A 72,089-nucleotide genomic window follows, 5' to 3' on the forward strand; every position below is an offset into this window, starting at 1 on the left:
GTGTTCCCAGACATTCCTACTGTAACACGACAGACGGTATACAGAGTGTTCCCAGACATTCCACTGTAACACGACAGACGGTATACAGAGTGTTCCCAGACATTCCTACTGTAACACGACAGACGGTATACAGAGTGTTCCCAGACATTCCACTGTAACACGACAGACGGTATACAGAGTGTTCCCAGACATTCCACTGTAACACGACAGACGGTATACAGAGTGTTCCCAGACATTCTACTGTAACACGACAGACGGTATACAGAGTGTTCCCAGACATTCTACTGTAACACGACAGACGGTATACAGAGTGTTCCCAGACATTCTACTGTAACACGACAGACGGTATACAGAGTGTTCCCAGACATTCTACTGTAACACGACAGACGGTATACAGAGTGTTCCCAGACATTCTACTGTAACACGACAGACGGTATACAGAGTGTTCCCAGACATTCTACTGTAACACGACAGACGGTATACAGAGTGTTCCCAGACATTCTACTGTAACACGACAGACGGTATACAGAGTGTTCCCAGACATTCTACTGTAACACGACAGACGGTATACAGAGTGTTCCCAGACATTCTACTGTAACACGACAGACGGTATACAGAGTGTTCCCAGACATTCTACTGTAACACGACAGACGGTATACAGAGTGTTCCCGGACATTCTACTGTAACACGACAGACGGTATACAGAGTGTTCCCAGACATTCCACTGTAACACGACAGACGGTATACAGAGTGTTCCCAGACATTCCACTGTAACACGACAGACGGTATACAGAGTGTTCCCAGACATTCTACTGTAACACGACAGACGGTATACAGAGTGTTCCCAGACATTCTACTGTAACACGACAGACGGTATACAGAGTGTCCCCAGACATTCTACTGTAACACGACAGACGGTATACAGAGTGTTCCCAGACATTCCACTGTAACACGACAGACGGTATACAGAGTGTTCCCAGACATTCTACTGTAACACGACAGACGGTATACAGAGTGTTCCCAGACATTCCACTGTAACACGACAGACGGTATACAGAGTGTTCCCAGACATTCTACTGTAACACGACAGACGGTATACAGAGTGTTCCCAGACATTCCACTGTAACACGACAGACGGTATACAGAGTGTTCCCAGACATTCTACTGTAACACGACAGACGGTATACAGAGTGTTCCCAGACATTCTACTGTAACACGACAGACGGTATACAGAGTGTTCACAGACATTCTACTGTAACACGACAGACGGTATACAGAGTGTTCCCAGACATTCTACTGTAACACGACAGACGGTATACAGAGTGTTCCCAGATATTCTACTGTAACACGACAGACGGTATACAGAGTGTTCCCAGACATTTCCTACTGTAACACGACAGACGGTATACAGAGTGTTCCCAGACATTCTACTGTAACACGACAGACGGTATACAGAGTGTTCCCAGACATTCTACTGTAACACGACAGACGGTATACAGAGTGTTCCCAGACATTCCACTGTAACACGACAGACGGTATACAGAGTGTTCCCAGACATTCCACTGTAACACGACAGACGGTGTACAGAGTGTTCCCAGACATTCCTACTGTAACACGACAGACGGTATACAGAGTGTTCCCAGACATTCCACTGTAACACGACAGACGGTATACAGAGTGTTCCCAGACATTCTACTGTAACACGACAGACGGTATACAGAGTGTTCCCAGACATTCTACTGTAACACGACAGACGGTATACAGAGTGTTCCCAGACATTCCACTGTAACACGACAGACGGTATACAGAGTGTTCCCAGACATTCCACTGTAACACGACAGACGGTATACAGAGTGTTCCCAGACATTCCACTGTAACACGACAGACGGTATACAGAGTGTTCCCAGACATTCTACTGTAACACGACAGACGGTATACAGAGTGTTCCCAGACATTCCACTGTAACACGACAGACGGTATACAGAGTGTTCCCAGACATTCCACTGTAACACGACAGACGGTGTACAGAGTGTTCCCAGACATCCCACTGTAACACGACAGACGGTATACAGAGTGTTCCAGACATTCTACTGTCACACGGCAGACGGTATACAGAGTGTTCCCAGACATTCCACGGTAACACGACAGGGTGTATATTCATAGTTCACAGACATTCCCACGAGGGCAATTTTGACTCCGTCCAAATTGTTATTGAGGTCATCACTAAACAGATACCTTGTTATTTAGGTCATCTCTAAACAGTTACCCTGTTATTTTGGTCATCACCGAACAATAACCCTGTTATTTAGGTCATCATCGAACAATAACCCTGTTATTTAGGTCATCACAGAACAATAACCCTGTTATTTAGGTCATCACCGAACAATAACCCTGTTATTTAGGTCATCACAGAACAATAACCCTGTTATTTAGGTCATCATCGAACATTTATCCTGGTTAGTTGTACCCTGTATACACCTAATTATATAACTTACCAAGTTAGCGTATCAGGATTGATGTATGACCAATACACCCTCATTATGGGCGTCGAGAGGCGGAAACATGCCAGTCGTTTAGCTTGATTTCCTGTGACGTTGTATATCATGGAACATCCGTAATTACTTTGATAGGTATACTGAGACAGCGATATTAAATCTGACTAACGAATTAACAGTGAAGTCTATCATATATATCTATACGGGATAGGGGATATGGAACTTTGAATGAGAAGTAGGATTTTCCCATACCTCGATAATACGTATTTCCGCACACGATATGGGTAGTCTTACCACACAGGAATACCATATAGCAAAGGTATGTAGGAGGTATCGTCAATTACATCAATTCATATGTACAGAAGTCTTGCTTGGCAAACTAGTCAACAAACTTATTTTCTTAATTGCTAGTATCAAAACAGTCAAATGACAGAATTGCTGGCACTACACACAAAGAATGACCAATTGGATATTTAGTTTTAATTGTATTTTATTCATGTCAATTGTAATAGTACACACATTATACAAAACATTAACGGATTCAGAAACAAGTACTTACTAACCCTAACCCTAACCCATTAAATATTTAACCCTAAGTGTGACGAATTAGACAGAGATTCCCATAGCATGTTACCATTTAAGGATGTGTGCATTCAATTATTGTTTTCCATAATTGTATTCGCACCTTTTTATTTTTTCCTGCTGAAGGAATAAAATATTTGAACCATAAAATAATCCTCTGCAAATATCATAACTAATCAGTTCTTGAAAATAAGAAAAGAACATATTATTTCAAATGACAAGAAACGCGTGTTTATTTACTGAACATGTTTCACTGTTCATACATTTCGAAGTCACTGCGACCTTACAAGTGTAAATATAAAGTAATTAACACACAAAATTCTAAGTAATGAATAAACAATTACACTTTACCACTGTATCGTCGGGACTTGTCAATGACGGGAGGTGGGATACAGCTAGGATGTGGTCCTACTTCTGTCTACAAATATCCGACGAGTACCAACCACGAGGCATGTGGAGGATGATTATTTGTTAATTATAATCCATGTTATAGTAGTAATATAGTAATACATTGTTTCCCACTAACTACTACTGCCATTTGTCATACTGCGGTGTCCTTGACTCTGAATACGAAATAACATGGTGTGTGAGACTGACAGGGAGACGTTGTGACGTGATTTCCTGATGAAAAGGTTATTTTCTAGCAGCTGCTTATATGCTTATCATTTTGTCACTCATCCATATCAGAGTATTGGTTATCAAGGAACCAGACTGGTCTTTCGATTTTAATTTGTATTATATTATCATTGTATAAAAAAATCGGGACTTTTTAATGATAATTAATCACTTGTTATAGGTTTGGCACCTTAATGATTTTGACTGACAACCAGGCCAATTTTTTTTTTCTTTTTTTTTTCTTCTCTATTTTTAAATAATTGCTCAGCTAAGATCTACTAGATAATATCCCCTATATCCTTTAGATCAAAGGTCAACTTCATAATTTCAATTTTCTAGAGACATGGGCAAGTCTATTTATTACTGAATTATTTTTTATTGTTTACTGAACATCATTTCAGAACGTTCCTGTAATATAAACAAGGTCACTCATTTTAAATGTACGTTTTAATTCTGGTTTGTATTACTGGTGACCTGTAGGTGTTTTTGGTGCGGAAACAAAAATGGCCTGTGATATCTATTGATAGAAGTATCAGACGGCCATCATACTGTAGGTGACTAAGTTTGTTATCTCCTTGGGCGCCAGTCATCTTAATATTCACAAATATATAATAACCAAGAACGATGATGATGTCCATCATCCATCAATCCATTCATTCATCCATCAAATAGTAAAAAAAATTAATTGACCAATCCGTGATCCTAAGTGACATATTTACCATGTAACAATTCATTCGATATCAAATATTGCATATAAAATATGATATAACATATGCATAACACTCCATTATACAAATTAACATGCATTCTACCATTGTGTTAGTTCAATGGATTATCTAATCTATCAGTCAGTTAAAGATTATTCCGTAATTACTCTTACAGTGTCTACAAAGTGTATACAATACCGAAATCGTTATTATACTTTTATCTACAAAGTGTATACAATACCGAAATCGTTATTATACTTTATCTACAAAGTGTATACAATACCGAAATCGTTATTATACTTGTTATCTACAAAGTGTATACAATACCGAAATCGTTATTATACTTTATCTACAAAGTGTATACAATACCGAAATCGTTATTATACTGTATCTACAAAGTGTATACAATACCGAAATCGTTATTATACTTTGTTATCTACAAAGTGTATACAATACCGAAATCGTTATTATACTTGTATCTACAAAGTGTATACAATACCGAAATCGTTATTATACTTGTTACCTACAAAGTGTATACAATACCGAAATCGTTATTATATTTGTTATCTACAAAGTGTATACAATACCGAAATCGTTATTATACTTTATCTACAAAGTGTATACAATACCGAAATCGTTATTATACTTTATCTACAAAGTGTATACAATACCGAAATCGTTATTATACTTTGTTATCTACAAAGTGTATACAATACCGAAATCGTTATTATACTTTATCTACAAAGTGTATACAATACCGAAATCGTTATTATACTTTGTTATCTACAAAGTGTATACAATACTGAAATCGTTATTATACTTTGTTATCTACAAAGTGTATACAATACCGAAATCGTTATTATACTTTGTTATCTACAAAGTGTATACAATACCGAAATCGTTATTATACTTTGTTATCTACAAAGTGTATACAATACCGAAATCGTTATTATACTTTATCTACAAAGTGTATACAATACCGAAATCGTTATTATACTTTGTTATCTACAAAGTGTATACAATACCGAAATCGTTATTATACTTTATCTACAAAGTGTATACAATACCGAAATCGTTATTATACTTTATCTACAAAGTGTATACAATACCGAAATCGTTATTATACTTTATCTACAAAGTGTATACAATACCGAAATCGTTATTATACTTTGTTATCTACAAAGTGTATACAATACCGAAATCGTTATTATACTTTGTTATCTACAAAGTGTATACAATACCGAAATCGTTATTATACTTTGTTTTACAAAATGAACAATACCCGAAAAACGTTATTTACTTTGTTTTCTAAAAGTGTATACAATACCCAAAAAATTTTTTATTTAATTTCTACAAAGTGTATACAATACCGAAATCGTTATTATTCTTTATCTACAAAGTGTATACAATACCGAAATCGTTATTATACTTTGTTATCTACAAAGTGTATACAATACCGAAATCGTTATTATACTTTTAAACAAATGTAACAATACGAAAAACGTTTTATACTTTTTTACTACAAAATGATACAAAACCCAAACTTTTATACTTTTTTCAAAAATTTTTTTTTTCCCCCTCTTATTTTTGTTTTCAAAAGGTTACAAAAAAATTTTTATTTTCTACTTTTCCAAAGTTTTTTTTTAAAAATTTTACTAGAAACTATTTATTTTTTCAATTTAAAACCGAAAGTTAATCTTTTTTCAAATTTCAAACCAATTTTTTCTTTTTTACTCAAAATTTACAAAACCCAAATATTATTATACTTGTTATCAACAAGGTATACAATACCGAAATTGTTATTATACTTTGTTATCTACAAAGTGTATACAATACCGAAATCATTATTATACTTTATCAACAAAGTGTATACAATACCGAAATTGTTATTATACTTTATCTACAAAGTGTATACAATACCGAAATCGTTATTATACTTTATCTACAAAGTGTATACAATACCGAAATCATTATTATACTTTGTTTTCTACAAAGTGTATACAATACCGAAATTGTTATTATACTTTATCTACAAAGTGTATACAATACCGAATCATTATTATACTTGTTATCTACAAAGTGTATACAATACCGAATCGTTATTATACTTTATCTACAAGTGTATACAATACCGAAATCGTTATTATACTTGTTATCTACAAAGTGTATACAATACCGAAATCGTTATTATACTTTGTTATCTACAAAGTGTATACAATACCGAAATCGTTATTATACTTTGTTATCTACAAAGTGTATACAATACCGAAATCGTTATTATACTTTGTTATCTACAAAGTGTATACAATACCGAAATCGTTATATACTTCTGTTATCTACAAAGTGTATACAATACCGAAATCGTTATTATACTTTGTTATCTACAAAGTGTATACAATACCGAAATCGTTATTATACTTTGTATCTACAAAGTTATACTTTGTTACTACAAAGTGTATACAATACTCGAAATCGGTTATTATTACTTTGTATCTACCAAGTGTATACAATACCGAAATCTTTATTATACCTTTGTTATCTACAAGTGTATAACAATACCGGAAATCATTATTATACTTTATTCTACAAGTGTATACAATACTGAAATCGCTTATTATACTGTATCTACCAAAGTGTATACAATACCGAATCGTTTATTATACTTTCTCTTACAAAGTGTATACAATACCGAAATCGTTATTATACTTTGTTATCTACAAAGTGTATACAATACCGAAATCGTTATTATACTTTGTTATCTACAAAGTGTATACAATACCGAAATCGTTTTCATACTTTTTCACTTATTTTTCCGTCTTGATGTGTTATCGAGTTATCAATTAATTTTCCTTTTCTACTTCTGGCATTTTTTTTAAAGAATTTACTAGAGAACTAATGGTAGTGTTTCATTCCATAGCGCCGACATTGTCGAATTAACTTGCAAATTCAACAATTGACTTGTCTGTACCGTCGATTCTACGTCATCGATCTCATTATTTATTCACGTCATGCATAACAGTTGTGATTTATAAACATCAAAGTAATAAAGAGAAGGAACATCAGTTACTAATCATATAGACACTGTGTCGATATAATAAACGACCACTGTATACAAGACACAGAAATAATACACTGTTTCTTCCTTCTAGGACTCGTCAGTGATGCCAATACCCGAATGTGTACTAATACAGAATGGAAGAAAGTTAAAATCGGCCTGGGAAATATCATAGGGCAGGCGCATACACTCCGTTATTTTATAATGCCGTTTTCACATTGAAATTTTCTCACAGAGAATATAGAATACGTGTGTATATTTTGAGCAGATTTCAATATACAATATAAATGGCCTGTTCGTTCAGGTTTTCATCGTTCGACGTTTAAGGGATCCGCTTCGCCATTGTTTATAGCCAGTCTAGATATTTTTAGTGGAACTTTTTCCTGTGTATTAACAGATCGGTTAGAGTTTTGCATCCGTACAGAACGGTAAGAACTATACGGTCCAAGGGACTTGGCAGATTGATACATGCTCATCGTAGACGCTCGAAAGTCCAACATGACGTTTGCTGACCCTGTAAGAAGAATTGACCCAGTAAGGAAATTGGATCCCTTAAACAGGACGGAGGCCACATATCGATCCTCCTCATCAACATTGACGTCTTTTGGGCGCCATATTGTAGACAGCAGAGTCAACACCGAACCAAATATGAATATAGTACCTACAACAGAAAATAGGAATATAGTACCTACAACAGACAATAGGAATATAGTACCTACAACAGACAATAGGAATATAGTACCTACAACAGACAATAGGAATATAGTACCTACAACAGACAATATGAATATAGTACCTACAACAGACTATAGGAATATATTACATACAACAGACAATAGGAATATATTACCTACAACAGACAATATGAATATAGTACCTACAACAGACAATAGGAATATAGTACCTACAACAGACAATAGGAATATAGTACCTACAACAGACAATAGGAATATAGTACCTACAACAGACAATAGGAATATAGTACCTACAACAGACAATAGGAATATAGTACCTACAACAGACAATAGGAATATAGTACCTACAACAGACAATAGGAATATAGTACCTACAACAGACAATAGGAATATAGTACCTACAACAGACAATAGGAATATAGTACCTACAACAGACAATAGGAATATAGTACATACAACAGACAATAGGAATATAGTACCTACAACAGACAATAGGAATATAGTACCTACAACAGACAATAGGAATATAGTACCTTCAACAGACAATAGGAATATATTACATACAACAGACAATAGGAATATAGTACCTACAACAGACAATAGGAATATAGTACCTACAACAGACAATAGGAATATAGTACCTACAACAGACAATAGGAATATAGTACCTACAACAGACAATAGGAATATATTACATACAACAGACAATAGGAATATAGTACCTACAACAGACAATAGGAATATAGTACCTACAACAGACAATAGGAATATAGTACCTACAACAGACAATATGAATATAGTACCTACAACAGACAATAGGAATATATTACCTACAACAGACAATAGGAATATAGTACCTACAACAGACAATAGGAATATATTACCTACAACAGACAATATGAATATAGTACATACAACAGACAATAGGAATATAGTACCTACAACAGACAATAGGAATATATTACCTACAACAGACAATAGGAATATAGTACATACAACAGACAATATGAATATAGTACATACAACAGACAATAGGAATATAGTACCTACAACAGACAATATGAATATAGTACATACAACAGACAATAGGAATATAGTACATACAACAGACAATATGAATATAGTACATACAACAGACAATAGGAATATAGTACCTACAACAGACAATAGGAATATAGTACCTACAACAGACAATAGGAATATATTACCTACAACAGACAATAGGAATATAGTACCTACAACAGACAATAGGAATATAGTACCTACAACAGAAAATAGGATTGTCATCGATATATCATATCGTCACATTAAATAAAAAAAGATCGAGATGATTTACATGTATATGTTAAAGCTGACAGTGCAAGTTAAAAGTATCCAATTGAGATTAAAAAAAATAAAATCGTACTTGGTTCTATTATCCTTGTAATAGGTCAAACGTTACATACTAACATACAATTGTGTTCATATTTTGTCCCCATTTTAATGATATAAAGTATGGTTTCGTTATCATGTCGGTATTCTTTATTGTTTTAAACCACATAACTGTTTTTGCATGTTTCGTTTCATACTCTTTAATGTAGTAGTTGTTACGTTTGGTTGTATCATTATAATGTCTGTTTATTGTTACGTGATAAGTCGTTATTCAGAAAAACGAGATTTTTTTATTACAATTTTTTTCATATCTTAGCGGGAATTTCCAAAATGTTCTAAATGGTTTTCGACGGCGTAGAAATTTTGTAAACATAGAGTGGCCATTGGCTCGCGTTATGAAGATTGAAATCTAATTGGCAACAAAATATGTTCCTCCAATGTGAATACTGTTAAGATTTCACGCAGACATTTAATTTAGGAAAAGAAAAATACAGCTTCCGATTATATAAGGTACATAGTCTCTCCGGTCAGTGGTCCTTGTAAAGCTACATGTAATATGTAAAATCTTATATGTATATAATTAAAGTAGGGATTGGCACTATTTACCGTTTCTATAGTACTAGTATATCATGCTTGTATTATCAATGAAACATATTGTATACTGTATTACTTTATTATGCATTTATGATAAATGTATATGAGTTTAATCTATACTTAATAAATATGTCAGCGTTCATGTAGATGTTATCCTGGGGCTTACATCGACCACTTGTATGAAGAATTTCTTTTAAAAAATCCTGAAAATTAAGTGGTCGATGTAATGAATGTAAAAATACCAGTGCATATACACTGTGATTATCATTTAATATGAACGACATCATTTCAGTAATTGAAATGCATTGTGCTATTATTTAATGATATACCATGTAATGTGTTCTTCTATATAAAGATATATATATTGTTGATTGATATAATGGTATGATTGTCCATCACTATCTGTACTATTGTATTATTGTATATGTATATGTCTACTCTCCAATGTGTCCATCACTATCTGTACTATTGTATTATTGTATATGTATATGTCTACTCTCCAATGTGTCCATCACTATCTGTACCATTGTATTATTGTATATGTATATGTCTACTCTCCAATGTGTCCATCACTATCTGTACTATTGTATTATTGTATATGTATATGTCTACTCTCCAATGTGTCCATCACTATCTGTACTATTGTATTATTGTATATGTATATGTCTACTCTCCAATGTGTCTTGTAACACAAGGAAATAAAAGAATCTGTATCTGAATCTTACCCGTAATGTAGAAGACCACGCTGTAGCTGCCAGTGTTATCTATAATCAGACCTATTAATGACAGATTACATACAGGCATTAGTCCCGACAAAGGAATGACAGGAATGTGTTAAACAGTAACAGATATACGGTTTATATTTATTTAATGATAATTACATTCACAAACGTACTACAAAACTTACACAACAAAACTTAGTACTACAAACATAACAATTCTAACATAATACTACAAACATATTACTACAAACATATTATACTACAAATATAATACTACAAACATAATACTACAAATATAATACTACAAACATAACACTACAAACATATAATACTACAAACATATAATACTACAAACATATAATACTACAAACATAATACTAGAAATATAACACATCTAACATAATACTACAAACATAAAATACTACAACCATAACACATCTAACAGAATACTACAAACATAATACTACAAACATGTAACACTACAAACATAACACTACAAATACAATACTACAAACATAATAATACAAACATAACACTACAAACATAATACTACAAATACAATACTACAAACATAATACTACAAACATAACACTACAAACATAATACTACAAATACAATACTACAAACATAATACTACAAATATAACATTATAAACTTAACACTACAAACATAACACTACAAACATAATACTACAAACATAATACTACAAACATATTACTACAAACATAATACTACAAACATATTACGACAAATATAATAATACAAATATGATACTACAAACATAATACTACAAACATATTACTACAAACATATAATACTACAAACATAATACTTCAAACATAACACATCTAACATATAATACTACAGACATATAATACTAAAAATATAACACTACAAACATAATACTACAAACATAATACTACAAATATAATACTACAAACATAATACTACAAATATAACACTACAAACATAATACTACAAACATAATACTACAAATATAATACTACAAATATAACACTACAAACATAATACTACAAACATAATACTACAAACATAATACTACAAACATAACACTACAAATATAATACTACAAACATATAATACTACAAACATAACACTACAAACATAACACTACAAACATAATACTACAAACATAACACTACAAATATAATACTACAAACATAATACTACAAACATAACACTACAAACATAATACTACAAACATAATACTACAAATATAAACAAAAATAATACTACAAACATAATACTACAAACATAACACTACAAACATAACTACAAACATAATACACACAAAACATAAAACAAACTACACAAACATAAACATACTACAAACATATAATACTACAAACATAACAAATACAACAATATAATACTACAAACATAACTAAATACATACAACATAAAACAAAACTCACATAAACACAATAACACTACAAACATAACACTACAAACATAACACTACAAACATAATACTACAAACATAACACTACAAATATAATACTACAAACATAAACTACAAAAATAACTACAAACAATAATACCAAACATAACATACAAACATAAACTACAAATAAACTACAAACATAATAACTACAACATAACCTACAAACATACACTACAAACATAACACATTACAAACATAATACTACAAACATAATACTACAAACATAATACTACAAACATATAATACTACAAACATATAATACTACAAACATAACACTACAAACATAACACTACAAACATAATACTACAAATATAACATTACAAATATAATACTACAAATATAACATTACAAACATATAATACTACAAACATAACACTACAAACATAACACTACAAACATAATACTACAAATATAACACTACAAATATAATACTACAAACATATAATACTACAAACATATAATACTACAAACATATAATACTACAAACATATAATACTACAAACATATTACTACAAACATATAATACTACAAACATATTACTACAAATATAATACTACAAATATAATACTACAAACATAATACTACAAATATAATACTACAAACATAATACTACAAATATAATATTACAAACATAATACTACAAATATAATACTACAAACATAATACTACAAACATAATACTACAAACATAACACTACAAATATATAATACAACAAACATAATACTACAAACATATAATACTACAAACACATAATACTACAAACATATAATACTACAAACATAATACTACAAATATTATACTACAAATATAACATTACAAACATAATACTACAAACATAACACTACAAACATAATACTACAAATATAATACTACAAACATAATACTACAAACATAATACTACAAACATAATACCACAAACATAATACTATTAACCTAACACTTTAATTATAACATGTTTCGTTGAGAGATATTGCCAGAGAAGCATAATACTACACACTAGAATGGGGTTAGTTTGTACTTATCTGTGTGATTTTCGTAATGTTTCTTATCTTTGATTATTATTTTTTTGACGGAGAGGGTACCCAAGTAAGTTGTCAAACCGGAGTCTAATAAAAGTAAACATGATTTACCTGCCGCAGTTGGTCCGACGAACCATCCAACTCCGGAAATGCAGTACAGAGCTCCGAGAGCGGCAGACAGTTTAGAGAGTCCGACTATTTCTATAAGTATAGGGACAGTAAATGCTATCAGACCACCACTGTATATCCCAAACAGAGTGGCGAAGATAACCTGCTGCCAGTATATACCGGAATAGAACGGGAACAGAAGGGTCAGTACCCCGGTGATACCCAGGACTCCAAGCTTCAGGAGTATCGGATCTATTTCAGATTCTGAACTTGTCGTTAATCCTCCCAAAATCCTACTTATGGAACTACCACCTCCAATCACGAGGAGGAGCATAGCAGCTTCCGATTTGGAAGATCCTTGAACGACTGAAAAGTTGGGCAGATGAAGAAGTACAATGCCATAAGCGGCATTCCATGCAAACCCAGCAATAAGTATGAGCAAAAAAGCGTAGTTTTTGTACAGGGAAGGATCCAGAATACTTCGCATTTGGACACACTTCTTGGACGAGTCTTCCGATTCCTGTCGCATTCTCTTGTGCCATACTTCCGCCCCGGAAGGTCTAATCAGTGCTGCGCATACAATAAAATGGCAAGCGATACCGCCCATCATCAGGAAACCACCCCGGAGTCCATATGTGTCAATGAAATACTGACTGACAGGACCGCATCCAAGCATACCAATTCCACACCCGGAAACAACGACCCCGTTGGCAATTCCTCGGTACCGTTTGAAACTGTACCCGGTCATGATTAAGATAGGAGTAGCACAAAAACCAGAACCAAGACCTTGAAAAAGGAATATAATTCACACAAATAATAAAAACTATATTTAGACAAAAGTTCGCGTTTCATTAACAAATTGACAATAAAATCTACCTAAGCAGTTTCATTTGTGGATATCTCTTATTAAACGTTTATAATTACATGTATAAGCAATGATCAGGATAAATCATGACCTCCAAGATAAAATGGTGAAGTTATTTTGATACCACTACAATATTGAACTGTATATGGACATAAACGTAAACTTAACAATGCCACTGTTGGGCGTTTATGTATTAATAAACACAAAGTGACACACGACATCAAATACCTCGATAAATACATATGATGTAGGATATTCGAAAGAGTTCTTGACATGCAAATGTAAACGTTCTTGTGGTCAACGTTAAAAACATAAGTAGAATGGTTTTCACCTGCCTGCTATGATTCCATAGGTGATGAGAAGTGTAGAGAGGTCATTGGCTAGGAAACTGAGGGAGAACCCGAGCACGGACAGAATCCCCCCTATAAGGAGTGCGGTCTGACAGCTCGTCATATTGACAACCATGCTGACGAACGGACCTATGAAACAACAAACAGAAATCGGTCAAATTACACCCAAATATTGTACAAAGTTGATATTAAACTGCAACCCTCTTGGACTGGTCACTAAATTATACCAGGGCAAAAGAGGGAAACCTAGAAGGGTGGTCAAAATATTTTTTTTTAAGGGGGAGGGGAAACGTTCATATAGAACAGAGGACAGGCAGGAAGCCTTTGATATGATTACATTAAGGGGACTTACAGAGACAGGAGTTATATTCCATAACCGATAAGAAGTGTTATTATATTTGAAAGGAGATTAAAGTTATGCGCTTTCCAACCTATGTAACCCGACGTGAATTCGTACCATTTACTGCATAGTTCGGAAGAGCGATGTGATTGCCTATGCGCATTATGGGGGATTGAAATACTAGACCAAACGTGTTGGATTCCCGACACAAACACAGTCTGACTAGACTGACAGGGTAACGACGACGATAATATCCGACTCTAAATGGGTAGGTTGGGTGGGCAAAACAGCTAATGGCGGCAACAACTAACTCAAGTGTTGGTCGGCAAATGTTTCAGATAACAGTCTTTCTCAGTTTTTACATAAAGAGGAATACGTTTGCAAAACGTCAAATGTGTATATGTTCCGTACTGAGGTACAAATACATACAAATCTAACATGGAAAATATGTGTCCTCATCCTGATAAATCTATCTAATACAACAGCATGTCATGTTATCGACAAACTAATCAAACACAAGTTTTGATCAGAATGACAACATAGGTAAGTTTAATTGAGCTTTTGTAAACACATCTGCCAAATAAATAAAGGTCACGCCAACATCCGCCACATAAATAAAGATCACGAGGTCATCCGCCAAATAAATAATGATCACGAGGTCATCCGCCACACAAATAAAGGCCACGAGGTCATCCGCCAAATAAATAAAGGTCACGAGGTTATCCGCCAAATAAATAAAGGTCACGAGATCATCCGTCAAATAAATAAAGGTCACGAGATCATCCGCCAAATAAATAAAGGTCACGAGATCATCTGCCAAATAAATAAAGGTCACGACGTCATCCGCCAAATAAATAAAGGTCACGACGACATCCGCCAAATAAATAAAGGTCACGACGACATCCACCAAATAAATAAAGGTCACGACGACATCCGCCAAATAAATAAAGGTCACGACGTCATCCGCCAAATAAATAAAGGTCACGACGTCATCCGCCAAATAAATAAAGGTCACGACGACATCCGCCAAATAAATAAAGGTCACGAGGTCATCCGCCAAAAAAACAAAGGTCACGAGATCATCCGCTAAATAAATAAAGGTCACGACGACACCCGCCAAATATATACAGGTCACGAGGTCATCCGCCAAATAAATAAAGGTCACGACGACACCCGCCAAATAAATAAAGGTCACGAGGACATCCGCCAAATAAATAAAGGTCACGACGACATACGCCAAACAAACAAAGGTCACGAGATCATCCGCTAAATAAATAAAGGTCACGACGACACCCGCCAAATATATACAGGTCACGAGGTCATCCGCCAAATAAATAAAGGTCACGACGACACCCGCCAAATAAATAAAGGTCACGAGGACATCCGCCAAATAAATAAAGGTTACGACGACATCCGCCAAATAAATAAAGGTTACGAAGACATCCGCCATATAAATAAAGGTTACGAAGACATCCGCCAAATAAATAAAGGTTACGAAGACATCCGCCAAATAAATAAAGGTCAAATCCGGGTAAGGCTACAATCGCAAATAAACAATCATCTGACTGCATACCGCATAAGGAAATAGGATATTTGATAATCCAATCGTGATGTCGACCATACAGCTTTACAATGGTCTCCATCGACCTGAATCTCTACGAACTTGTGTGTTAATGCTTCCATGACCCTGGCTGTTAATAGAACGTTTAAACAAAAACAAACCAAAGCTTCCATCAGTAGTCGGCATATGTTGTTAGATATGTTTTTATAAATACATCAGGTTAATTACCGACCGTAGAGGGATTCTCGTCATTTCAAACGAATATACGAGTTCTTGTTAGAGGCATTCCTGGTCAAACCTTTTGTATAAATATACCAGCATGATCTTCCTATCAAAGAAAACTTTAAGCTTTAAAGTATACACCATATCGTAGACATACCGTATATGACTTCACACGGTACGTGCTAGTCTATTCTTCTCTAAAGCTTTATTTTAGTACACGGATAACACTTTTTAAAGTTCTTTTCTTTTCTCCGTCATCATTATTTTCAACATAAGTCAGTAATTGTCAAGAATATACACTTACAGTCCTTTGAAAAGGTCGATGCATGATCTTATTCACCTCTCGCAATTCGTCCGTTTGACGATATTTATTCTCGTGTTAGAAATTCATGTACTAACCTTCCAAAAAAAGAAGTATGACATGACATGATATGAACCTCGGTAGATATTTGTCGGGGAAAAAAACATGTATCGAACGAAACCAAGAAACTACAAAAGGTTTTTGTAAAAAGATAATGGATGCGAGTCCTGCTGTACAAAAACATATTCTTCAACAAAACTTGAATACTTTACTCCCAGTCCACCAGTTTATTTTACCAGACTTTTTATTAGAAATAACATTGCACCAACTTAGCCATTAGGAATATGTTGAAATTCTATCTATCCATATCAATAACTTATGTTTCCTTACCAAACAGAGAATACAGGCAGGCGTATACGGAACCAACCAGGGCTGTAGTGGCTACGTCCTCTCGGAACTCCTCTAATAATGCCACATGGAAGATCCCGGTACTGTAGTTAAGGAAGCCAGTGAGAACGTTACCAAGGAAACAGGCCGCCATTGCCACCCAGGCCCAGCCTTGGTCAACATCACGGAACTGATCCATACCTTAGTGTGTCCACTGGACACCGAACCTCCTGTCACACACGAAGGTAGTGGAGTACTATAGAGTACTATTGAGTACTAAGAAGGAAATATAAAACAAAATCTTTCTTTCATACAAAGTCATATTCGACAGCGCGATGCTTTTGAAAATGAAGACAACGTTACTATCTTCGTAGACACCGATCATCCCAGGACCTTAGATACGTATAGGACATTAAACTCGGGACAAACTATAAAATATATACATGTGAGGTATATCATACGCATATGTCGATTTTTAAATCCGAGAATTAGCCACAGATTAGTGTACAGTGTACGTTGACCATGCTAACTTGTTTTGCCAGTCCTGTCCACACATGATCTATCTTTAAATTTGTTTTAAAGGAATTAAATGATAACAGCCACCCACTGACTTAGTCATACGTAACCAAACCAGTGAGTACAAACAATGGCTTTGTTAGTTTGATCCAAATGACCAGTTTGTCCACAATGACCACGGGCAGTGTATCACATTAGAAACACAAATAACAATTAATGTTAGATAAGTCAAATGACTCCAAAACGAATTTACCCTGGATCACAAACATTCTATTTTATTGTCCTTCCTCGGGTCCAACAAAATAAATATCGAAACATTGATCAACACATTAATTTACCTGTATTTAATGAAATACATTAAGTAATATACAAATTGTATCAATGTGCCTACTGTATACTAAGCTGATCGAGAGAACAGTACCTAGCCCGTTTTTAAGGTCAGTGTCATCATATTATCAGCAGTATTGACAGCAAGATAGCTCTCATAGTATGTACTTAAGTGTACAAGTGTCTCACAGTCCGACTATAGGTCCAGACAACGACACCCAAACCAGTGCCTACTCATCATCCGAGGTGTTGACAAATGTTTGTAATTACCATGACTATGATAGTACCATACTACATTGTACATCAGCGCGAAAATGTGTCAGAAACGAACAACGGTAATGTAAGGTCAAATGAAAACAGCTATTAAAAAATAGGTAAAACATTAAGTATTTCGGCGTTATATAACAAATCGCTAGAATACTCTTTTAGTTAGAATGATGATATACTTACATGCTGATAAACCCGTATACCGGAATCTGTCGTAATTTCTTTTACACTCGATCGGCCACGTGGGGTCCACGTGGGACGTAACCTTACTCAGACAGTTAGGAGTATCTGACCGTTGTCGTTATATATTGTTACCTCACTTGACCCCAAATCATATTATCAGCACATTCAGCAATATGACCGCTGACTGAAGGATTTAAAAAAACGTGTATGTATTAACTTGTGCCGGGGTAGACGAGTTGTTGTGTAATGACAAACTGACTTTACCCGAGACTAAGACATACCAGTTTACTAGCTACCCTGTATACTAGACCTCTCGCCCGGTAATATATGTATGTCACTAAGAAAATGTTATCGCGGGTTTCTTTATCAAAAGTTCGGCGCGAAAGGTCATATATGTTTACAAAACACCATTCATCGTAAGACATTGACACGAAAGACTAACAGAAACAGATAACGTTATAATGGCAATGAGGTGACATGACTAGTTTAACCGTTTGATTTCAGTTACAAACAAACACAAAACAATTGTACTGTACTTGGGCTACCAATAGGTTACCTAAGTCTTCATCGCAGAGACAACAGACATAAATATGGCCAAAGTATAGCTACCAACATAAGGGTTATTGTCGTTAACCTATGTGGCCGGGGTTCGATTCCCCGATCAAAAGTGAAAAGCACCGGGTCACCCGTCCAAACACGTGGGTTTTCTCCGGGTGCTCCATTTTACTCCCACGGTAATAAAGGTACTTTTCTTTTCTTTTTATTGTTTACCTTTGTTTTACATTTACAGTTATTATGACTGCATTTATTGATAAATGATTATGAACCATTCTTTCTTCAAAGTCGCGTCATAATGCATACAGTTTGGTGAACCAGTTACACGTACATAGACCTAATTCCCGGAATTCCGAATACCCACTGCGTTTTGTTTCTTATGGTTCCCTAATAAAATGATTAGTTAATTTCGTTTTTAATTGATATTACGTCAGATGCTTGCATTCCATTGTGTATGCGTTTCAAAGATTCAGTTCATTATGTTTATCACGTATACAGCCTTTGTTATATATAAACCTAGTGGCTGCCTTCTAGTGACGGTTCATCTCTAAGCTCATAACGGCATACTTTAGTGTCACAGGAAAGCTGATATGTCCCCCTAACTTCTAGCTGAACTCGTATCAGTGAAGTATATCAAACATCTATTGCGTGATCTGTAGTCCAACTTTATGCTGGTACAATAACATCATAATTGTAGCTACTCTCCAAAACTATTACCATCAACTATTTTCCCTGACAAGCGATGTAGAACACAAAAGATTTGATCTTCTGAACAGATGTCGTAAAAGTGATATTTAATTCAACCTACGGCTCAAATGACTAAACACATTTGATTGTGTTAGTACGTGCGCCAGGGCATGTCAAAACACAAAAAAATATGTCAAGTGTAAAGCATATATACACAAACAATCGGGGATTATCTTATCGGGTTATCATGGGATTGAAATTACTCTACATCTATGACAAAATTACTGTACATATATAACAAATTACTGTACACTTATAACAAATTACTGTACATATATAACAAATTACTGTATATATATAACAAATTACTGTACATATATAACAAATTACTGTACATATATAACAAATCACTGTACATATATAACGAATTCCTGTACATATATAACAAATTACTGTACATATATAACAAATTACTGTACATATATAACAAATTACTGTACATATATAACAAATCACTGTATATATATAACAAATTACTGTACATATATGACAAATTACTGTACATATATAACAAATTACTGTACATATATAACAAATTACTGTACATATATAACAAATTATTGTACATATATAACAAATCACTGTATATATAACAAATTACTGTACATATATGACAAATTACTGTACATATATAACAAATCACTGTATATATATAACAAATTACTGTACATATATGACAAATTACTGTACATATATAACACATTACTGTATATATATAACAAATTACTGTACATATATAACAAATTATTGTATATATATAACAAATTACTGTACATATATAACAAATTACTGTATATATAACAAATTCCTGTACATATATAACAAATCACTGTACATATATAACAAATTACTGTACATATATAACAAATTACTGTATATATATAACAAATTACTGTATATATATAACAAATTACTGTACATATATAACAAATTACTGTACATATATAACAAATTACTGTATATATATAACAAATTACTGTACATATATGACAAATTACTGTACATATATAACAAATTACTGTACATATATAACAAATCACTGTACATATATAACAAATTACTGTATATATATAACAAATTACTGTACATATATAACAAATTACTCTACATATATAACAAATTACTGTACATGTATAACAAATTACTGTATATATAACAAATTATTGTACATATATAACAAATTATTGTACATATATAACAAATTACTGTACATATATAACAAATTACTGTACATATATAACAAATTACTGTACATATATAACACATTACTGTACATATATAACAAGTACTGTATATATATAACACATTACTGTACATATATGACAAATCACTGTTCATATATAACAAATTACTCTACATATATAACAAATTACTGTACATATATAACAAATCACTGTACATATATAACAAATTACTGTACATAAATAACAAATTACTGTTCATATATAACAAATTACTGTACATATATAACACATTACTGTACATATATAACAAATTACTGTATATATATAACACATTACTGTACATATATGACAAATCACTGTTCATATATAACAAATTACTGTACATATATAACAAATTACTGTACATATATAACAAATTACTGTACATATATAACAAATTACTGTACATATATAACAAATTACTGTTCATATATAACAAATTACTGTACATATATAACACATTACTGTACATATATAACAAATTACTGTATATATATAACACATTACTGTACATATATAACAAATTACTGTACATATATAACAAATTACTGTACATATATAACAAATTACTGTACATATATAACAAATTACTGTACATATATAACAAATTACTGTATATATATATGACAAATTACTGTACATATATGACAAATCACTGTTCATATATAACAAATTACTCTACATATATAACAAATTACTGTACATATATAACAAATCACTGTACATATATAACAAATTACTGTACATATATAACAAATTACTGTACATATATAACAAATTACTGTACATATATAACAAATTACTGTACATATATAACAAATTACTGTACATATATAACACATTACTGTACATATATAACAAATTACTGTATATATATAACACATTACTGTACATATATGACAAATCACTGTTCATATATAACAAATTACTCTACATATATAACAAATTACTGTACATATATAACAAATCACTGTACATATATGACTTATGTCAGAACTAATTAAGTATTTACAATGTATATGTTTATCTTGTTCATAGTTTCTTCTCAGTGCTGTACCAACATCTTTGCCAAACCGGTATTAATAATACATTACATTATAGAATATACGATTCTTATAGAGTAATTGTACTTTGCAAATACCCGCATCGACTGAGAACTAATTAACTCCTTTCCGCGATAACATATTGTACCAAAAAAGTCAGTACGCGATCGTCTTTGTATCATTATTCGAGATAAAAAATGTTTTCTACAATAAAGAACACTAAACTAAGTCTTATCGACACAGATTAAGTAGATACACACCCAACATAAAACACGTCGTTATGGACAAGAAAGCAAAAAATACACGCAATGTGCTGTATAGTTTGTATCCTGTTTATAGAGTTACACAGTATTAACACAAAGACAACGACACCACAGTATCTAAATCGAGATTTTTTATAGAAACCTAGGCATATAAAAAATCGCGTATGGAATGAGTGATGGGAATAGTTACTAGAAGCTGACATGATAAATTCATCATTCTTTACGGTAAGAGAGGTAAAAAAAAGACTCCTGTATAAAATTCGGCATTTTCCCTGTTGAAACATAGTGAGTGTGCACATTTAGAAAACCGATTAATACTATTAGAAATAATGATTTTCTTTATATCGATACCTAACAAAACAAATTAGGGATTGGCTCTCACTGACAATGTCACCTGTAAAATAATGTTTATGTAAGTCAAGAGTAATGAGTCACGTGATCTGTAATTCCGTCCCGAGCAATAGGTCATGTGATTTATTCTCTCTCCAAGAGTCATCCGTCAAGTAATATGCACTTTGGTCATTTGTTCCAAAACATATTATCTTTACTCGTACAAAGACAGTAGTCACAAATCATATTATATGTTCTCACACAAAGACAGTAGTCACAAATCATATTATATATTCTCCCACAAAGACAGTAGTCACAAATCATATTATATGTTCTCCAAGACAGTAGTCACAAACCATATTATATGTTCTCCTACAAAGACAGTAGTTACAAATCATATTATATGTTCTCCAAGACAGTAGTTACAAATCATATTATCTGTTCTCCTACAAAGACAGTAGTCACAAATCATATTATATGTTCTCCCACAAAGACAGTAGTTACAAATCATATTATATGTTCTCACACAAAGACAGTAGTCACAAATCATATTATATGTTCTCCAAGACAGTAGTCACAAATCACATTATATGTTCTCCAAGACAGTAGTCACAAATCATATTATATGTTCTCCCACAAAGACAGTAGTCACAAATCATATTATATGTTCTCCCACAAAGACAGTAGTCACAAATCATATTATATGTTCTCCCACAAAGACAGTAGTCACAAATCATATTATATGTTCTCCAAGACAGTAGTCACAAATCATATTATATGTTCTCCTACAAAGACAGTAGTTATAAATCATATTATATGTTCTCCTACAAAGACAGTAGTCACAAATCATATTATATGTTCTCGAAAGACAGTAGTTACAAATCATATTATATGTTCTCCTACAAAGACAGTAGTTACAAATCATATTATATGTTCTCCTACAAAGACAGTAGTCACAAATCATATTATATGTTCTCGAAAGACAGTAGTCACAAATCATATTATATGTTCTCCTACAAAGACAGTAGTTACAAATCATATTATATATTCTCCTACAAAGACAGTAGTCACAAATCATATTATATGTTCTCGAAAGACAGTAGTCACAAATCATATTATATGTTCTCCTACAAAGACAGTAGTCACAAATCATATTATATGTTCTCCTACAAAGACAGTAGTCACAAATCATATTATATGTTCTCCCACAAAGACAGTAGTCACAAATCATATTATATGTTCTCCTACAAAGACAGTAGTCACAAATCATATTATATGTTCTCGAAAGACAGTAGTCACAAATCATATTATATGTCTCGAAAGACAGTAGTCACAAATTAATTGATCTGTACTACTGTGCGTATTTTGAAGGCTCTTGAGTTCTTGTTTGCTTTCCTGTGAGAGCGCGATACTGACTGAATTGATAATGCTACCTCATGGACACCCCATCCGGACACATTATATTGACAAGGGGCAAACAACTATTCGCCCCACTCGTAAAACGCTGAACGTTAAACAGTAGGAACATTTTACAATCTGTGGTATGTCTCAAGTAGAAGACAGGACCCAAAGCCGAACGGTCAACTCAAGACCTAAGTTAAGGCAGTACCAATGTTTGCATTAAGGTAATCATGGCAGTAGGTACAATTCTTATGTCCTACCAATAGAAAAGGCAAAGTGTATTAGGTGTAAATGTTTAGAACAAATAAAACTACACACTGTATTGTATAAACATGTTGTATTTCCATTCATGAGACTTTTAAATTCATACAATTCAAGTGCTGAAATACACTTTACCTTAAAATGAAACATCAGAATCATTCACGCATAAAATTGTGTATCATATCAAACAGTTCATATTCACGCGTTTTACAGCACATACTACTAGAATCACAAACTACAAGAATAACATCCTACTAAACTCACATACCACTTAAATCACATACCACTAAACTCACATACCACTTAAATCACATACCACTAAACTCACATACCACTTAAATCACATACCACTAAACTCACATACCACTTAAATCACATACCACTAAACTCACATATATTAATACTACTAAAAACACATACTACTAAAATCACATACTACTAAAAACACATACTATTAAACTCACATGCCACTAAAATCACATACCACTAAAATCACATACACTGTACTATTAAAAACACATACTACTAAACTCACATACTACTAAAAGCACATACCACTAAAATCACATACTATTAAAAACACATACTACTAAACTCACATACTACTAAAAGCACATGCTACTAAAATCACGTACTAGTAAACTCGCATACCATTAAAATCACATACTAATAAAATAATCACATACTACTAAAATCATATAGTATTGTGATCTTGAAGACGTTCACAAATATATTCAAATTGTAACACATAAATAAATCAACATTTTTCTGTGAAATCTTGAATAATGATATCCTGGCATCTGTTTCTAAAGCACTATATTCTGTTCTGATAATTGAATACAATGTATCTAAGAGTTAAACAAAATATTGGCTTTGCATCAATTTCTAAAGCACTATATTCTGTTCTGATAATTGATTACAAAGAATTTAAACACACGATTGGCCTGGCACTGTTTTGATAGCACTATACTGTGTTCTGACAGTTGATGACAACATCTGTTTTGATAGCACTCTACTGTGTTCCGACAGTTGATGACAACATCTGTTTTGATAGCACTATACTGTGTTCTGACAGTTGATGACAACATCCGTTTTGATAGCACTCTACTGCGTTCCGACAGTTGATGGCAACATCTGTTTTGATAGCACTATACTGTGTTCTGACAGTTGATGACAACATCTGTTTTGATAGCACTATACTGTGTTCCGACAGTTGATGAAAACATTAATAGATAAATGTAAAACAAACGATTGGCCTGGCACTGTTTGGATTACTAAATACATGAATGTGGTAAAGGTAAGCAACCTTACAAACCGACCAAGATATATCATGATTACAGAAAATGTATATACATTGTAGACTGGGAATACTGAACAACTCAAAATAAAAACAATTATGCAATGAGGTACTGGTATGTTTTCTGATACACACATTTCTGTATATTTACATATATGGAATGATTTTATCAAAAACAAAATTCCAATCAAATTGACACCCAAGTTAGCACCGAAACTAGCCAGGAGGTTAGGGAACACATTCGTATTCTTATGTTGTGGTTGTATAAAATAATCACATTAATATGTATGGATACTTTATACCGTTTCAGATAGCACTTGTTATTTTTTTAGCTCTATTCATTTATAAATTCGATGCATTATTGAGATCTAACATACAAATGAGCAACAGGCAAAACCTATAAAACCCCTCTCCTCGAATACATTAACAAATTAGTATCAAATATTCTTTTTATCCGAGTGTCATAAATGTGGGTTTTTTTGTGTTTTTTTTGAGAATTTTGGTTTCTTTGTAACGTTTTACGACCTGTTCATTCTATAGTGAACCGTTTTACACGAGGTACATATGTGTGTGACCATCTTCCTTTGACGATGAGGGCCTAAATAAAGTATTTCATTATCAGTTTAATGGTAAGAGTAGTTCATCATCGGATATCATACACATAATCACCAATAAACTTAGACACAATGAGGAGACCCGCATGATTTCTTCATACAAACACAGGTTATGTAAAAATCATTTTCATCCCCCGATAATGTGCAAATCTAGATTTTAAACCTGTCATTTAACAATACACGGGATAAGATAATACATCAATATGGAATTGTGTGTAACATATGGATGATGCTTTTTATTGGATTAAATTGACATAGAAAACATCAATTTATACTTAGGCCTGAATACCAACATTGTGTTATATTATAGTAAAATGATATCGTCAGTGATTCTTTTCCTTAACCATACAATGGTGCTGGTGAATGGTGATTCTGAATACCAACTTTGTGTTATATTATAGTAAAATGATATCGTCAGATTCTTTTCCTTAACATTATAGTAAAATTATATCGTCAGTGATTCTTTTCCTTAACCATACAATGATGCTGGTGAATGATGATTCTAGGTTCCAACAACTTTCGTCACCCTAACCTTAACCCTGACTTACATCTGGACGATTGACACAGAATGGTTACCTTAACATTCGTCACCCTAACCTTAACACTGACTTACATCTGGACGATTGACATACAACCTGTTATTTGTCTGTAACAGACTGTCTTTCAGTTAAGATAACATACACGCTCCCCTTGTATAAGTTAAACAGATGATTATCAAAGTGACTGTACTGATCATTTGTCTGTAGCATATCCTCGTTATTATTACACGCATGAATCAGTGGAAATGTGTATCATTTTACGGTCGTCAGTAGCATACCTTCATCGCTATTCACACAGTATTCTGTTCGCGATATGGCGGTCGAGGGTCACATTGATAAAACACTTGTCTCTCACTTAAGCGGCCGGGGTTCGATTCCCCGATCGGACGCGAACAGGTCAGGGGTCATCTGCATCACCACGTTGGTTTCTCCGGGTAGTACGGTTTCCTCCCAATCTTAAATTTCTCGCGCGCTTCCATCCGGGCCATCGAGTTTGATTAACACGTTCATCTAATTGTTGTAAAATATATAAAGTTTACATTTAATAGCGATCTTAAAACATTTATGTAACATTTTTTTACTCAGCGGTATCGCCATAAATACAAAAAAAAATTGTTCAGGTAAACGTCAGGTGATCGTTTTATCATTACTAAGGTCAATAACAGACTGTCGTTGGACTGTTGGACCAACCTGATGAACTGTTCCTCGAGGCCACAGGGAACAGTTTTGCCTTGTGACTAATAAGGCATGAAACAACTGTACTGTTATCTGAATGATATCAACACTCCGATATAGGCTCCGCGTAAACAAAAATCTTCATAAGACTGCATTCCGGCTTTGGTGTATTTTAACTATCCGTTTGGTCTCGCAGTTCGCTATTATCATTCTTACAGATCCTTTTACGACATTCTTTGTGTTGGCCGTAAACCTAATTCCAATTAGGTCATACAAACCCTGATCGGAAATGTCTTAAAACCTCTCTGACTTCGAATTAGCAGCCTTCACTAGGCGTTTCTATGGATACTGGTTACAAATCACGATGAGGAAGACTCGTCATCGTATTTATATGAATGTTTGTGTGCGACCGGACCGGTCAAGATTTCTGAGCACTGATGGGTTTGTTACGATTACAATTTTGCTGGTAAACAGAAAATACTTAATTAACATTAACGTAGAGAGCCAGGTAACAATAGGTGCTGTGGTTATATTGATGTCATTAAACTCCGCCTCAATTTGTCACTAATGGTCTTTCTCTTAGATGGTTAGCATATTCGAAATCAAGAGGAAATGCCGACAAGATCATTTCCCCAACACATAAAATAAACAGCACTAAACAAAAAATAAAAGTTGAACAGTTGAAGTACGTCCTCCCTAACAAAGAATAGTAATGTAGATACAATTGTTCCGGGACTAGATCTGTTATATAAACGCATGCTTTGTTCTCATTGATAACTATGGTTAAATATTAATGAAAGACATGTTCGGATTGTGATATTTTTCAGAACTAAAAGAAATATTTTTAGAAATAAATTACTATAAAATAAAATATATTAATATATTGTTGACATTATGCATATCAAAACATTTGATGTTTTCAGTATTTCTTTCCTTTAAATCAGTAAAATACTTATCATATTCTAAAGTGATCAATCCAGAACTGAAACATTGGTATCAAACAACCATATCAACCTAACACTTCTCAACCTCAATGACATCAACTGTATATTAATGGTAGACCCTTATAAGGTCATTCTCACTAACATGTGGGTTATAACACACGTTAACATACCTGGAATAAATTATAGATAATAGCCAAGTAACTTGTTACTGATAGGTTTGAACAGCGTTTCATCATTAACATTACCTGTATTTTAGACGTGAATATTTGTAACTACTATAAGAGAAATGATCCTAAAATCCGCCTGGATTAGCTGTCGGGCACGGTCAGACGGTTTAAAGGTTGATGTTCCTCTGATTTATGTGTCTCACTGCGGTGAACAGATGAATGGGACGCACGAAGAACGCCATCTATAAGTAGAGAATGTTTGGAGAGTTTCATAGCTCGACGTGCTACACTCGGTGATACGCCTTCAGCTAGGTGGCTCATCGAACCAGCTAGGAACATCGCCGACCCACCAAGAATGTTACTTTCCTTGATATCCAGATGTTGTTCTTCATGTTCAATTTCATCTCTCCATACCGACGACACCAGTATAAAGAATGCACCAGCTATAAATAAGGCACCTATGGTCGAAATTAAAAGTCATATTAATATAGCCAGCGGTAATCAGAGGTCAGTTGTATTTTATATGTGGATTGTAAATGACAACAGATCTGTGATCAGGTGTACAATATATGATTGACCGTAATCATGTTATATCAATGAATTGACGAATAATGTATTGCAGGCACGGACGATTCCATTGGTTTCCTTACCGTATCCAGCATAGCCGTTCACTGTTCTGTTTTACTTACAAACACAGACTAAAACTTCAGACTAATAATAGAATCTTTCTTAACAAATATTGGATGTTACATTTAAAAAACTATTTCACTTAATTGTTAGCAACATCAAACCATGAACAAGCTAGAAACCATCAATATACATTTATATTAATGAAACTTTCCGTTGTGACATTTACAAACAAGCTTCAAAAAAATGTATTTATCATAATTAGTGGCCGAACTCTTCATATCATACCAAATGTAATTATCTTTACACAACAAATCTATCATCAAAGGCGTTTGTCTCTGGTTAATGTTGATCATATAGAAGGAGTTAGGGCTAATATTGTTTTCTGTTAATACTAACCAGGGCAGACGCCCGTTCCTATCATACTCGGTTTTGAAATACACAAAGGATGGGAAATAACTCTAACTTACCAGCGAGATAAAACGTGTATTCAAATGTCCTCCATGAGTCGTATATAGCACCTGGAAAACAAGTGGAAAGTAATATTCATCCGATATTATTAAATGTCAGGGCTGATTTTTTCTTCAAAACTGCAACGGTCTGTAAAATTCATACCAATTGGTTTACTGTATTAGACTATACGGAGGTTCAAAGGTCGAGATTTTAAGGTAAATGTCATTAATAAACAACTAGAGGTCGGACAGTGTAAGAGGCAAGCGTAAAACAAATATTACAAACTTTCTAGCCGTCTTTTATATAAGTACCCTTTGTCCCGATGAGGCCATATTAATCTCAACAAATATATATAAACATTTAATGATGTCAATCATCTAATTAAAGAAACATGTTCTATTATTAATATTGGGATAATGAAGACACTCATTGTCCAGCAATAAGTAGTTTCAATAAAGAGTTGTAATTATCCAATGAGGCAATATATTTAAGCCCCTTATAACATTCCTATTTAGATTTAACAGTAAACTACTACTGATCATAAAAACATGCCTGAGGCAAAAACATTTGTGAAAATAAACCACGAGGTGGACAGAAAACGTAAGTCTACCTTGTAAAAACAGTTAGACGGGGACAATATATAGCTTACAAAGCTGTACAATAAACCATGGATATTCAGATACATAGTACCTCATCAATACAGATCAAATTGAAAATGTTTGAAATAGATTTTGATTTCTGCGCAGATGTTTTTTGTAATGTCCTAGATTTATTTTGGGCACGTGAAAAAATTTACATACGTTCACGGCACGCCCATTTACAGTAATAAACATACATGTGTTTCTATATACATACCGGCCAATGGTGGACCAAGGATACCTCCAATCCCTGATGATAAGTACATCCCGCCGACACCTGCTGCCACCTGTGATACACCAGCCAGATGAACGACAAGGGGGGTAATTAGTGTGATCATGCCGCCGCTGTAAAAACCAAATACAACAGCGAAAACACACTGACCGTTGTAAGTCCCTGAAAATAACGGGAACAAGACGGTGACCAGTCCGGACAAACCAAGGAATCCAAACTGAAGAAGTAACGGATCCAAACCATTCTTCTTCCCGAGGGAGAGTCCGGTGAGGATCCGGTTAAATATACTCCCCACGCCAATCATGGTGATTAACCAAGCCCCCTCTGATGCGGTTGATCCCTCCGTTACTGCGAAGTTGGTCAAATGCAGCAAAAGAATAGCATAGGAAACATTCCACAAGACATTGGAGAAAAGTACCATCATAAATGTTTTGTTCCTGATAATGCTGAAATCGAAAGAATTACGAAATCCTCCTGTGCTAGACTCATCTCGTCTCGCCTTTTCCAACAGTTCCCTGCCACATGGACGCATAATTATCGCGAAAGCAAAGCCTTGACTGCTAAGTCCGCCCAGAAAGAGAAAGGCACCATTAAGCCCATACGTTTCGAGGAGGAACTGAGTCACAGGTCCACTAAGGAACATCCCTATCCCACTCCCGGCCACCGCCACCCCGACTGCAATACCTTGGTAACGATCAAACGAGTAACCCAACTTAATCAAGATAGAAGCTGCTACCAGGCCTGTTCCAGAACCTACAGAAAAACAACATTTATTATTACATACAGTAATACAACGTTTATTATTACCCACCGAAATACAACGTTTATTATTACCACCGAAATACAACGTTTATTATTACCCACCGAAACACAACGTTTATTATTACCAACCGAAATACAACGTTTATTATTACCCACCGAAATACAACGTTTATTATTACCCAACGAAATACAACGTTTATTATTACCTACAGAAATACAACGTTTATTATTACATACAGTAATACAACGTTTATTATTACCCACCGAAATACAACGTTTATTATTACCCACCGAAATACAACGTTTATTATTACCCACCGAAATACAACGTTTATTATTACCTACAGAAATACAACGTTTATTATTAAATACAGTAATACAACGTTTATTAATACCCACCGAAATACAACGTTTATTATTACCCACCGAAATACAACGTTTATTATTACCCACCGAAATACAACGTTTATTATTACCTACCGAAATACAACGTTTATTATTACCCACCGAAATACAACGTTTATTATTACCACCGAAATACAACGTTTATTATTACCCACCGAAATACAACGTTTATTATTACCCACCGAAACACAACATTTATTATTACATACAGTAATACAACGTTTATTATTACCCACCGAAATACAACGTTTATTATTACCCAAAGAAATACAACGTTTATTATTACCCAAAGAAAGACAACGTTTATTATTACATACAGTAATACAACGTTTATTATAACCCACCGAAATACAACGTTTAGTATTACCCAAAGAAATACAACGTTTATTATTACCCACCGAAATACAACGTTTATTATTACCCACCGAAATACAACGTTTATTATTACCCACCGAAATACAACGTTTATTATTATCCACCGAAATACAACTTTTATTATTACCTACAGAAATACAACGTTTATTATTACCTACAGAAATACATGTACAATGTTTATTATGACCCATCGAAATACAACGTTTATTATTACCCACCGAAATACAACGTTTATTATTACCCACCGAAATACAACGTTTATTATTACCCACCGAAATACAACGTTTATTATTACCCACCGAAATACAACGTTTATTATTACCCACCGAAATACAACATTTATTATTACCTACAGTAATACAACGTTTATTATTACCCACCGAAATACAACGTTTATTATTACCCACCGAAATACAACGTTTAGTATTAACCACCGAAATACAACGTTTATTATTATCCACCGAAATACAACTTTTATTATTACCTACAGAAATACAACGTTTATTGTTACCTACAGAAATACAACGTTTATTGTTACATACAGAAATACAACGTTTATTATTACAAAAATGTACCGGTTGGACATTAAAATGTTGTTTTATACCCAGTATCCGAATCATACAAACAAAATGTACAACCGACATTTCCCTCGTCGTCACTTTTAAGGTAGAACATTTTTGTATTGTCGCACGTTCTGATAAAGATACGATTGGGTAGAAGGAGCCACTAATAAATACAGTTGTACAATACATGTAAATAATAAGCGGCGTTAGAAAAACGTATCGGCCTTTGTAAGTCACAATAGATGTAGCTCAACCAGGAAAACAAACATATCGGCCTTAGTAAGACACAATAGATGTTACTCCATCAGGAAACAAACATATCGGCCTTAGTATGACACAATAGATGTATCTCCATCAGGAAACAAACGTATCGGCCTTAGCAAGACACAATAGATGTATCTCCATCAGGTAACAAACATTATCGGCCTTAGTAAGACACAATAGATGTATCTCCATCAGGAAACAAACGTATCGGCCTTAGTAAGACACAATAGATGTATCTCCATCAGGAAACAAACGTATCGGCCTTAATAAGACACAATAGATGTATCTCCATCAGGAAACAAACATATCGGCCTTAGTAAGACACAATAGATGTAGTTCCATCAGGAAACAAACGTATCGGCCTTAGTAAGACACAATAGATGTAGCTCCATCAGTAAACAAACGTGTCGGCCTTAGTAAGACATAATAGATGTAGCTCACTCAGGAAACAAACTATCAGCCTTAGTAAGACACAATAGATGTTACTCCATCAGTAAACAAACGTGTCGGCCTTAGTAAGACACAATAGATGTAGCTCCATCAGGAAACAAACGTATCGGCCTTAGTAAGACACAATAGATGTATCTCCATCAGGAAACAAACGTATCGGCCTTAGTAAGACACAATAGATGTATCTCCATCAGGAAACAAACATATCGGCCTTAGTAAGACACAATAGATGTAGTTCCATCAGGAAACAAACGTATCGGCCTTAGTAAGACACAATAGATGTAGCTCCATCAGTAAACAAACGTGTCGGCCTTAGTAAGACATAATAGATGTAGCTCACTCAGGAAACAAACTATCAGCCTTAGTAAGACACAATAGATGTTACTCCATCAGTAAACAAACGTGTCGGCCTTAGTAAGACACAATAGATGTAGCTCCATCAGGAAACAAACGTATCGGCCTTAGTAAGACACAATAGATGTAGCTCCATCAGGTAACAAACGTATCGGCCTTAGTAAGACACAATAGATGTAGCTCCATCAGTAAACAAACGTATCGGCCTTAGTAAGACACAACAGATGTAGCTCCATCAGGAACAAAAGTATCGGCCTTAGTAAGACACAATAGATGTAACTCCATCAGGAAACACACATATCGGCCTTAGTAAGACACAACAGATGTAGCTCCATCAGGAACAAAAGTATCGGCCTTAGTAAGACACAATAGATGTAGCTCCACTACGAAACAAACGTATCGGCCTTAGTAAGACACAATAGATGTATCTTCATCAGGAAACACACATATCGGCCTTAGTAAGACACAATAGATGTAGCTCCACTAGGAAACAAACGTATCGGTCTTAGTAAGACACAATAGATGTATCTCCATCAGGAAACACACATATCGGCCTTAGTAAGACACAATAGATGTAGCTCCACTAGGAAACAAACGTATCGGCCTCAGTAAGACACAATATATGTAACTCCATCAGGAAACACACGTATCGGCCTCAGTAAGACACAATAGTTGTAGCTCCATCAGAGAAACAAACATATCGGTCTTAGTAAGACACAATAGATGTATCTCCATCAGGAAACACACATATCGGCCTTAGTAAGACACAATAGATGTAGCTCCATCAGGAAACAAACGTGTCGGCCTCAGTAAGACACAATAGATGTAGCTCCATCAGAGAAACAAACATATCGGCCTTAGTAAGACACAATATATGTAACTCCATCAGGAAACAAACGTATCGGCCTTAGTAAGACACAATAGATGTAGCTCCATCAGTAAACAAACGTATCGGCCTTAGTAAGACACAATAGATGTAGCTCCATCAGTAAACAAACGTATCGGCCTTAGTAAGACACAATAGATGTTACTCCATCAGGAAACAACCGTATCGGCCTTAGTAAGACACAATAGATGTTACTCCATCAGGAAACAAACGTATCGGCCTTAGTAAGACACAATAGATGTAGCTCCATCAGTAAACAAACGTATCGGCCTTAGTAAGACACAATAGATGTAGCTCCATCAGTAAACAAACGTATCGGCCTCAGTAAGACACAATAGATGTAGTTCCATCAGGAAACAAACGTGTCGGCCTTAGTAAGACAGAATATATGTAACTCCATCACTAAACAAACGTACCGGCCTTAGTAAGACACAATATATGTAACTCACTCAGGAAACAAACGTATCGGCCTTAGTAAGACACAATAGATGTAGCTCCATCGGGAAACAAACGTGTCGGCCTTAGTAAGACACAAACGATGTAACTCCATCGGGTAACAAACGTATCGGCCTTAGTAAGACACAATAGATGTTACTCCATCAGTAAACAAACGTATCGGCCTCAGTAAGACACAATAGATGTAGCTCCATCAGTAAACAAACGTGTCGACCTTAGTAAGACACAATAGATGTAGCTCCATCAGGTAAAAACCGTATCGGCCTTAGTAAGACCCAATAGATGTATCTCCATCAGGAAACAAACATATCGGCCTTAGTAAGGCACAATAGATGTAGTTCCATCAGGAAACAAACGTATCGGCCTTAGCAAGACACAATAGATGTATCTCCATCAGGTAACAAACATTATCGGCCTTAGTAAGACACAATAGATGTATCTCCATCAGGAAACAAACGTATCGGCCTTAGTAAGACACAATAGATGTATCTCCATCAGGAAACAAACGTATCGGCCTTAATAAGACACAATAGATGTATCTCCATCAGGAAACAAACGTGTCGGCCTCAGTAAGACACAATAGATGTAGCTCCATCAGAGAAACAAACATATCGACCTTAATGAGACACAATAGATGTATCTCCATCAGGAAACAAACATATCGGCCTTAGTAAGACACAATAGATGTAGTTCCATCAGGAAACAAACGTATCGGCCTTAGTAAGACACAATAGATGTAGCTCCATCAGTAAACAAACGTGTCGGCCTTAGTAAGACATAATAGATGTAGCTCACTCAGGAAACAAACTATCAGCCTTAGTAAGACACAATAGATGTTACTCCATCAGTAAACAAACGTGTCGGCCTTAGTAAGACACAATAGATGTAGCTCCATCAGGAAACAAACGTATCGGCCTTAGTAAGACACAATAGATGTATCTCCATCAGGAAACAAACGTATCGGCCTTAATAAGACACAATAGATGTATCTCCATCAGGAAACAAACATATCGGCCTTAGTAAGACACAATAGATGTAGTTCCATCAGGAAACAAACGTATCGGCCTTAGTAAGACACAATAGATGTAGCTCCATCAGTAAACAAACGTGTCGGCCTTAGTAAGACATAATAGATGTAGCTCACTCAGGAAACAAACTATCAGCCTTAGTAAGACACAATAGATGTTACTCCATCAGTAAACAAACGTGTCGGCCTTAGTAAGACACAATAGATGTAGCTCCATCAGGAAACAAACGTATCGGCCTTAGTAAGACACAATAGATGTAGCTCCATCAGGTAACAAACGTATCGGCCTTAGTAAGACACAATAGATGTAGCTCCATCAGTAAACAAACGTATCGGCCTTAGTAAGACACAACAGATGTAGCTCCATCAGGAACAAAAGTATCGGCCTTAGTAAGACACAATAGATGTAACTCCATCAGGAAACACACATATCGGCCTTAGTAAGACACAACAGATGTAGCTCCATCAGGAACAAAAGTATCGGCCTTAGTAAGACACAATAGATGTAGCTCCACTACGAAACAAACGTATCGGCCTTAGTAAGACACAATAGATGTATCTTCATCAGGAAACACACATATCGGCCTTAGTAAGACACAATAGATGTAGCTCCACTAGGAAACAAACGTATCGGTCTTAGTAAGACACAATAGATGTATCTCCATCAGGAAACACACATATCGGCCTTAGTAAGACACAATAGATGTAGCTCCACTAGGAAACAAACGTATCGGCCTCAGTAAGACACAATATATGTAACTCCATCAGGAAACACACGTATCGGCCTCAGTAAGACACAATAGTTGTAGCTCCATCAGAGAAACAAACATATCGGTCTTAGTAAGACACAATAGATGTATCTCCATCAGGAAACACACATATCGGCCTTAGTAAGACACAATAGATGTAGCTCCATCAGGAAACAAACGTGTCGGCCTCAGTAAGACACAATAGATGTAGCTCCATCAGAGAAACAAACATATCGGCCTTAGTAAGACACAATATATGTAACTCCATCAGGAAACAAACGTATCGGCCTTAGTAAGACACAATAGATGTAGCTCCATCAGTAAACAAACGTATCGGCCTTAGTAAGACACAATAGATGTAGCTCCATCAGTAAACAAACGTATCGGCCTTAGTAAGACACAATAGATGTTACTCCATCAGGAAACAACCGTATCGGCCTTAGTAAGACACAATAGATGTTACTCCATCAGGAAACAAACGTATCGGCCTTAGTAAGACACAATAGATGTAGCTCCATCAGTAAACAAACGTATCGGCCTTAGTAAGACACAATAGATGTAGCTCCATCAGTAAACAAACGTATCGGCCTCAGTAAGACACAATAGATGTAGTTCCATCAGGAAACAAACGTGTCGGCCTTAGTAAGACAGAATATATGTAACTCCATCACTAAACAAACGTACCGGCCTTAGTAAGACACAATATATGTAACTCACTCAGGAAACAAACGTATCGGCCTTAGTAAGACACAATAGATGTAGCTCCATCGGGAAACAAACGTGTCGGCCTTAGTAAGACACAAACGATGTAACTCCATCGGGTAACAAACGTATCGGCCTTAGTAAGACACAATAGATGTTACTCCATCAGTAAACAAACGTATCGGCCTCAGTAAGACACAATAGATGTAGCTCCATCAGTAAACAAACGTGTCGACCTTAGTAAGACACAATAGATGTAGCTCCATCAGGTAAAAACCGTATCGGCCTTAGTAAGACCCAATAGATGTATCTCCATCAGGAAACAAACATATCGGCCTTAGTAAGGCACAATAGATGTAGTTCCATCAGGAAACAAACGTATCGGCCTTAGCAAGACACAATAGATGTATCTCCATCAGGTAACAAACATTATCGGCCTTAGTAAGACACAATAGATGTATCTCCATCAGGAAACAAACGTATCGGCCTTAGTAAGACACAATAGATGTATCTCCATCAGGAAACAAACGTATCGGCCTTAATAAGACACAATAGATGTATCTCCATCAGGAAACAAACATATCGGCCTTAGTAAGACACAATAGATGTAGTTCCATCAGGAAACAAACGTATCGGCCTTAGTAAGACACAATAGATGTAGCTCCATCAGTAAACAAACGTGTCGGCCTTAGTAAGACATAATAGATGTAGCTCACTCAGGAAACAAACTATCAGCCTTAGTAAGACACAATAGATGTTACTCCATCAGTAAACAAACGTGTCGGCCTTAGTAAGACACAATAGATGTAGCTCCATCAGGAAACAAACGTATCGGCCTTAGTAAGACACAATAGATGTATCTCCATCAGGAAACAAACGTATCGGCCTTAATAAGACACAATAGATGTATCTCCATCAGGAAACAAACATATCGGCCTTAGTAAGACACAATAGATGTAGTTCCATCAGGAAACAAACGTATCGGCCTTAGTAAGACACAATAGATGTAGCTCCATCAGTAAACAAACGTGTCGGCCTTAGTAAGACATAATAGATGTAGCTCACTCAGGAAACAAACTATCAGCCTTAGTAAGACACAATAGATGTTACTCCATCAGTAAACAAACGTGTCGGCCTTAGTAAGACACAATAGATGTAGCTCCATCAGGAAACAAACGTATCGGCCTTAGTAAGACACAATAGATGTAGCTCCATCAGGTAACAAACGTGTCGGCCTTAGTAAGACACAATAGATGTAGCTCCATCAGGAAACAAACGTATCGGCCTTAGTAAGACATAATAGATGTAACTCCGTCAGGTAACAAACGTATCGGCCTTAGTAAGACACAATAGATGTTACTCCATCAGTAAACAAACGTATCGGCCTTAGTAAGACACAATAGATGTTACTCCATCAGAGAAACAAACGTATCGGCCTCAGTAAGACACAATAGATGTAACTCCATCAGTAAACAAACGTGTCGGACTTAGTAAGACACAATAGATGTAGCTCCATCAGGTAACAACCGTAGTGGCCTTAGTAAGACACAATAGATGTATCTCCATCAGGAAACAAACATATCGGCCTTAGTAAGGCACAATAGATGTAGTTCCATCAGGAAACAAACGTGTCGGCCTTAGTAAGACACAGCAGATGTAGCTCCATCAGGAAACAAACATATCGGCCTTAGTAAGACACAATATATGTAGCTCCATCAGGAAACACACGTATCGGCCTTAGTAAGACACAATAGATGTAGCTCCATCAGGAAACACACGTATCGGCCTTAGTAAGACACAATAGATGTAGCTCCATCAGAGAAACAAACGTATCGGCCTTAGTAAGACACAATAGATGTAGCTCCATCAGAGAAACAAACGTATCGGCCTTAGTAAGACAAAATAGATGTTACTCCATCAGTAAACACACGTATCGGCCTGAGTAAGAAACAACAGATGTAGCTCCACCAGGAAACACACGTATCGGCCTTAGTAAGACACAATAGATGTATCCCCATCAGGAACAAAAGTATCGGCCTTAGTAAGACACAACAGATGTAGCTCCATCAGGAAACAAACGTATCGGCCTTAGTAAGACACAACAGATGTAGCTCCATCAGGAACAAAAGTATCGGCCTTAGTAAGACACAATAAATGTAACTCCACTAGGAAACAAACGTATCGGCCTTAGTAAGACACAATAGATGTAGCTCCATCGGGAAACAAACGTATCGGCCTTAGTAAGACACAATAGATGTTACTCCATCAGTAAACACACATATCGGCCTTAGTAAGACACAATAGATGTTACTCCATCAGTAAACACACATATCGGCCTTAGTAAGACACAACAGATGTAGCTCCATCAGGAACAAAAGTATCGGCCTTAGTAAGACATAATAGATGTAACTCCATCAGGAAACACACATATCGGCCTTAGTAAGACACAACAGATGTAGCTCCATCAGGAACAAAAGTATCGGCCTTAGTAAGACACAATAGATGTAGCTCCACTAGGAAACACACGTATCGGCCTTAGTAAGACACAATAGATGTAGCTCCATCAGAGAAACAAACGTATCGGTCTTAGTAAGACACAATAGATGTTACTCCATCAGAGAAACAAACGTATCGGCCTCAGTAAGACACAATAGATGTAACTCCATCAGTAAACAAACGTGTCGGACTTAGTAAGACACAATAGATGTAGCTCCATCAGGTAACAACCGTAGTGGCCTTAGTAAGACACAATAGATGTATCTCCATCAGGAAACAAACATATCGGCCTTAGTAAGGCACAATAGATGTAGTTCCATCAGGAAACAAACGTGTCGGCCTTAGTAAGACACAGCAGATGTAGCTCCATCAGGAAACAAACATATCGGCCTTAGTAAGACACAATATATGTAGCTCCATCAGGAAACACACGTATCGGCCTTAGTAAGACACAATAGATGTAGCTCCATCAGGAAACACACGTATCGGCCTTAGTAAGACACAATAGATGTAGCTCCATCAGAGAAACAAACGTATCGGCCTTAGTAAGACACAATAGATGTAGCTCCATCAGAGAAACAAACGTATCGGCCTTAGTAAGACAAAATAGATGTTACTCCATCAGTAAACACACGTATCGGCCTGAGTAAGAAACAACAGATGTAGCTCCACCAGGAAACACACGTATCGGCCTTAGTAAGACACAATAGATGTATCCCCATCAGGAACAAAAGTATCGGCCTTAGTAAGACACAACAGATGTAGCTCCATCAGGAAACAAACGTATCGGCCTTAGTAAGACACAACAGATGTAGCTCCATCAGGAACAAAAGTATCGGCCTTAGTAAGACACAATAAATGTAACTCCACTAGGAAACAACGTATCGGCCTTAGTAAGACACAATAGATGTAGCTCCATCGGGAAACAAACGTATCGGCCTTAGTAAGACACAATAGATGTTACTCCATCAGTAAACAAACGTATCGGCCTTAGTAAGACACAATAGAGTTCTCCATCAGTAAACAAACGTGTCGGCCTAGTAAGACACAATAGATGTAGCTCCACAGAACAACCGTTCGGCCTTAGTAAGACACAATAGATGTATCCTCAGGAAAACAAACTATCGGCCTTAGTAAGACACAATAGATGTAGTCCATCAGGAAACAAAACTAATCGGCCTTAGTAAGACACACAGATGTAGCTCCATCAGGAAACAAACATTTTCGGCCTTAGTAAGACACAAACAATGTAGCTCCATCAGGAAACAAACATATCGGCCTTAGTAAGACACAATATGTAGCTCCATCAGGAAACACACGTATCGGCCTTAGTAAGACACAATAGATGTGTCCATCAGAAAACAACACGTATCGGCCTTAGTAAGACACAATAGATGTAGCTCCATCAGGAAACACACTATCGGCCTTAGTAAGACACAACAGATGTAGCTCCATCAGGAACAAAAGTATCGGCCTTAGTAAGACATAATAGATGTAACTCCATCAGGAAACACACATATCGGCCTTAGTAAGACACAACAGATGTAGCTCCATCAGGAACAAAAGTATCGGCCTTAGTAAGACACAATAGATGTAGCTCCACTAGGAAACACACGTATCGGCCTTAGTAAGACACAATAGATGTAGCTCCATCAGAGAAACAAACGTATCGGTCTTAGTAAGACACAATAGATGTATCTCCATCAGGAAACACACATATCGGCCTTAGTAAGACACAATAGATGTAGCTCCACTAGGAAACAAACGTATCGGTCTTAGTAAGACACAATAGATGTAGCTCCATCAGTAAACAAACGTGTCGGCCTTAGTAAGACATAATAGATGTAGCTCACTCAGGAAACAAACTATCAGCCTTAGTAAGACACAATAGATGTTACTCCATCAGTAAACAAACGTGTCGGCCTTAGTAAGACACAATAGATGTAGCTCCATCAGGAAACAAAAGTATCGGCCTTAGTAAGACACAATAGATGTAGCTCCATCAGGTAACAAACGTGTCGGCCTTAGTAAGACACAATAGATGTAGCTCCATCAGGAAACAAACATATCGGCCTTAGTAAGACATAATAGATGTAACTCCGTCAGGTAACAAACGTATCGGCCTTAGTAAGACACAATAGATGTTACTCCATCAGTAAACAAACGTATCGGCCTTAGTAAGACACAATAGATGTTACTCCATCAGAGAAACAAACGTATCGGCCTCAGTAAGACACAATAGATGTAGCTCCATCAGTAAACAAACGTGTCGGCCTTAGTAAGACACAATAGATGTAGCTCCATCAGGTAACAACCGTATCGGCCTTAGTAAGACACAATAGATGTATCTCCATCAGGAAACAAACATATCGGCCTTAGTAAGGCACAATAGATGTAGTTCCATCAGGAAACAAACGTGTCGGCCTTAGTAAGACACAGCAGATGTAGCTCCATCAGGAAACAAACATATCGGCCTTAGTAAGACACAACATATGTAGCTCCATCAGGAAACACACGTATCGGCCTTAGTAAGACACAATAGATGTAGCTCCATCAGGAAACACACGTATCGGCCTTAGTAAGACACAATAGATGTAGCTCCATCAGAGAAACAAACGTATCGGCCTTAGTAAGACACAATAGATGTAGCTCCATCAGGAAACACACATATCGGCCTTAGTAAGACACAATAGATGTAGCTCCATCAGAGAAACAAACGTATCGGCCTTAGTAAGACAAAATAGATGTTACTCCATCAGTAAACACACGTATCGGCCTGAGTAAGACACAACAGATGTAGCTCCATCAGGAAACACACGTATCGGCCTTAGTAAGACACAATAGATGTATCTCCATCAGGAACAAAAGTATCGGCCTTAGTAAGACACAACAGATGTAGCTCCATCAGGAAACAAACGTATCGGCCTTAGTAAGACACAACAGATGTAGCTCCATCAGGAACAAAAGTATCGGCCTTAGTAAGACAAAATAAATGTAACTCCACTAGGAAACAAACGTATCGGCCTTAGTAAGACACAATAGATGTAGCTCCATCAGTAAACACACATATCGGCCTTAGTAAGACACAATAGATGTTACTCCATCAGTAAACACACATATCGGCCTTAGTAAGACACAACAGATGTAGCTCCATCAGGAACAAAAGTATCGGCCTTAGTAAGACACAATAGATGTAACTCCATCAGGAAACACACATATCGGCCTTAGTAAGACACAACAGATGTAGCTCCATCAGGAACAAAAGTATCCGCCTTAGTAAGACACAATAGATGTAGCTCCACTACGAAACAAACGTATCGGCCTTAGTAAGACACAATAGATGTATCTCCACCAGGAAACACACATATCGGCCTTAGTAAGACACAATAGATGTAGCTCCACTAGGAAACAAACGTATCGGTCTTAGTAAGACACAATAGATGTATCTCCATCAGGAAACACACATATCGGCCTTAGTAAGACACAATAGATGTAGCTCCACTAGGAAACAAACGTATCGGCCTCAGTAAGACACAATATATGTAACTCCATCAGGAAACACACGTATCGGCCTCAGTAAGACACAATAGTTGTAGCTCCATCAGAGAAACAAACATATCGGTCTTAGTAAGACACAATAGATGTATCTCCATCAGGAAACACACATATCGGCCTTAGTAAGACACAATAGATGTAGCTCCATCAGGAAACAAACGTGTCGGCCTCAGTAAGACACAATAGATGTAGCTCCATCAGAGAAACAAACATATCGGCCTTAGTAAGACACCATATATGTAACTCCATCAGGAAACAAACGTATCGGCCTTAGTAAGACACAATAGATGTAGCTCCATCAGTAAACAAACGTATCGGCCTTAGTAAGACACAATAGATGTAGCTCCATCAGTAAACAAACGTATCGGCCTTAGTAAGACACAACAGATGTAGCTCCATCAGGAACAAAAGTATCGGACTTAGTAAGACACAATAGATGTAACTCCATCAGGAAACACACATATCGGCCTTAGTAAGACACAACAGATGTAGCTCCATCAGGAACAAAAGTATCGGCCTTAGTAAGACACAATAGATGTAGCTCCACTACGAAACAAACGTATCGGCCTTAGTAAGACACAATAGATGTATCTCCATCAGGAAACACACATATCGGCCTTAGTAAGACACAATAGATGTAGCTCCACTAGGAAGCAAACGTATCGGTCTTAGTAAGACACAATAGATGTATCTCCATCAGGAAACACACATATCGGCCTTAGTAAGACACAATATATGTAACTCCATCAGGAAACACACGTATCGGCCTCAGTAAGACACAATAGTTGTAGCTCCATCAGAGAAACAAACATATCGGTCTTAGTAAGACACAATAGATGTATCTCCATCAGGAAACACACATATCGGCCTTAGTAAGACACAATAGATGTAGCTCCATCAGGAAACAAACGTGTCGGCCTCAGTAAGACACAATAGATGTAGCTCCATCAGAGAAACAAACATATCGGCCTTAGTAAGACACAATATATGTAACTCCATCAGGAAACAAACGTATCGGCCTTAGTAAGACACAATAGATGTAGCTCCATCAGTAAACAAACGTATCGGCCTTAGTAAGACACAATAGATGTAGCTCCATCAGTAAACAAACGTATCGGCCTTAGTAAGACACAATAGATGTTACTCCATCAGGAAACAACCGTATCGGCCTTAGTAAGACACAATAAATGTTACTCCATCAGGAAACAAACGTATCGGCCTCAGTAAGACACAATAGATGTAGTTCCATCAGGAAACAAACGTATCGGCCTTAGTAAGACACAATAGATGTAGCTCACTCAGGAAACAAACGTGTCGGCCTTAGTAAGACAGAATATATGTAACTCCATCACTAAACAAACGTACCGGCCTTAGTAAGACACAATATATGTAACTCACTCAGGAAACAAACGTATCGGTCTTAGTAAGACACAATAGATGTAGCTCCATCGGGAAACAAACGTGTCGGCCTTAGTAAGACACAAACGATGTAACTCCATCGGGTAACAAACGTATCGGCCTTAGTAAGACACAATAGATGTTACTCCATCAGTAAACAAACGTATCGGCCTCAGTAAGACACAATAGATGTAGCTCCATCAGTAAACAAACGTGTCGACCTTAGTAAGACACAATAGATGTAGCTCCATCAGGTAACAACCATATCGGCCTTAGTAAGACCCAATAGATGTATCTCCATCAGGAAACAAACATATCGGCCTTAGTAAGGCACAATAGATGTAGTTCCATCAGGAAACAAACGTATGGGCCTTAGTAAGACATAATAGATGTAGCTCTCTCAGGAAACAAACATATCGGCCTTAGTAAGACATAATAGATGTAGCTCTCTCAGGAAACAAACATATCGGCCTTAGTAAGACACAAACGATGTAACTCCATCGGGTAACAAACGTATCGGCCTTAGTAAGACACAATAGATGTTACTCCATCAGTAAACAAACGTATCGGCCTCAGTAAGACACAATAGATGTAGCTCCATCAGTAAACAAACGTGTCGACCTTAGTAAGACACAATAGATGTAGCTCCATCAGGTAAAAACCGTATCGGCCTTAGTAAGACCCAATAGATGTAGCTCCATCAGGAAACAAACGTATCGGCCTTAGTAAGACCCAATAGATGTAGCTCCATCAGGAAACAAACATATCGGCCTTAGTAAGGCACAATAGGTGTAGTTCCATCAGGAAACAAACGTATCGGCCTTAGTAAGACACAATAGATGTAGCTCCATCAGGAAACAAACGTATCGGCCTTAGTAAGACACAATAGATGTAGCTCCATCAGAGAAACAAACATATCGGCCTTAGTAAGACACAATAGATGTAGCTCACTCAGGAAACACACGTATCGGCCTTAGTAAGACACAATAGATGTAGCTCCATCAGGAAACACACGTATCGGCCTTAGTAAGACACAATAGATGTAGCTCCATCAGAGAAACAAACGTATCGGCCTTAGTAAGACACAATAGATGTAGCTCCATCAGAGAAACAAACGTATCGGCCTTAGTAAGACAAAATAGATGTTACTCCATCAGTAAACACAAGTATCGGCCTGAGTAAGACACAACAGATGTAGCTCCATCAGGAAACAAACGTATCGGCCTTAGTAAGACACAATAGATGTATCTCCATCAGGAACAAAAGTATCGGCCTTAGTAAGACACAACAGATGTAGCTCCATCAGGAAACAAACGTATCGGCCTTAGTAAGACACAATAGATGTAACTCCACTAGGAAACAAACGTATCGGCCTTAGTAAGACACAATAGATGTAGCTCACTCAGGAAACAAACGTATGGGCCTTAGTAAGACATAATAGATGTAGCTCACTCAGGAAACAAACGTATCGGCCTTAGTAAGACACAATAGATGTAGCTCACTCAGGAAACAAACGTATGGGCCTTAGTAAGACATAATAGATGTAGCTCTCTCAGGAAACAAACATATCGGCCTTAGTAAGACATAATAGATGTAGCTCTCTCAGGAAACAAACATATCGGCCTTAGTAAGACACAATAGATGTAGCTCCATCAGGTAACAAACATATCGGCCTTAGTAAGACACAATAGATGTAGCTCACTCAAGAAACAAACGTATGGGCCTTAGTAAGACATAATAGATGTAGCTCTCTCAGGAAACAAACGTATCGGCCTTAGTAAGACACAATAGATGTAGTTCCATCAGGTAACAAACGTATCGGCCTTAGTAAGACACAACAGATGTAGCTCCATCAGGTAACAAACGTGTCGGCCTTAGTAAGACACAATAGATGTAGCTCACTCAGGAAACAAACGTATCGGCCTTAGTAAGACACAATAGATGTAGCTCCATCAGGAAACACACGTATCGGCCTTAGTAAGACATAATATATGTAGCTCTCTCAGGAAACAACCATATCGGCCTTAGTAAGACATAATAGATGTAGCTCTATCAGGAAACAAACATATCGGCCTTAGTAAGACACAATAGATGAAGCTCCATCAGGAAACAAACGTATCGGCCTTAGTAAGACACAATAGATGTAGCTCCATCAGGTAACAAACGTGTCGGCCTTAGTAAGACACAATAGATGTAGCTCACTCAGTAAACAAACGTATCGGCCTTAGTAAGACACAATAGATGTAGCTCCATCAGGAAACACACGTATCGGCCTTAGTAAGACATAATATATGTAGCTCTCTCAGGAAACAAACATATCGGCCTTAGTAAGACATAATATATGTAACTCTCTCAGGAAACAAACATATCGGCCTTAGTAAGACACAATAGATGTAGCTCACTCAGGAAACAAACGTATGGGCCTTAGTAAGACACAATAGATGTAGCTCTCTCAGGAAACAAACATATCGGCCTTAGTAAGACACAATAGATGTAGCTCACTCAGGAAACAAACGTATCGGCCTTAGTAAGACACAATAGATGTAGCTCACTCAGGAAACAAACGTGTCGGCCTTAGTAAGAAAAAAAAACGTACAATACCTGCACAAATGCCGTAAGTGACCAACAGGACGTTGAGGCTATTGACAAAGTAACTGGCCGAGAATCCAATGAAAATCATGGCTGATCCAATGAGATGCGTGATCCGGCAGTTTGTTGTATTTACAAGGAAACTCGATATCGGCCCTGAAATTACAAAAATGTGTGTTATATTTAAGCATTGATGTCAGCGGATTCTTACAGAAGTTTGCAAACAAAATTTGTTTCATACCTCTATGAAGCTAAAAAATAATTGACATCAACGCTTATAATCAATTTTTGAAAATGATTTTCTAATTTAAAACATGTTTTATGTACAATTTTACTGGTTTTAAATGGGATTCTTTTTCTCAAATCAATACGAAACGTCAATTGTCGTATTGTGACGTCACATTTTTCGCGCCATTCTCGGAATTTCTTTGATAGAAGAATAAATAGAGGATATCTAACAGTGTCTTCAGTAATACCAAATATATTTCACGAGTGGGGCTAATATTTTGATATTTTTCACGAGTGCGCAGCACGAGTGAAAAATATCAAAATATTAGCCACGCGAGTGAAATATATTAGGTATTACTGAAGACACTGTTAGATATTCTGTTTATTACGTTTTTTATCAACGAAAAACCTACCCTGTATGCTAACTAGGCATACAGCATAATTTGTAAACAAAAACAGTAGTTCCCCCTGTCCAGGTGCTGACATGTATGTCAGGCTTTCTGATTGGTCAATGATTTTGGTATTTTCTAATCATTGATTTGATTGGTCAAATCAGCAAAAGTGATATTTTTCACTAGTGAAAAATATCACTTTTATAGAATGAATAATTTTTGATATTTCACTGGTAAAAATGTAATAAAAAGAATTTTTCGACCAATCACATTCGAGTATTTACCATGAAAACAAAGAACAATTAGTTATAGCAATATAGACAGATGTTAAATACATATACAAATGTATAACATGTGTGTGACCCCAGTCATCACGGAAAATTCCCAGAAAGATGAAACTGCTGTGTGATTGTGTAATGCCGTTTTATGTAGAGAGCATGTAATTTAACGTAATACTACAAACATTTAAACGAAACCTTATTCAACAGGCAATGAGACGAGTGTTAAATTAACAAATGTATCGATGTACATCGGGATCCTTCAAAAAGTACCAATTATAGGGTGATGACCAGCGGCTACATTGAATAGCATTAAACGTCTGACGTCCTATAAAACAATGGAATTCCTCAATAGGATGATGATGAGGACCATACAACATATTATGGTCCTCATCAACCATTTATCATCAGATAACCACGGAAGGTTGCATTCCACACTCAGCTCCAACGATGTCACCCTGTATCCGTTTAGTTTAGTTGTTACTTTTATTTATTTATTTATTTTTTTCTTGTTATTGTTGTGTTGTTTTTGTTTTTGTTTTTGTTTTTTTGGTTTGGTTTTCTTTGTTTCTTTTTCTGCAATAAACATATCCTTTTAAACTGGTGATGACTGGAACAAGTCCTTACCTATCGAATGAACTTGGTCGTGTCTACAATGTAGTTAGGAAAAACAAGGATGTTAAAATGTACAGTGTATATATGGAAAAGTAACAATTAGGACATTTAAATCGTTTATTAATATACATTGTAGCTTTATTGTAAGTAACGACCGAGGAGATTGGCTGATGTTGAGTATACAGTGGCCTTGATCTCAGACTCTACAAGGTATATCAAATCTCAAAGGCAACAAATAGATATGTTAAGGTGAATTAGAGGACCTTGAGAAGTATCCCTTACCTGTTAATGTCACATAAATAACTTACCTGTCAGACTCAGCAGACTGGCGAAGATCGATCCTACCAGGGCAGTAAAGGCCACGTTCTCCTTGAACCTCACCAGGAGGGCCACGTTGAGAACACCGGCGGCGTATGTAAAATAGGCGTTCATGACATTAGAGAGGAAACACGCAGCGAGTACCATCCAGGCCCAGCCCTGATCTACCCCGACCAGTGGGGGCGGATGATCTACCCCGACCAGTGGGGACCCCTTATCTACCCCGACCAGTGGGGACCCCTTATCTACCCCGACCAGTGGGGGCGGATGATCTATCCCGACCAGTGGGGGCGCCTTATCTACCCCGACCAGTGGGGACCCCTTATCTACCCCGACCAGTGGGGACCCCTTATCTACCCCGACCAGTTGGGGCGTCGTCTTTGTTTCTGATCTCATTTCCCTGTTGTTTGATGATTCACGCCATTACTTCTCTTTCAATGTCACCTGAATGAAATAATATAGGTTTGTTTTAGTCATCAAAGCAAGTACTGCAATACAGGATATTTTAACTCAGATATATAATACATATCCGCCGACGACTCGGGAATGATATTAAAAGGTCAGTCCTTGTAATAAATGTCAATTCAAAATAAACGTATGTTTATAAATATGCCAGTCCATATGTGTGGTTAACCTTTGCAGTTATTAATTCACAACTCGGACTGAAATACAGGTGTTGTTTCTCTGCTTCATCACTACTCGCATCATCTGTTTACATAAACATACCGCCTAAATATCAAATCAACAACAGCAAACATAACAACGTACTAAAAACAAGAAGCCTACGGGCCTTAACGGTCATCTGACTTTACAGCACCATCTGGTGTAGTAAATGCTGGAACTTGAGACGAAGCTTAAAATGCGTTGTTTCAGAAAGCCATGATTGCACAATCATGTAACATAATGGCCACCGTGACTGCCATGTGGTGTTTTTGATGTCCACCGTGGCTGCCATGTGGTGTTTTTGACGTCCGCCGTGGATGCAATGTAGTGTTTTGACGTCCACCGTGACTGCCATGTTGTGTTTTTGACGTCCGCCGTGGATGCAATGTTGTGTTTTTGATGTCCACAATGGCTGCCATGTTGTGTTTTTGATGTCCATCGTGACTGCCATGTTGTGTTTTTGATGTCCATCGTGACTGCCATGTTGTGTTTTTGATGTCCACAATGGCTGCCATGTTGTGTTTTTGATGTCCACCGTGGCTGCCATGTGGTGTTTTTGATGTCCGCCGTGGATGCAATGTAGTGTTTTGATGTCCACAATGGCTGTCATGTTGTGTTTTGATGTCCGCCGTGGCTGCCATGTAGTGTTTTTGATGTCCATCGTGACTGCCATGTTGTGTTTTTGATGTCCATCGTGACTGCCATGTTGTGTTTTTGATGTCCATCGTGACTGCCATGTTGTGTTTTTGATGTCCATCGTGACTGCCATGTTGTGTTTTTGATGTCCATCGTGACTGCCATGTTGTGTTTTTGATGTCCACCGTGGATGCCATGTGTAGTTTTTGATGTCCACCATGGCTGTCATGTTGTGTTTTGATGTCCGCCGTGGCTGCCATGTTGTGTTTTTGATGTCCATCGTGACTGCCATGTTGTGTTTTTGATGTCCATCGTGACTGCCATGTTGTGTTTTTGATGTCCACAATGGCTGCCATGTTGTGTTTTTGATGTCCACCGTGGCTGCATTGTTGTGTTTTTGATGTCCACCGTGGCTGCGATGTTGTGTTTTGATGTCCGCCGTGGCTGCCATGTTGTGTTTTTGATGTCCATCGTGACTGCCATGTTGTGTTTTTGATGTCCACCGTGGCTGCATTGTTGTGTTTTTGATGTCCACCGTGGCTGCGATGTTGTGTTTTGATGTCCGCCGTGGCTGCCATGTTGTGTTTTTGATGTCCATCGTGACTGCCATGTTGTGTTTTTGATGTCCATCGTGACTGCCATGTTGTGTTTTTGATGTCCATCGTGACTGTCATGTGGTGTTTTTGACGTCCGCCGTGGATGCAATGTAGTGTTCTGATGTCCACCATGGCTGTCATGTAGTGTTCTGATATCCACCGTGGCTGTCATGTTGTGTTTTGATGTCCACAATGGCTGTCATGTTGTGTTTTGATGTCCACCGTGGCTGTCATGTTGTGTTTTTGATGTCCACAATGGCTGTCATGTTGTGTTTTGATGTCCGCCGTGGATGCAATGTAGTGTTTTGATGTCCACAATGGCTGTCATGTTGTGTTTTGGTGTCCGTCGTGGCTGCCATGTGGTGTTTTGGATGTCCACCATGGCTGTCATGTTGTGTTTTGATGTCCGCCGTGGCTGCCATGTTGTGTTTTGATGTCCATCGTGACTGTCATGTGGTGTTTTTGACGTCCGACGTGGATGCAATGTAGTGTTCTGATGTCCACCATGGCTGTCATGTTGTGTTTTTGATGTCCATCGTGACTGCCATGTTGTGTTTTTGATGTCCACAATGGCTGTCATGTTGTGTTTTTGATGTCCACCATGGCTGTCATGTTGTGTTTTGATGTCCACCATGGCTGTCATGTAGTGTTCTGGTGTCCACCATGGCTGTCATGTTGTGTTTTTGATGTCCACCATGGCTGTCATGTTGTGTTTTTGATGTCCACCATGGCTGTCATGTTGTGTTTTGATGTCCACCATGGCTGCAATGTAGTGTTCTGATGTCCACCATGGCTGTCATGTTGTGTTTTTGATGTCCATCGTGACTGCCATGTTGTGTTTTTGATGTTCACCATGGCTGTCATGTTGTGTTTTGATGTCCACCATGGCTGTCATGTTGTGTTTTGGTGTCCACCATGGCTGTCATGTTGTGTTTTGATGTCCACCATGGCTGCCATGTTGTGTTTTGATGTCCACCATGGCTGTCATGTTGTGTTTTGATGTCCACAATGGCTGTCATGTTGTGTTTTTGATGTCCACCATGGCTGTCATGTTGTGTTTTTGATGTCCACCATGGCTGTCATGTGGTGTTTTTGATGTCCACCATGGCTGTCATGTTGTGGTTTGATGTCCACCATGGCTGTCATGTTGTGTTTTTGATGTCCACAATGGCTGTCATGTGGTGTTTTGATGTCCACAATGGCTGCCATGTGGTGTTTTGATGTCCACCATGGCTGCCATGTGGTGTTTTTGATGTCCATCGTGGCTGCCATGTGGTGTTTTGATGTCCACCATGGCTGCCATGTGGTGTTTTTGATGTCCACAATGGCTGTCATGTGGTGTTTTGATGTCCACAATGGCTGTCATGTGGTGTTTTGATGTCCACCATGGCTGTCATGTTGTGTTTTGATGTCCACCGTGACTTCCATGTCGTTTTTGTGACAAGGCCAAAAATATTAATTCTTTACCGGTTTCCTTTATTTAAAGATGCATTCCTTCGTTCGGAAATAGAAACATGAACAATTTCTATTGATAAAGTCTATGCCCGAATGAGGATTGTATGAGTTTGTGTGCCTACCAGTAATGAAAGTAACGCCGAAATGTACAGAAAAAAAAAACGTTTCGTATACACTTACCGTTTTACATTTTCGGTAATTAGTAATACTTCTGTTCGAATTGAGAATTTTTTTATGATTTAACACTTGATGCACTTATGTTTACCTTGAGAGTAAAACTGTCGAATTAATTTAAAGATAATAAATTTTACCACTGGGGAAAATACACATTTCCTATTAAGTTTCATTTTGGTGACATACACTTTATTCAAACGAAGGAATGTCCATTTAACATCCTCACAAGTTTTCAGTTAAATGGCACCTGTAGAGCTGGAGAAAATTTAAATGTGTGTTTAAAGACAACGGTCAAGACGGCCAGCTTTGATTTCGGATCTGCTCGAAAAATAAAAACTCTTGGTCAGCAACATCTTAGGATCATTCAGGGCAATTTTCAGTCAATCCGACGATGACTATAGGTCATTCTGACCCGTCAGGTGACTTTACAAGGAATGTCATTCCAGCGATCCAATATACCCAGATCTTGTGCCATATCACTTCGTTTGTAGGTAAAATATGTAACTGTTCCATGTTCTATGTCTATATGTGATCGTTTGTAATTTACTTGTGTGACTGTTCCATGTTCTATGTCTATATGTGACCGTTTGTAATTTACTTGTGTGACTGTTCCATGTTCTATGTCTATATGTGATCGTTTGTAATTTACTTGTGTAACTGTTCCATGTTCTATGTCTATATGTGATCGTTGGTAATTTACGTGTGTCTTGATAAAGGGGCAGATTGCCTCGAAAATTCGACAATTTACTTATCTGTACCGTCGTTATTATATATATATATATGAATTCCATGCCTACGCTGTGATATAACGGATAGAGTTTAGTCGAGACGGTCAGAACGCTGCGTGAGAAACGGGATCTATGCAGAACAAAGGCCGTGATAAAACTTTCTGTTTTATCATTTAAATATCAACAATTTTTATCAATCTAACTTACCTCAACAAACAAGTCGATACGACAGTATACACATTGTCCATAAACTGTATCACCTTCTTATTTTAAAAGTTAAACGTTATAAGAACATAATAGGCCACCTTAATAAAACCGAAAGTAGCAGATCAATTTTACGTGCACTTCAAACTGTGTAGCAGGGGCTTACCGATATTACCTCACAGAGGTACATTGTACGGTATCTAGGAAACTGTCTCACAACTCAATATCAGCTTTATGATAGGTTTGTAACGTGTTTTCTTAAGTCGAAAACGTTCTTTAATAAAAGTAAATGAAGGCGACATGGTTTATTTTCTTCTCAAAATAGTAACCTAATTTACATATCGTTGTCTATCAGATCAGTCATTCAGCAGCATTAACATTATTATAGACTTTTAATCAGGAAGGTTCATCCTCCAATACCATCATTACGGAGCAAACGACGAACTCGTAAACTGTTAGATTGTCACATTTATTAATACTAATGCAATAAAGCTTACTTCAGTATGCAAGATTTCAGCTTGTTTACTACAAATATACATATATTCTGACTGTCAAAATAGCATCGGTGTCGATTCATGCAGTATCACTGATCATATCATATTAAGTGTTGTAGTTCGATGGCTGCCCATATGTGATGTCAGATCTATCGACTTACTATACCATCGCGCTGATAAATTTCACAAACTAGACATATGATCATCCGTTCTGATGTGATAAATATAGCATCTTAAATGAGTTTTCTTTTAAGTTCATATGCGATTTTATGAAACGAATCTTAGAATATTTTAATATTTGCTAGTCTTGGTGAAAAAAAGAAACACTTCGAGATGAGTTTCAGAAGGGGCCCTACACCAGACATGGGCTATTGACATGTCAACAAATTAAGATGTATGTACATTTTATTTATAACTGGCCCAGCCAATGAAAAAGGTTTCTGAGCAATTACACTTTCGACATATGTAAAACGGTGTTTATACACAATCACTTCATAACATGGTGATTACATAATCGTGTGTTATCATACGGAAAGAGGAAATCCATGACTACAGGTAGACTAGATAATAAACACATACACGTACAGGTGGATGATCAAATTACTTATGTACATGTAATCATAATGGTGCAATAAACATTTTGATGTTTTGTATAGTTAAATTAGTTTATATAAGCATTCAACATACCAAACGTAATACCATATCAAGGCGATCTAGTCAGACATAAATGATCATTGATCTGGGACTGTTGTAATTCAATCTCACTCTGATATATTATAATGGATAGTTTATAGCTGGTCAGACTTCAAGTATACGCAGTGTATGTTACACACGTACATTTTAAATATACAGAGCTTCAGCCTAGCCCGAGCTTCCTCTGGTGTAGGTGTCAGGGCCAGAGGAAACACGAGCTACCGGTGACCGTACCTTCGTAAGATTAAACTGCAACTGATTTCGGCTCCTTAACATATATATAAAGTCTTGTATCGCTAAAATCCCAACAGTTTTCTCTTCATAACCCCTACACCCATTCCTTTCCCCTTCCCTGTACTTATGAACCAATGTATAACACCATGTCGTCAGGCCTGTACTTTTGCTTAAGTCACAATACGGAGACGGATTAATATAAGCACATTGTACTTGTATCTGAATCTGACTATCTACATAATGTACATATTAATGTTCAACAGCTTGTTACTTGTATTGATTTATCAATAAAATACAGTTTAAACTCAACTTATTCTTACTCATTTAGATATTAAGTGTTATACGAAACCTATCAGTTAGTGTAAATATTACGCTCAACTGAGCCATAAGTCTGCCGTAGTAGAACTCGGGCAATGTGTAGTGTATACACGTGTGGGGTGACCGTTAGCATAATAATAATCATTATATACAGCCACATGAAAAACATCGGCGGACACGGGGTAAAATTTAGAAATCAGAAATCAGACAAAGAAATTACAAACATGCTCCACAGAATTACCAATATATTCTGTGTATGAAATGTTCACATGTAAAACACGTGTATCAACAATACACTTGTAAACAAAATGGCGCCTGTATATACACATGTACGGTATCACATGCATTCACGCCTCCCCACAGTAAAATCATCGATACAGAATACATTTTAAATATATATACCTGATTTTCCTGTTTTCTCCTCATCCCTTACCGGCATGTTTATGTGTAAAACTACACACACGTGTTACGACCGTCTATTGATTGCTGATCAGGCTGTTCCATTAGACTCGCATGTCGTACAGCTTGTGTTTTTCTGTGACTGGAGATCGTAGTTGGGGCACAATAAGGGCACATATATGTGTACAAACCGGGCTTGTTTAACTTCGCTAACTCAATTCCGTTAACTAAAAGTGCCAGATACGATAAATTATATAATACGATATATGTACATGTATATACAGCTGAACACGGCACCATGTCACATCTTACTTTATAGCGTTAAGATATATATGAAACGTTATATTACCGTGTATACCGTTTTCTAACACGGGTATGACATTTTGTGTACCGTATATTCCACACGAATCCGCTCATCATCCCGTTTAATGACCCGAATGATCACCCATATCATTTGTACTTAATTAAGATTGTATGGTGAAACACCTCACACAAGTGTAAGTACACCCGTCAGTGGCGTAGGAAGCGGGGGGGGGGGGGGGGGGGGGGGGGCAATTGCCCCCCCACTTTTTACAGTGGGGGGGCAAACATATCTTTTTGCCCCCCCACTTTTTGACATCCAAAATCTAAAAAAGGGGAAAAAACACGAATTTATATATTCATTTCGATAAATATCTGTATATTTTCGAACCGATAATGTTTTCTTGAAGGCAACGATAAAAACTTTATCTTGTACATCCGGAACATTCCGACTTTTATACTAGTATATCAATCCTCAGACCTGTGTGTCGGTCGTCTGCAATAGAGCCTGGTAAGTCAATATTTATATCTTAATACGAAATTTTGCTTAACCTCATCACATAGATTCAATAAGTTGATGATAATTTGTGAAGTTAATTGAGTTCATAATGAGAACAAGACAGAAACACAACATGAATAAGAATGCGCGGTTTTAATGTGAATAGAGTGATACTAATTACCGACAGGTACGAGGAAATACAAAAAAAATTCGACTCGCGCCTACGGCGCTAGCTGTATCACTAAATTACTGCCCCCCCCCCCCCCCCCTTTCGATTGCAGACCTCTCGCAAAAAGGGGAAAAAATCGGCTCGCGCCTACGGCGCTAGCATGATCACTTAATTACTGGACCCCCCTTCCGAAAACTCCTGGATCCGCGCCTGATCCCGAATTATTGGAAATGTGCTATATTCATTTTCCGCGGAGGGCTAAGACCCCCTTGAACACCCTATCAGGGCGCTGCCCTGGACCCGCTGGGCGGCCCCTCAGACCCCTCGTTAAAAAAAAAAAAAAAAAAAATTGGTTCGCGCCTACGGCGCTCGCTGGGCGGCCCCTCAGACCCCTCGTTAAAAAAAAAAAAGCAAAAAAAATCGGCTCGCGCCTACGCCGCTCGCATTATTAATAAGTTACTGGACCCCCCGCCCTTTCGAAAATCCTGGCCGGGCCTAGTGATTCATGTTTTGCCATAAATAATATATCCTGATTTGCGTCAATAACTTATTTTGTACTACATAAATTATCAAAATTATCATGGGATGTTGAAATGATAATTATTGGCTAATTTTGCGGAGATGGCATACGATTTGTTTAGTGCGTAAAATTTTAGGTTAAAAAAAATTTTGCCCCCCCCACTTTTTGACGACTTCCTACGCCACTGCCAGTAATCCCCGAACTCGCGAATACTTTGAATTCAATATAAAGAAAAAAAGCTGTTTCACCCGTCGTTAGATCTAGTGACCTACAATCTCAGTGAGTCAGGAGGACACACATCTATAGTGACAGGAAATCTATTCCGTAAAGGACTTATGAATAAGGATAGCAGTCATATGCATGTAGTGTAACATAATCTTTTCTGTAAAGGACTCGTGAGTCAGGGAGACAGACATATAGAGTCACGAAATATATTCCGTAAATGACTAAAGAGTCAGACAGACAGACAGACAGACAGACAGACAGACAGACAGACAGACATATAGAGTGACGGTATCTATCCCGTAAATGACTAATAAGTCAGGCAGACAGACAGACAGAGTCACGATATGTATTCCGTAAATAACTGATGAGTCAGGCAGACAGACAGACAGAGTCACGATATGTATTCCGTAAATAACTGATGAGTCAGACAGACAGACAGACAGACAGACAGACATATAGTCGAGATATCTATTCCGTAAATAACTGATGAGTCAGGCAGACAGACAGACAGAGTCACGATATGTATTCCGTAAATAACTGATGAGTCAGTCAGTCAGACAAACAGACAGACAGAGTCACGATATCTATTCCGTAAATAACTGATGAGTCAGACAGACAGACATATAGAGTCAAAGAATCTATTCCCTAATTAAGTGTTGAGTCAGGCAGACAGACATATAGAGTCACGATATGTATTCCGTAAATGACTAATGAGTCAGTCAGACAGACAGACAGACAGACAGACAGTCACGATATATATTCCGTAAATGACTAATGAATCAGTCAGACAGACGTATAGAGCCACGATATCTATTCCGTAAATGATTAATGAGTCGGTCAGACAGACATATAGAGTCACGATATGTATTCCGTAAATAACTGATGAGTCAGACAGACAGACAGACAGACATATAGTCGAGATATCTATTCCGTAAATAACTGATGAGTCAGACAGACATATAGAGTCACGATATCTATTCTGCAAAGGACTATAACTGACGCACCGAGTTATTGTAACGCTATTTAAGACGTAATTCTATTGATACAATAGTTTGTAGTAGGAGTGAAAGATATAATATTATTGATAAAATAGTTTGTAGTAGGAGTGAAAGATATAATATTATTGATACAATAGTTTGTACATGTAGTAGCGATGTAAATTAAATTCTTATCGATACAATTGTGTGTAGTAGCGATTTAAGACATTTTCTTATATTTTTATGTATACAATAGTTTGTAGTAGCGGCCTAAGACATAATCTTATTGATACAATAGTGTGTAGTAGCGATGTAAGATACAATATTATTGATACAATAGTTTGTAGTAGCGGCCTAAGACATAATCTTATTGATACAATAGTGTGTAGTAGCGGCCTAAGACATACTTTTATTGATACAATAGTTTGTAGTAGTGGTGTAAGCTATAATCTTATTCATACAATAGTTTGTAGTAGCGATGTAAGATACAATATTATTGATACAATAGTTTGTAGTAGCGGCCTAAGACATACTTTTATTGATACAATTGTGTGTAGTAGCGATTTAAGACATAATCTTATTGATACAATAGTTTGTAGTAGCGGCCTAAGACATAATTATTGATACAATAGTTTGTAGTAGTGGCCTAAGACATAATTTTATTGGTACAATAGTTTGTAGTAGCGGCCTAAGACATAGTCTTATTGATACAATAGTTTGTAGTGGCGGCCTAAGACATAATAGTATTGGTACAATAGTTTGTTCATGTAGTAGCGATGTAAATTAAATTCTTATCGATACAATTGTGTGTAGTAGCGATTTAAGACATTTTCTTATATTTTTACGGATACAATAGTGTGTAGTAACGATGTAAGATATAATAGTATGTATACAATAGTGTGTAGTAGCGATGTAAGCCATAATTAGATGCTGTGTAATATGTTGAGACAGCCATCTGTGAGACGGATATATCAAAATACTCATAGTGTTCCTAAACACGAAGTTCGGCCTGGCTAACCAAGCGAACGAGGCATAGGAATGTTTGTACATATATTATACTTTTAACATTTCCTTAGATAGCCAGCAGTGCTAGAAAGGTAATGTGTCAGGCTAGGATTTATCTGTTTAATTGACCATTCACTTTTTTTTCGTTTTAGATGAAACTTAAAAGCTTTGATGTATGACTTTCAATATATTTTCCTAGTGCAAACGGTTCATACGGTGATCTGACTTTAATACAGAAATAATGATTACATTTATGCCAAGAGTACCTGACATTTATTTTCATATACTACGGCAATGATCAAGCGATGTCAGTATAAACTAGTATGACACATAGTTATAAACATATCTGGCATTAAAGTAGAAACTAATTCCAGATTCACCTAACAGTATAGTCATTAAATACAAATGAAATGAGTCTTCTGATTTTTATATATAATTTAATCTAGTTTGTAACATCAACTGAAAGAGCAACTTAATGTGTGTATGCGCCTTAGCTCGATTGATTATAAAGAATGACCTGAAAACTGCATATCTTTTAATATTCGCGGTCAATAAAGCGCAAAAATAGAAATCCAGAGAATATTTATATTACCACGCAAATGTATAGAAGAGTTCACTGCAAAGTGTGTACAAGAGATGTTCAGGCGAAAAAAAATCGCAAAATATTAGTTCCGTGAAATCAAACAATCATACAGTTATTATTACCGCACGCACAAAACTAATCGAAATCTCCTTTCATTTAGAGCAATATTTCTGTTGTGACTTCTAAACTTTTATATTCGCATTAATTAAAAGTTTAAATAAACAAATTGTAAATCTTAGCTCTCGTTCTGTAGTAAATGATTTCTGGTGGTAAAATACTTACAGATAAAGATACAGATTGATTGGATTGTTAAGATACAGATTTCCGGGCGGTGTAATGGTAAAAACACAGATTTCCGGGCGGTGTAATGGTAAAAACACAGATTTCCGGGCGGTGTAATGGTAAATACACAGATTTCCGGGCGGTGTAATGGTAAATACACAGATTTCCGGGCGATGTAATGGTAAAAACACAGATTTCCGGGCGGTTTGATGGTAAAAACATATACTGACGGTTGGTATGGAATACAAAATCAGTACACGATAGATTCTGAGTTATTAATATTTTATGAACATCAATACATATAAACAAAGATAATTCGAAACAAAGCAGCATTGTCATTTTAAATAATGATAATAAAAAATGGATTATTCAAATAAATACGCATTGTATTATGTAAAGCTTGTGTCATTTCTAACACCCAGACACCTGTAAACAAACTGGCCTACAGTCCTCATCATGTATTCGTTGACAATGTTTACGTGCCTCTTTCCATTTTACCTTCCAGCCTTCTTACCGCCTTGATACACAAGTGTTCCCTTTCCGTTATTTAGGTGTCCAATTCAAACATTGGTACCTTGATATACAACATATAAGTTTCCTTAATTAAATAAAAAATGTCTGAAAACACGACCGAAAATAAATACTGTCAGTTAACTTATTTCGGTGAAATTTCCACTTGTCTGTCCCTCGCTACTGTTGTACATCGACGATTCCTTTCCTCAGATACATTTGGACACCTGTAAAACAACACAAGTTGATTAAAGCCTTCAACAGGTAAAACAGACAGCTAGCGAGTGTGTAATGGTATATAAGGAGACATGATAGGCTGTCGACATACCGACACTAATTAACTATAGCTGGGTAATCACATGCCACCGAATTTATACACAGGATATGAAAAAGACAGCAGAGCATACATAATGAACACACTGTAATTATGTGCGATATTAAATGTTTAAGCAGTATAGCTTACCTTTGTTTTGCATATAAAATTAAGTTTGGCGTTACATAGTGATCCCAAGGGAAGAAACTCGTTCTGACCAGACAGGTAAAGACAATCGTAGTTCGGTGAATTGGACTCCAGTGGTGACATGGCATCAAAGTCCACTACTGAGAAATCAGCCTTCCAATGCCAGTGACCCGGAAGTAGAGCCGAGGTCGCTCCTAGCCAGAAACCCTCGCCGTTAAATCCACCTGGTAATGACAGCGATAGAAACGTGGTAGATAAAACATATGACTTGATATAATAATATACATTTTGTAAATAGTCATTATCAATATCATATAAGGGAGGCCCATCTTTCTATACGATTCCACAAACATATAAAATCTGCTATTAATCGGGATATGTTAAAGCCGTGACTTTCTGTCAGACTCAAGGTCTGGATGTTAAACTCTATTTTTAAGATAGTGGCCCTTTTTGGCCTATTTATGATGATACTAAAATATGGGGGGGGGGGGGGGGGGGGCAAGAACAACGTTGAAACCAAGTCCAATTTGTTTTCGTTATCACAACATAGTAAATATATAGATCAAAACATTTCCCAATTAGAGTTGCCTCCCTGTAACCGTTCCAATTACTTGGCAGGCCTGTCGCCTGTTCTGTTAGGGTCTGACGTCTGAATGTTGGAATAATTTTTTTTTTAGTTGGTGGCCAAACTGAAGGGCTGAATGTTGGAATAAAGCTTCTGTTTAGTTGGTGGCCAAACTGAAGGGCTGAATGTTGGAATAAAGCTTCTGTTTAGTTGGTGGCCAAACTGAAGGGCTGAATGTTGGAATAAAACTTCTGTTTAGTTGGTGGCCAGACTGAAGGTCTGAATGTTGGAATAAAACTTCTGTTTAGTTGGTGGCCAGACTGAAGGGCTGAGAGTTTAACGCCATTATAGAACACATAGAACATTTTGTTCAGGTTGGTAATATGATAGAAGTCATATCACACAATCAATGTGTTATTTAAGAGAGTCGTTTCGATCACTACACTGCCACCTTCATCAGACTTATTACCAATGTGAAGTGTTCTAGCACTGTCTTATGTAGTGTACGAGATGGTAAAAATATAATAGAATCAAACAAGTGTACGAAGTTGTATGGTGTACTGTAGTCGAATCGGTTACGTCACACTAATTTCGAACTTGGTGTCAATATTGGATCATAATAAAGACGTAGATTGAATATTTAACCGTCTCGGAAACTAGTCAAGACAATGCTAATGCGCTCCACATTGGTCATTAGTCTAATGAAGGTGACAGTGTAGTCATTGAAGCGTCACACTCTTAAATATCATATTGGTTGTGTCATATAACTTCTATCATATCCATTGTAAAGAGTGGCCATGTGACCAGAGTCTAAATGTGGGAGGTGATCGTCATTGTAGATAGTGGTCATGTGACCAGAGTCTAAATGTGGGAGGTGATCGTCATTGTAGATAGTGGCCATGTGCTGATGCCTGAATGGTGGTTTAACTTCCATTTAAGATGTTGTCACTTTGTCTATGATTACCTATATAGGTGATACTAAATGTCTGGCTGTTCTGTAGGAGGAGGATAGGGGATAACCGGGGGAACAAATCGGCAATATAACATTAAACATTTTGATAAGTCATTCCAGAATGACCTGGTAGTAGAAATGCCTAGCGTATGCTACCTGGTGTGTACCAGTAACTTTACGGAAGACGGTTATGATGCCCGAACAGAAGTGATATCATAAACATGGAGATCTACAGTTTATTTCCTTTTAAATAAGGACGTTATAACCGTCACCGCATGTATCTTACACACAGGGGAGGCCACCCTTACCAATTCAAGAAACAGATCAAAACAAATAACTTAAATTCGACTGTGTCATTAGGCGTAGAACAGTTCTGTGTGGTATTCTGACTCCGTGATTTCTGTATAACTGTGATGTAATACCAATGATTCCATACCTTGTGTTTCCTTAGCGAATCCCCTCAGGAACTCGTACTCGGCATTCGACTCAATGTAAGCAAGCTCCGAACCAAACGCCTCACACATATACTGTGGAAACAAACAGAAAGTCTGCATGGAATCGATCGAAATATCTAGATGGATTTGGCCAAAAGTTTCCTTTGGTATTATTTGAATATTCTTATAATAACCATAGTTCTAAATTGCTCATCTCAGCTTACATTAAAATCAGTTTCTTTTAAATTCAAAATGAGTTCTAGCTTATATTCTCCTCGCAACATTTTACAGACAAACCAACATCCTTACCGATGCCTCTGGCCAGGACATTTGCTGGTGGTAGAATCGGAAACATGCATTACCGTACCGGATGTAACCGTCGGCGCATGTGCAGATAATATCTGAAATATACCAAACGAAATACTGATGCTGTTTTACATTTATCTTTATACAAGTGTATCCAAGAAATAGATAATAAATCGATGTGTTTGTAATCATCTACTTCATTCATTAACATAAAATTTTGTAAGTAAATGAACCAACAATACAATATCTATAGCGATTTCACCCGTTTCAGAAATGATAAACTTCGTAACAGTGTATTATTGCTTTTGTTTAAGTAAATTAACTAACTCGAGTTGGATGAATATAAAAAAAACAACCGTCACTTGCTTGGGAACCTCAAAAGCTATTGTATTGTATTGATATTGTCAAAGTTTCAAAATATATAGATATATTTTACAAGTGGTTTTATAGACACTGGAAAATAATATATTTAATAGAAATCTAATGGACAGACCCTTCTGTACATGTGGATATTCAGAAGATAGCTTTCACTTCTATTTCGTATGCGAAAATATTTAAATCGACGAGAACATAAATAATTTATATTTCTATTTGAAAACATGTATCAGGTAATCTAGACATGACGGATACAGAAAAAAAGCAATAATTACAGCTGTACAAATATTTTATATTGTATATTTTATATAGCATATTTTAGAGTGTATATTCCATATCGTATATTTTATATTTCATATCTAATATTTACGGAAGCGTATTAGGGCCACTATAAAAAAAAATCGTACGTACGGATTAGTAAATCGTACGTACGAATTAGTAATCCGTACGTACGAATTAGTAAATCGTACGTACGATTTATTTTTTTTATAGTGGCCCTTATACGCTTCCGTAAATATTGTATACATTATATTGTATATTTTATATCGTATATTTTATATTGTATGTTTTATATCGCATATTTCATATCGTATATTCTATTTTGTATATATAATATATTATATTTTTTATTCTTTATCGCATATCTTACATCGCATATTTGACATTGTATATCTTATATTGTATATTTTATATCGTATATTTTGTATTGTGTATTTATATCATATATTCTCTAAAAGGTAAGAATAAATATCAACTTTAACTAATTAGTTTTATTGAAATTAACCATATCCCCAACAAACTAATTATACACGTGTTTTAAGACAATGTTATTATATTAATTGATATGTATTCTACCATGTTCTGACATCACCGCTAACCGGTCTTAACGTTTATTAAAACAATTAATTCCTCATTACTATTATAAAGCATTGTTTGTACTTTGACCTCTATACTGAATACTTAGGCCAATATGTAAAGGGAAATGGATTAATATCAGCTCAATTCCAAATTCGTTATCAAAGTATACTTTGTTATGTGTATGAATATTGGTGACTGAATGAAAAGTAAAATAATGTATAAACTTAAATGTTTATAAACACATCTTTTTACCTTGTTTGGAACGAACTTCAACAAACGTGGAGATGTTCCTTCCTCCACGAGCGCACGAGTAAATGCCTGTGTCTTGTAATGATGCAGCTACAAAGTAATTATAATATATATAAAATCGTCAGCATAAAAATGTCCGTGTTTACTCCCAGCTACAGCTCTTAACAACTAAAACCAACGGTTTTACTCAAGGCCCTGATGGCTGTATCATAAAAGTACATAAACAGATTGTGCATACTACACGAGCACGCTGCAGTAATGATTACTATTAATTAAACACCCAGCTTTATGGCAGTGGAACAGTTTGTGGAACACACCTGCATTTGTATATAACATATGTTTCTATATCAAATCGTGGATCGATGATTATCCCGGGAAATACTGAGTCAGTATTCGTTAACGTTTCATCCAGATTTCCTCGCCATGATTATCTATCTATATATACAAGTGTATCACAATATGCACGCAGTGTTAATGTCTAAACTATACCTTTTACTACGAGGTAGAAGCTGAAGTCGGTTTGGGCGGAGAAGGACACTTCATATTTGTTACTGTCTATACCGGTCTTTAGGTCGTTGTTTTCAGAAAGCGATACCCGATTCCCCGGGGGAGCGTCCATTGTCTCCTGTGGAGTAAATGTGAACTCCATGGGTTCACTGAGCAGTTTGGTGGCCAGGCCGCCCGTGGTACAGTTGATGATGAAGTCCGTGCCCTCCATCACCATCAAATCTTTGGTGGACATCGTTATCTGGATAGGATTAACTGTGGTAGTTCCAGCTATTACTGAATAATTATAAATCAAAGTATATTAGGATGAAAAAAACAACAAAAATACGAGCATTAGGAAGAACCACGGTACCCTCTTAAACTCGACAACGCGAGGTCAATATAGGAACACAATATATAGTGCTGCATGATGACACATGAAGAAACACAAGGATAACAAGCATGCTGGGTATTAATAAGTCAATATCAGCCCCGCTAAGAATAGTAACAAACACCTTGACCTTGACCTAAAAATCCTGAAACTTGAACTTGATCTAGGTCATAATTCGGTCAGTAACATGGTAACTAAGTAAATGTTATTTGTGAAGCATCAATGCAACCGCTAGAAACTCGAGCTATGTAGAAGGCCTTTCTTACCGAGCGTTATATTGAGGCTAGTATTTACCAGGGTTACATAACTGCACATAATATAATATCTTAAAAACGTACAGATATTTAGTTATAATCATTGCATAACATCGATTAAATGTTGCCTCGCCTGAATGCCTATCTTAGGTACCAAAGGTCTTGACTTGAAACGAAAACATATTCGTGGTAAACTTTTATGAATTCAATGAAAACATTAAACATTTGAATAGTTTCAAAGTGATGACCTTGACCTGAGGAACAAAGGGAACTATTTACCTTCATGTGCTAAACTAGCAAGAAGGACAAAACATCTATAAACATTATCAATGAATAACTTTAAAATTAATATCCATAACTCACCCCCTAATACTACTGTGAGGTATAGTGATACACGATGTGAGACGAGCTTTGTAATGGTGAATTTTAGTGCTATACTACGAGAAAATGTGAGGCGAGCTTTGCACTGGTGAATCTTAGTGATATACAATGTGAGGCGAGCTTTGTACTGGTGAATCTTAGTAATATACAATGTGAGGCGAGCTTTGTACTGGTGAATCTTAGTGATATACAATGTGAGGCGAGCTTTGTACTGGTGAATCTTAGTGATATACAATGTGAGGCGAGCTTTGTACTGGTGAATCTTAGTGATATACAATGTGAGGCGAGTTTTGTACTGGTGAACTTTAGTGATATACAATGTGAGGCAAGCTTCGTACCGATGACGGTACTCTTATTATCTTCGTAGACATTGATATACATTAATGATGGTACATCCTCTCAGTGTGATAATTGATGATCAACTGATTAGTTATAGTAAGGCAAGCATAATTAGTGAGTAACGCAACTTTAGACAGACAAAAGAACTTACCATTGAATCCGAAGATCAGCAGAATCGCAAAATGTGTCATTATCTGGCCGACTAGAATAAGAAAATACCAAACATGTATACATTGATGCATTAGTACTGTCGATATTTTGTTTAATGTTTGTTGCAGTTAAGAAATTATGTGTAATTTTAACGCAAAGAGTTTCGCTTCTTACCTGCGTTCCGTTTCTCCATCTTTTCCGGAAAGTAATTTATTTTTGTCTAACAAGTCTTCAGTTATCAGGCGCAGAGCTGTACAACACCCGTTTTATCACTCAACGACACCAGGGGGCACTTTAAAGGCGCGTGAGGAAAACTTCCAGAAGTTGCCATAGAGAAGTACAAATGCTTAATAGATATCCAAACTTTCAATATGTAAGGGTTTATTAGTGTAATGAGATGCCAGGCTTCTGTCTGCCTCAGCGTTTGAATTTTTAATAATTTACATTATCTATACCTTAGTGAATCGTAAATAGTATTTTCAATTTAATTCATTTTCGTACAGTAATCTTAATCATTGTCTGTCTAAACGTATAATATTTCATTTTTTAAGAAATATATTTTATGAAGTCGTTCCTTCCGCTAATGGTGTTTGATCCTAGATTATGTTTTAGATGGAGGGTTAATGGGTTGTAACATATTCAACACCGTATGTAATATAAAATATTCGAATTAACAATTCTGTTACAGTTTGAAAACGCATAATATGTCCATTTTTAAAGGAAGATAAATCACTGGCTGAGTTAGTATATCATGGATACGTAACACAAGACGTCTGTACTGACATGATTATCACAAGGTTCAATAGTGTACATCCATGTTTGAAGACAACTTTACTGATATCTTGTGACCAATATTTTTAAAGGATATCCTCGGAAGTGTTTTTATATTGAATTGTTTTCAATCAATATTGACTGTAAAAGTTTATATTTAAATAGTTACAGAATATTGGATTACATATAATGCTGGATGTGTTTCCTTAAGCACTAGAGTTGTAAGGAGATGTAAATCGGTGTACCTGTTACATGAGGTCAAGGACGAATCCCTGTGGTGGTCTCGCACTATCGCTCGTTCGGTGTATCTTCCCGATAATAATCAATAAACATGGAGAGCTTGGGGAAACTTTGTAGTTCATCCAACTGGGTTTTTGGTTTCCAAAACAGTTCACGTTGCCATGGAGATGCTGTCAAATCGATAATTTGAGTGCAAAAACCCGGATAATCGTTTTTACGTCCTGACAGAGAAATGATATCTATAAAAACAGTTACTTTCTGCGCACAAGGAAGTGTTTTTCTTGCAAACATTATTAACAAAACAAGATGAATTTGTAAAGCTTGAACAAAGAAAAAAATTCTAAATACAAAAGCATATGAAATAAATGTTGATTTAAATGACGGCCTATCACTATGATATCTGATAAATGCACATATTACAAACTTATAGAATTCCTGATTATACCATAGCCTTGTAAAAATTCAGTCCATTAGCTTATAAATACCTGATAGTCAATCGGTATTCATATGACATAAAATGTCCTTGCGATTGAGTTTTATATATAGTGATAAACAATTTAATGGAAGTAGGTGATCAGCTATTTTATTCAAGGGAGACCACTCATAAAAACGTAATTCATTTTCGAGTACAACACTGATGTCAGACATGCGCGCTTGCAACTCTCGCGGTACTTGCAAAGTACACGCTACAACGACACTGTTAGGTCACAATTTGTATTGTTTATAAGCAAACACAGTAAGAGTATAATCTCCACTCTACACTGTCTACAATCTTCACGTTACTTTTGATTTTTGTATTTTACTGTTAATACTTTGTAAAATTCATTATTATATATAGATGAACAGTAATATTAACAGGTGCTCTACACATGAAAAGCAATGTGAAGTTCGTCACACAAATGTGAAGCGGACACAAATGCCTTAAAAAACTTGCATGCTAATTATTTGTCGGTTAATTAAGATATTTTACCCCCAAGGAATACATTGTACTAGCAATACTAATTATAATGTGTAAGAGTGAAAACCTCGAATGTAGGAAATTTACAATACATAGTGGTAGAAACAAACTGTTTTTAAACAATAAAGGCTAGTTTATAATTCTTAGTGAACATATTACCTCATGTAAAAATATTTCAAATGATATACAAGTAAAATATACTACTAAAATAGCGGCAGTATATTCTCTATGTTGTGCCTTAGTCTGTAATTCATTGTGGAAAAGATTCGATGTAATAACTACTGTTGAAAATTACATGAAGATTCTTTTATGATATATGCTTGTATGTGAGGTAATCAATTCTTACATGTATATAAACTATGATTCATTCACTAAGTGGTGATTCACTAGTATGTTTAAATCTAAATGTGACCCTTATGTAATGTATATCCATTGGCCTATGTAATCATATATTAAATAACGTACAGCGCATTCCCATTGACAGACGTACGAAGTTGTAATATGATACAGACTACGTTATAACGTGTTGTATAGTAAAGACGACAGATCAAAGGTTCATGTATATCGTCTGTTGTCGGTACCCGTGTTGGGACACTACAGTGTAATTACACGGCCTGATGAACACCAATACATTGTCTTACCTCGGTCTGGCTGTCCTATAGTCTTTGTGTTATAATTAGTTCCTTACTAATGTGTTTGTGTACTAACATAAGCTTTTTATTTACTCTACCATAGGGTATGTAGTAGCTGGAAATCTATTACATCGAACATTTCCCCTCGGACAGCTTATAAAATGGTCGAGTTGTAAGTCAACACAAACTTTCCAGCAAGTCGACTGTGGATATTGAAAGGCAAGTTAATGACTAAAATGTGTGTTTGTTTGCTATTAAACAATTACTAACATACCTGATGATATTTACAATATTTACAATAGTTTACCACCAGGTAATACACGGGTGGAGGAGTTTGTCATTGTTCAGTCTACTACTCATACCTTGTGTAATCGTTTTGTTGTTGTATCTACTTTTTTTTTAAATATTAAATTGGTATCGTTTAAAACATAAATATATATGCCGTTGTTAGTAGGTACCGTAGTTAAACAGTTTATGTAATGTTTATGTAAATGTGATAACGCCAATATCACTCTCTTCAAATTTTAAAAGTTCATAGGTAATTATCGGTTAGAGAATCGCCAATTTATTTGATTTTTGGTTTCATTTTAAAAATGTTCTGCATGATTTTACCTGGGCAGGGTTGGACAACTATGTCAAAACTTTTGCTCTGATACAATCAACTCGTTCTTAGTTATCTTCTTTTATTATAATTAAATCGGACATACGAAATATTCATATAGAAGGTCAAGATTATTATACAGGACCTGGAATTCACTTAATGTGTTCATATATATTCTTATATCAGCGTTTTAGTGTGTATCAATCATTTATATATAATTCTACACTAACATGTGTTATTTATATCTCTGATGAAATGTTAGATTTAGATACACGACTTCTTATTAATATTTCCTGATTGGTTTTTCCGACCCCGACCCGACTTAGTTAACTGGAATTTTCCAGTACGGGATTTCCCTTTGCGTTATTTTTATGGGATTTCCCTATAAGATATTTCTTTTTACGCGATTTTCCTTTGCGTTATTTGTATGGGATTTCCCTATAAGATATTCCTTTTTACGGGATTTCCCTTTGCGTTATTTGTATGGTATTGCCCTATAAGATATTCCTTTTTACGGGATTTCCCTTTGCGTTATTTTTATGGGATTTCCCTATAAGATATTCCTTTTTACGGGATTTCCCTTTGCGTTATTTTTATGGGATTTACCTATAAGATATTCCTTTATACGGGATTTCCCTTTGCGTTATTTTTATGGGATTTCCCTATAAGATATTCTTTTTTACGGGATTTTCCTTTGCGGTATTTTTATCGGTTTTCCCTATAAGAGATAACTCTTTACGGGATTCCCCGTACAAGATTATCCAGTACGGGATTTCCCTGTGCGGGATTTTCCAACATGAGAATTATACGGAATTGTTCTGCACGGGATATTTAAGGGTTTTAAAGGGATTTCCCAATAGGAGATATTTCAGTACAGAATATTTACGGGTTTTTAAGGGATTTCCCAATAGGAAATATCTCAGTATGGGATTTCCCTATAGGATATATCTCAGTAAGGGATTTCCCTATAGGTGATATCTCAGTATGGGATTTCCCTATAGGAGATATCTCAGTATGGGATTTCCCTATAGGAGATATCTCAGTATGGGATTTCCCTATAGGATATATCTCAGTACGGGATATTTACGGGTTTTTAAGGGATTTCCCTATAGGAAATATCTCAGTACGGGATATTTACGGGTTTTTAAGGGATTTCCCTATAGGAGGTATTTCAGTTCGGGATATTTACGGGTTTTTAAGGGATTGACCTATAGGAGGTATTTCAGTACGGGATTTCCCTATAGGATATATCTCAGTACGGGATTTCCCTATAGGTGATATCTCAGTACGGGATTTCCCTATAGGTGATATCTCAGTACGGGATTTCCCTATATGATATATCTCAGTACGGGATTTCCCTATAGGTGATATCTCAGTACGGGATTTCCCTATATGATATATCTCA

General features: G+C 36.2%; 4 protein-coding genes across 5 annotated transcripts; all 4 read right to left on the reverse strand.

Moving 5' to 3' along the window:
• Positions 1-7,076: 7,076 nt before the first annotated feature.
• On the reverse strand, positions 7,077-18,957 carry LOC117342868 (monocarboxylate transporter 12-like). Of its 2 annotated transcripts, XM_033905155.1 has the most exons (6): positions 18,748-18,957; positions 17,458-17,730; positions 14,625-14,772; positions 13,432-14,214; positions 10,840-10,890; positions 7,077-8,115 (listed from the first exon to the last, which is right to left on the reverse strand). In XM_033905155.1, exons 4-6 carry the CDS (start codon positions 14,174-14,176, stop codon positions 7,763-7,765), a joined length of 1,149 nt encoding a protein of 382 aa, XP_033761046.1. In that variant the 5' UTR covers positions 14,177-14,214; positions 14,625-14,772; positions 17,458-17,730; positions 18,748-18,957; the 3' UTR covers positions 7,077-7,762. The 2 variants fall into 2 exon arrangements, with proteins under 2 accessions (XP_033761046.1, XP_033761045.1); XM_033905154.1 differs by lacking the exon at positions 18,748-18,957 and having other exon boundaries at positions 17,458-18,559.
• A 5,672-nt stretch (positions 18,958-24,629) lies between these two features.
• LOC117342389 (monocarboxylate transporter 4-like) lies at positions 24,630-56,352 on the reverse strand. Its single transcript, XM_033904543.1, has 6 exons — positions 56,216-56,352; positions 49,609-50,062; positions 47,800-47,943; positions 30,742-31,509; positions 29,904-29,954; positions 24,630-29,264 (listed from the first exon to the last, which is right to left on the reverse strand). The coding sequence occupies exons 2-6, from the start codon at positions 50,012-50,014 to the stop codon at positions 28,948-28,950; spliced, it is 1,686 nt and encodes a 561-aa protein (XP_033760434.1). The 5' UTR covers positions 50,015-50,062; positions 56,216-56,352; the 3' UTR covers positions 24,630-28,947.
• LOC117342577 (hornerin-like) lies at positions 50,488-51,579 on the reverse strand. Its single transcript, XM_033904768.1, has one exon. The coding sequence runs from the start codon at positions 51,577-51,579 to the stop codon at positions 50,488-50,490; it is 1,092 nt and encodes a 363-aa protein (XP_033760659.1).
• A 4,685-nt stretch (positions 56,353-61,037) lies between the features above and the next one.
• LOC117342770 lies at positions 61,038-67,770 on the reverse strand. The gene is made up of 8 exons (XM_033905012.1): positions 67,657-67,770; positions 67,484-67,534; positions 65,971-66,264; positions 65,485-65,571; positions 64,003-64,094; positions 63,696-63,786; positions 61,746-61,966; positions 61,038-61,509 (listed from the first exon to the last, which is right to left on the reverse strand). The coding sequence occupies exons 1-8, from the start codon at positions 67,673-67,675 to the stop codon at positions 61,492-61,494; spliced, it is 873 nt and encodes a 290-aa protein (XP_033760903.1). The 5' UTR covers positions 67,676-67,770; the 3' UTR covers positions 61,038-61,491.
• Positions 67,771-72,089: the final 4,319 nt, after the last annotated feature.

The sequence above is a fragment of the Pecten maximus genome, chromosome 14, assembly GCF_902652985.1.
Source record: "Pecten maximus chromosome 14, xPecMax1.1, whole genome shotgun sequence".
Lineage (NCBI taxonomy): Eukaryota > Metazoa > Mollusca > Bivalvia > Pectinida > Pectinidae > Pecten > Pecten maximus.

Bases quoted from the DNA above. Each gene is read 5' to 3' on its own strand.
- LOC117342868 (XM_033905155.1), bottom strand. From the start codon at position 14,176: ATGACCGGGTACAGTTTCAAACGGTACCGAGGAATTGCCAACGGGGTC. The intron at 10,891-13,431 runs GTAAATCATGTT...TGTCATTAATAG, and splicing joins CGTCGGACCAACTGCGGCAG to GTCTGATTATAGATAACACT. The intron at 8,116-10,839 runs GTAAGATTCAGA...TTTCTGTTGTAG, and splicing joins CGTGGTCTTCTACATTACGG to GTACTATATTCATATTTGGT.
- LOC117342389 (XM_033904543.1), bottom strand. From the start codon at position 50,014: ATGAGATCAGAAACAAAGACGACGCCCCAACTGGTCGGGGTAGATAAG. The intron at 47,944-49,608 runs GTAAGTTATTTA...TTGTAATTTCAG, and splicing joins CAGTCTGCTGAGTCTGACAG to GGCCGATATCGAGTTTCCTT. The intron at 29,955-30,741 runs GTATGTATATAG...CTTGTTTTCCAG, and splicing joins CCTTGGTCCACCATTGGCCG to GTGCTATATACGACTCATGG.
- LOC117342577 (XM_033904768.1), bottom strand. From the start codon at position 51,579: ATGGACATCAAAAACACAACATGGCAGTCACGATGGACATCAAAAACA.
- LOC117342770 (XM_033905012.1), bottom strand. The intron at 64,095-65,484 runs GTAAAAAGATGT...GGTATATTTCAG, and splicing joins TGAAGTTCGTTCCAAACAAG to ATATTATCTGCACATGCGCC. The intron at 63,787-64,002 runs GTAAGGATGTTG...TTGTTTCCACAG, and splicing joins TGTCCTGGCCAGAGGCATCG to TATATGTGTGAGGCGTTTGG.